The sequence below is a fragment of the Paroedura picta genome, chromosome 3 (assembly GCF_049243985.1).
Source record: "Paroedura picta isolate Pp20150507F chromosome 3, Ppicta_v3.0, whole genome shotgun sequence".
NCBI classification, from domain to species: Eukaryota; Metazoa; Chordata; class Lepidosauria; order Squamata; family Gekkonidae; genus Paroedura; species Paroedura picta.
In genome coordinates this window covers 95,384,672-95,449,932 of record NC_135371.1, presented here as the reverse complement: position 1 = coordinate 95,449,932, position 65,261 = coordinate 95,384,672, and the positions used below count along the sequence as shown (strand labels likewise).

Below are 65,261 nucleotides of genomic sequence, written 5' to 3'. Positions count from 1 at the left end.
CTCTGTTGAATGCAGGAAATTCACAACTACCTGCCCTCCCACAGTGACCTGTATTCTATGCCCAGATGATGCTCCTCCCTCCCAAGCAGAATCCTTGGCCAGTGTGACCTGGAGGAAATGCCTCCTCACCCCAAAGTGGCGATCAGCACTTCCCTGGGCATGCAAGAAAGGGCCACAAGAGCCAAGCACCAACACTGTCCCGTCTGCCCACCCACTTACAATCTGCCTACGTTCACAGAATCAGCATTTCTGCCAGATGGCTATCTAGCCTCTGCTTAAAAACTTCCAAAGGAGAATCCACCACCTCCCTAGGAAGCCTGTTCCACTAAGGAACTCCTCTAACAGGAACTTCTGGATGTTTACCCCAAAATTCTTTTGAATTAATTTCATCCCATTGGTTCTGGCCTGACCCTCTGGAGCAATAGAAAACAACTCTGCTCTACCCCCTATGTGACAGCCCTTCACATAGATGGCTAGCATATCCCCTCTTAGTTGTCTTCTCTCCAGGCTAAATTCACCAAGTTCCCTCAGCCCTTCCTCATATGTCTTGGTCTCCAAACCCCTCACCATTTTTGTTGTCTCCCTCTGGACACATTCAAGTTTGTCTACATCCTACTTCAATTGTGGTCCCCAGAACTGAACACAGTACTCTAAGTGAGGTTCATCCAGAGCAGAGTAAAGCGGTACCATCACCTTGCACAAACTGGACACTCTACTAATTTTGATACAGTCAAAAACCCCATTTGCCTGTTTAGCTTTGCTTGCTACCCCTCCCAGTTTAGAATCATCTGGATATTGAATAAGGGCCCTCTCTTACTAGTCATAATATGGTTGTACCTCACTAGGTATTCTGAGATCATTTCATTTTGCTCACTTCAAAAAATACATGGACTGTATAAGAAATTTATTTAATTATGACATGCATGCACGCATTGCATTGTTTGGGAGTGGGGTTCCCAATACTGCCATGGGAGATTTTAGTGGGAGTGCCTGAAGAGGATGGAGTTGGGGGAGGATGTGATGTCATTTCTGGGTGATGGTTTAGGCTGCCTGTTAGACCATCATTATGTAGTGTACACTTTCCCCCCTAGAATCATAGAAAAATAGAGTTGGAAGGGATCTCCTGGGTCATCTAGTCCAACCCCCTGCACTATGCAGGACACTCACAACCCTATCACACATCCACTGCTATCTGCCACTGTTACCTGGGTGTAAACTGCACGGAGTTTTTATTCCAACCCCAGATCGATTCAGTCCCTGCCCTCTACACAGAACGCGATTTCCTTTTGGATTTGGGGCGATTTAAATTTTCCTTCTGCAGCAAGAAGGATTGATCCGGAATGACCCTACTTTTATTGTGCGATATCTCAGACTGCTGTTAATCCTGAATAAAGAAAGCTCCGTGGTAGAAAACCTCTGATAGGCTAGACCTGGTCATGTGACCGCTAGCCTTAAAGGAGAAGCCCCTAACTTCTCTCAACTTCTGTCGGTCCTGGATTTTTCCTCCCTCCTCTGCCTTTTTCGATCCTCTCCCCTTCCCCTTCAAGAAAAGAAAGAGACTCCCTGCTTGGCTTCTCCCCCCCCTTCAAGAAAAGAAAGAAAGAGGCTTCAAGAAAAGAAAGAAAGACACCCCCCCCCCACCTTCTGAGCCTCCCTACCACGTGCAGAAGACTTTCCTGTTTCAATGGGGAGGGGGAGGGAGAGGAAGACCAGAGTTCAAAGCGATCTGAATTCAACAGGATTGACAATGGAATAAAGAAAGTAAGTGCAGACTCTGCCCTGGAGAGTCCATCCCTTAGGATATAATGGAGGGATGGGGCACCCTCTTAGGGAGGCCACAAACATGAACCAATCATTCTGAAATTTGGAGAGGAGTCAGGGAAGAGCCTCCCAGATCCACTCTGAAAGTTTGGAGGCTCTACCTCAAACCCTAACCCCCCAAGGCACCAGGAAGGGTGAGAATGCCAAAATTCTCATTATAGAATATGGAGGAAGGAGATTGGCTGCCTGTATTCATTGACAGGCGGAATAGAGCCACGTATAAGGCGTGTTGCTCTCTTCTGCCATTTCCAGCAGCACATGTGGAGAATAAGAAGTGTGAAACGGCGGCAGACAAGGTGAGACAGCAGAAAAGATGAAGAATGGCTGGGAAGTGAGATAACGTTTAGCGCTTTGCCATTCAGCTGGAAAAATGCTGTCTTTACTGATGTGTGGAAATGCCCTATGTCTGATGAAGGGAGCTAGTTTATATCCTGAAACTCTTGTTGGTCTCTAGTCTAAGGTACTACTGGGCTCCAAACTAACCATTTAAATATATGAGGCATGATGTAAATAAAGGGGAAAAAACCAAAACCCAGAATCTCACATTTAGAGATTTCTATTTTGTTTTGTTCCCTTCCTCTGGAAAAATACTTCAGTAAACTTTGGGAGGGAAGGAACACTCTTGTTCTCAGAAACCCCCTAAATGTTACAGTCAAGGACACCAAAAAAGAGTCATGTTGGGTTGAAGCTAAGTGAGTGTGACCTCTGTTTCCTGAGGCAAATGATGACTGTGCCCTGGATAAGTACATTTCTTATCAGGCTGAGAATAGCTGGAATCACTTGGTGCTCTTCATTTTAACAGTGATAGAGATAAATCTATGATAGTTCACAAGGCATATATTGAAGTAAAAGTCAGTCATTATTGCTTCGTTTAAGCAGTGTTGGCCTCAGGTGAGACTCAACCCAAAGCATGGCCATCTGGCTACTGAACCGCGCGCCAAATGCACTCCAGATGCCCTGCCAGCTCTGCTAGAAGAGGTAGTGGCCTGGATGTTACAGTTCCCCAGACTCTTAGTTCTGGGTGACCTTAACATCCATGCTGAGCTGCCTCCCTCTAGGAACGGGCTGGATCTAGTGGACCTAGGAACAGGCTGGACCTAGCCATAGCGACACTACGGCTCTCACAATTTGTTGTTGGTCCTACCTATCAAGCAGGTTACACCCTGGACCTCATTATTGCCACAGGGCTGAATGTGGATCTGGTTTCAGCTACAGCTGTGCCATGGTCAGATCACTATGCCCTGAAGGCCTGGCTAAGGCTGCCATCCCCTCCTCAGTTGGGCGCCAAATAGATTTTAGCTTGCCCATGGAGACTTATGGATCCAACTGGATTCCTGAATGCTCTGTGGGACCCAATACCTCTCAGCACTTCTCTAGATGGACTGGTTAGTGGCTGGCACAACAGAAAGATGGCCACCATTGATGAGATAGTTCCCAGACGTCCTCTCCGCCCCCGTCTCAAGCGGGCCCCTTGGTACACCGATTAGCACCGCTAGAAGAAATGAGATGATTAGAGCGAGTCTGGAGGAAGACTCGTGACGAAGTGGCGTGAACATTCTATAGAATGCAGTTAAGAGCCTATGAGATAGCAGTGAAGTCGGTAAAATGCAAATTCTACTCGACTTTGCATCTGTTAACTGACGCCCAGCACAATTATTTAGGGTATTTTGATCCCTTATCACCCTAGTGTCATGGCCCCGTCTCCAGAGGGTGCCTCTGCACCACGGCCTGAGCTCATTCTGCCGGCTCCCTCGGAGGAAGAAGTGGAGGAGCTGGAGCAAAGCAGCAGGGTGCTGCTTAGAGAGGCAAGTCCCGATGGGGAGCCACAGCCAGGTCCCAGCCGGACAAGCACCATGCCCTCTGCACCAGCATTGCCTCAGCCTGCAGCAACACCAAGTCCTGATAGGGAGCCACAACCAGGTCCCAGCCAGACAAGCACCATGCCCTCTGCACCAGCATTGCCTCAGCCTGCAGCAACACCAAGTCCTGATAGGGAGCCACAACCAGGTCCCAGCCGGACAAGCACCATGCCCTCTGCACCAGCATTGCCTCAGCCTGCAGCAACACCAAGTCCTGATAGGGAGCCACAACCAGGTCCCAGCCAGACAAGCACCATGCCCTTTGCACCAGCATTGCCTCAGCCTGCAGCAACACCAAGTCCTGATAGGGAGCCACAACCAGGTCCCAGCCGGACAAGCACCATGCCCTCTGCACCAGCATTACCTCAGCCTGCAGCAACACCAAGTCCTGATAGGGAGCCACAACCAGGTCCCAGCCGGACAAGCACCATGCCCTCTGCACCAGCATTGCCTCAGCCTGCAGCAACACCAAGTCCTGATAGGGAGCCACAACCAGGTCCCAGCCGGACAAGCACCATGCCCTCTGCACCAGCATTGCCTCAGCCTGCAGCAACACCAAGTCCTGATAGGGAGCCACAACCAGGTCCCAGCCGGACAAGCACCATGCCCTCTGCACCAGCATTGCCTCAGCCTGCAGCAACACCAAGTCCTGATAGGGAGCCACAACCAGGTCCCAGCCGGACAAGCACCATGCCCTCTGCACCAGCATTACCTCAGCCTGCAGCAACACCAAGTCCTGATAGGGAGCCACAACCAGGTCTCAGCTGGACAAGCACCATGCCCTCTGCACCAGCATTGCCTCAGCCTGCAGCAACACCCCTGAACAGCCCAGACTCGTCTCCAGAGCGCAGGAGGGAATGCAGGAGGACAACGTTGGCAACACGCAGGCAAAGTGCTCGGCTTAGACTACAGCAACAGGCTAGGTTGGGCTCAGGTGGGGCTCATTCATCGGAGGAAGGCTGAGTGCCAGGTGCAGCCACTTGGTGTGACAGCTCAGCTTGTTCTTAAGCACAGCTAAGGTGCTTCCCAGTGTGGCTGCAACTTTGTGCACATGTCCACCCGTTGCCTTGACTGGTTTCCTGCTCCCTGACGCTTCGGCGAAGCTCGGCTTGACTGATTCCCGGCTTGACCCTGCTTCACCCGACTAGACTACGCTTTGATTGAATGCCCCACAGATTCCCGGCTTGACCTTGGTAAAGATAAACGACAACTCTTTCGGTTCTCCACTAGCAATTCCTGATAAGACCCGGACTGGACTTTTGACTACTCTCTGGTATGCACTTTGAACTTGCTTGACTTTGTGACTGTGCTTGCCCTTCCACTAACGCTGCTTGTGCCAGGCTAGGGCAGCACACTTTGCAGCCACCACTTCTCCCATCCTTGTGGCTGGAATTCAGAGCCAGCAGCTCCAGCCAGGATGGACCCAACGTGGCTGCCCACCATCAGCTGCTAGAACAACAGGTGGCTGATTTGAACGGGCAGAACCAAGCCCTGGAAACCAGAGTGCAGCAGCATACCACTGCCGTGTTGGGACTGCAGCAAGCAGCTGGAGCAGCCGCCCAAGCTGCTCTGCCCTCCTGCCCTCTCAAGGCTCCAGAAAAATATGAGGGAAGCCGGGAGACCTTTACCACATTTCTGGCCCAGGTAAAGATGTTTATTTCTGCCCGTTCCCGGGAGTTTCCTACGGAGCAGGCCAAGGTCAGCTTTACCATCAGCCTGCTTAAAGGGCCAGCTGCCCGGTGGGCTACACCACTGTTAATTGCAGACGCTCCCGAGCTGGCTAACTTCCAGGCTTTTGTAGCTAAAATGGATGAAGCCTTTAGGGACGCTCAAAAGGTGATTGGGCCAGCCGATGTTTGAGGCAGCTACGCCAAGGGACCCGGTCCGTGAGGGACTATGCAGCAGAGTTCCATATCATGGCACAAGACCTGGACTGGAATGAGCCACCCTTAGTGGACCAGTTTGTGGCCGGGCTCTCAGAAAAGGTCTTGGATGAGCTGGTTCCCGTGGACCAGCCCCATAGAATGAGCGACCTGGTACAGTTGTGCTATCGGATAGACAACCGCCTGGAGGAGCGGCGCCTCGTCCGGTCCAGAACCCAGCCACCAAACCAAGGAGAGCCGTTTCTACCCCAGGTTATCGCTCCCAAGGCAGCAGTTCCCCTGGATTTGGGAGAACCGATGCAACTCAGCAGTGTGCGGACAAGATTGGACCCCCAAGAAAAACAGTGGTGCCGCACACAGAACCTCTGCCTGTACTGCGGGGGTGCAGGTCACTACGTAGTCCAGTGTTCTGAAAAAGCCAAGCCGGTGGGAAACGCCCGCTCCCAGACGACCCCGGCCCCGGTCGACTGGGAAGAACCGTTGGGGCTGCTCCAGGATTAATGCATTTGCTCCTGCCCGTACGCCTGCAACTACCTTAGGGACAGTGGCTCCTGGTCCATGCCCTGGTCAACTCCGGGGCCACCTGGTCTTACATCAATGCCACCTTCCAGAGCCAGAACTCGGTCCCCATCACAAAGAAGCAGGTTCCCACATGGGTGGAAGCTATAGATGGGCGACTGATCGAGGCCGGATGGGTGAAATGGGAAACCCAGCCCCTGTTTCTCCAGGTGCAACAACATACTGAGACCATGGTATTTGATGTTGCACACATGCTTCGATTCCCATTGGTGCTGGGAATGGACTGGCTTGCCAAGCACAACCCAAGCATCGATTGGGTGAAGCTGGATCTGCGCTTTGCCCGGGACTGCATACATGCCGCCCACACCTCTACTCCACCCGACCTTGACGGACTTCCGCATGAGTACCGTGATTATGCGGATGTGTTCGAGGAGAAAGGAGCAGATCGTCTTCCCCCGCAGACTATGACTGTGGAATCGACCTCAAACCAGGGGCTGCTTTACCGGACAAGAGCTTGTATGCACTCTCTGAACCCGAACGGCAGGCGCTTCAGGAGTTCCTGGAAAAGAACCTCAGGCGAGGATTCATCCGTCCATCCACTGCCCCCACCTCAGCTCCAGTTCTGTTTGTCAAAAAGAAGTGTGGGGAGTTGAGGATGTGCCATGACTATCGGGCCCTGAACCAGATCACGATCAAGGAACCAGATCACGATCAGCAGGGTGCTGCTTAGAGAGGCAAGTCCCGATGGGGAGCCACAGCCAGGTCCCAGCCAGACAAGCACCATGCCCTCTGCACTAGCATTGCCTCAGCCTGCAGCAACACCCCTGAACAGCCCAGACTCGTCTCCAGAGCGCAGGAGGGAATGCAGGAGGACAACGTTGGCAACATGCAGGCAAAGTGCTTGGCTTAGACTACAGCAACAGGCTAGGTTGGGCTCAGGTGGGGCTCATTCATCAGAGGAAGGCTGAGTGCCAGGTGCAGCCACTTGGTGTGACAGCTCAGCTTGTTCTTAAGCACAGCTAAGGTGCTTCCCAGTGTGGCTGCAACTTTGTGCACATGTCCACCCGTTGCCTTGACTGGTTTCCTGCTCCCCGATGCTTCGGCGAAGCTCGGCTTGACTGATTCCCGGCTTGACCCTGCTTCACCCGACTAGACTACGCTTTGATTTAATGCTCCACAGATTCCCGGCTTGACCTTGGTAAAGATAAACGTCAACTCTTTCGGTTCTCCACTAGCAATTCCTGATAAGACCCGGACTGGACTTTTGACTACTCTCTGATACGCACTTTGAACTTGCTTGACTTTGTAACTGTGCTTGCCCTTACACTAACCCTGCATGTGCCAGGCTAGGGCAACACACCTAGAGGAAGGATGCTAAAATAAAAACCAATTGGAGATCAGCTGTAAGGCCTTACCAAGTCACTTTGCAGATAAAATCTCGACACTCCGCCACAACCTTCCTCCTACTTTAGACACAGAAAGTGAACTAGAGGCCCCTCTGAGTAACCTCAGATGACTCATGCTGACCAAAGTGGATGTTGCTAAAGGCAGTAAAGCTAACCACCTGCTCTCTAGATCCGTCAATCATAGCTACTAAAAACATCGGACACAAGAGTAGCATCAAGGAGATAATCAACCTCTACCTTTCAACAGGATAATTCCTGGAGGGACTAAAAGAGGCAGTTGTTTGTCCACTATTCAAAAAACCTTCTCTGTACCCGTGACAGCCGTCCAACTACCACCCTGTCTAGCACTTAGTGTTTCTGGGGAAGTATTGTAACACCATTGTATAAAAATTATGGAGCAGCTGCATTTGGAATATTGTATGCAGTTCTGATTGCTGCATCTCGAAAGAATATCACAGGCTGGAAATGTACAAAAGAGAGCAACCAAGATGCTTAAGGGGCTGGAGCACATTTCCTATGAAAAAAAAGAAGATCTGAGAGTTTTCAGTTTAAAAATCAAAACGTTGCAAGAATCTGATCCTCACATACCATTTATATTTGACTGTAAGTTGCTCCTGGACTCTAGCTCTAAGTAGATCTGAAGAAGTGAGCAGTGACACACAAAAGCTCCCTACACCATCCACACTGTGCTTGGGCATAAGGATGCCAGTCTCCAGGTGGCATCAGAGGATCCCCTGAAATCAGGGCCAGTTTAGCCATGTGGCACATTTACCATGTGTTACAGGCCCCAGACTTCCAGAGGCCCTAGAAGGTGTCTCCCCCCCATGGATCAGGGCTGTAGTGTATTAGCTTCCCCATTTTCTCTCTTTAAGGACATTCAGAGTGACACTCTCTTCTATTGTAGGGTGCCCTTCCACCTCCAGCCTGGCTGCTCCCACAGCAATTGTACTCTGCTAGGGCCCAGTGAATCCTTAAAGTGGTTCTGGTGCTACAGGTCCTACAAATCCTTAAAACAGTCTTACCTGAAATCTACAGGCTGAGCTTTAACAACTATATTCTAGGCATATCTTTATACAGCCTTCGCTGCATTCCTATTTGGCTAAGGGCTAAGTGGGTGGAGAGTGGCCGTGGCCAGTCCAGGTCGGGCCTTCCAATTGGCCCCTCATCCGGACAGACAGCAGTTTTAGCCAATCGGGTGAGGGCACAATATAGGCCCTCACCAGGACAGGCCAGAAAGGCTTCTAGGCTCTCACCAGGACAGGCCACAAAGCAACAGGGAAGCAGCAGGACACTGTGAGTACAGAAGGAGGCCTTCTTTGAGACTTCTAGGACCAAGGGAAAAGCCATGCCACCACCGGGGGTGGGGAAGGAGGCCTTCCCACGGGGCTCAAAAACGCCGCATCCGGGGGCGGGCGGCTGCAGTGGGGCGCCTTTCAAAGCCCGTTCTCACGAATGGGTTTTGAATCTAGTAATTCCCATACTAAATCTTTATTGTTTGAAGTGCACATTATTACTCCCAGGTGCATGGATTATAACTTTATTTTTTTAATGAAGTTAAAATGAAGGTATTTGCACCAGTGAAATTAACAGTATGAGTAGCCCATTCTTAGATACATTGATAGGGAAGTAACTCTTGAGTGAGTACAATACCTATTTCCAGGTCTGCATTATAAAGTATACCATAAGCCAATTTCCATTCAAATCCACAAGTTTGAAGCGGCTTCAGTGAACTACAGCCAGACCCACAACCCAATTCTATGCAAAGTAGGTGACTTTAGCCCTTTTGAGAGTGACATGTCTAAGTGTGCATGAGGTCAGGCCCTGCTGCCTCACCTGCCCTCCTCAGGCAGCACCTCAGCTGCCTCCCGAGAAGAAGGAAGAGCAACTGCCCACAAGCCATGTGTGGCACTGGAGCCCCTCCACATCTCCTCACCACCACTGTTGCCTCAGGTCAGCAACCAGCCATCACCTACTGAGTGGCAGGCCTACATGATCTACATGGTGGCAGAATTCCCTATGTTCTGAGATCATGGCTCTGTAAGAAAGAGGGCCAGTAATGCTCACCGGAAGCCATCTTTGGCCAGGGCCATAGTTCTGCAAAAAGACCAAATTAGCTGGCTTAAAAAACTATTAATAACCCCCCCCCCCCATCTTGCCTTATGGGCCATGTGTCCACAAAGCCTGGGTGCAACTGGTTAAGTAACATGATCAGCGTCTGGCACATCTGTAGTTCCACAAGAGAGTGCTCTGTTGCTGTACATAGGGTGACATGCTGTGACAAGAGGAAATTCATGAAGCACTGATCCCAGTCACCCTGCATTATGTGTAACAATGAGGCTTTAGTTGTTCAGACCATCCTCTCTATCTGCCCATTAAAGGACAGGTAGAATGGGGCTGATGAAATTTGGCAGATGAGTCCATTGATTAAGAACTTCTTGAACTCCACAGATATGAACATAGTCCCATTAACTGAGACCACAACATCCAGGATGTTTTATGTGCACCACCCCTGGGTGGCCAAAGTGTAGCACCTTGAGCACCCTGTGCTACAGGAGAGGTGGGATGACAACTTCCCCCCTAGAGAGGAGACAGACACCCTTCATGCACCATTTCCATGTGGCAGGAGGCAAAGGGAAGGTAGGGGGCCTCAGAAACCTTGAGGGGCCATCCCCACTAAACCCACTGGAAGACCCAAGCCAGCATTGGATCCTTGGCAGACAAAGTGGCCACATCAGCTGTGCTGACAGGCAGGTCTGGAAGAGTCTCCAGGAGCAGCACCTCAATGGCAGGCATTGCCTCAGCCTACCCCACCAACAAAGGCAAACAGCTGAGGCCATCAGGCCACCCCTGGCTGGTTCACCAGGGTAAAATTGTTGGCCTAAAGAAAAACAGGCCAGTGGAGGACCCGCGGGAAGATCATCTGAGGGATTCGTCTGCACAGGGAGAACATGCCAAGCAATGGCTTATGGTCAGTAGCAATTATAAAGGAGTGCCCGTAGAGGTAATTATGGAACTTGTGAAGAGCAGCAATGATGGCCAGAGCTTCCCAATTAATCTGGGCATAGTTGTGCTCTTCCACCATCAGTGTCCAGGAATAAAATGCGATGGGGGCTTCTGTGCCATCATCCATCACATGGGTGAGCATGCCCCCAATCCCATAGTGGGAAACATCACAAGCCAAGGTTACTAGCCGTGATTCCTTGAAATGGACAGGGGCCGAATCATAGGACAACAGCTGCTTAGATGCACAGAATGCACAGTTGTGGGCAGCAGTCCAGACCTACCCCATGTTTTTGTCCAAGAGGTTGTGCAAGGACTCCACCAGTGTGGCCTTCTCAGGAAGGAAGGCCTGATTAAAAAATTTAGGAACTCCAGGAAAGCCTGGAGCTCACCTTTGGACCTGGGGGTGGAAGTGTCATGGATTGCCCAGAGTTTGTCCTGGGTGGGGTGGGTGCCCTCAGTATCAGCTGCAAATCCCAGGAATTCCACCTTGGAAACTCCAAAGACACAATTTTCAGGTTTGACTTTCAACCCAGCAGAGTCAAATTGAGATAAAACCTCCTTCAACCAAGAACACAATTGAGCCCCTCATGTCCTAATAACAACCATGTCATCGGAATATGATACTACCCCAGGGATTCCCCAAAGGGTATCCTCCATAAAACTCTGAAAGATCCCTGGGGCAATGCTGACTGCAAACTGGAGCTTGTTGACCTTGAAGGCCCCATGGTAGTAACAATTGTTTGCATGGCTGCTGATGCCGTGTCCAATGACAGCTGCTGTTATGCCTGAGCTAAATTCAACTTGGTGAAAACACAGCCACTGTACAGGGGCACCAGGAATGGGAAATGCATGAGAGGGCAGTGATCTATTTATCATGCATTTATAATCACAAATGAGAATTTCCCATTGGCCTTGGCTGGCGTCACTATAGGTGTCTCCCATGTTGCACATGAAATAAGTTCAAACACCCACGGAGCTACTTGTATCTAATTCTGCATCAATTTTTTGGGCATTGGGTGAATGGCACCCTGCATGATTTGATGCGGATGAGCGGAACCCCAGGGTCTAAGGGCAAGGATACCAGAGGCCCCCTAAACTGGCCAAGCCCCCCACCAAACACTCTGGGGAATTGGCATATCAGGGCATCAAAAGTCCCTGTGCTTACCTGGTCCATGCCAGTGAGAGTGATGCCAAACCACTTGAGACCCAAGAGGCATGTGCAATGGCTGGGCACCATCACCAAGGGTAGCTCACCCAAAAACTCCTGGAACTGCACTGGGAAATTCCCTTGTCTGAGCATGGGGACTTGGTTCCTCTGAAAATCGGTCAAGTGACCCAGGAAACAGGAGAGCGTTGGTCCACTGGCAAACTGGATCTGCTGGAAGACAGCCTCGGTGATGATGGAGTGTGTGGAGCTGATCTCCATCCAGCAAGCAACACTATGGATGTGACCATCAAAACAACAGTCTTCCTTAGCTGTCCCTGCATGTTCTGGACCATCAGGATCTCTTCTTCACTCATATCAGTGTCTTCTGTTCCCAGCTCATGAGTCCCTTGCACTTCCATTTGATGACATCCTCGTTTTGTGAGCCAGGAGCACTTGGTGCAGCATGCCCATTCCATGTGGCCCCAGCAGCCACAAGCCCGGCATTGCATGTCCTGGAAACAACATGATTCCTGTTCATGCAAACCACCACAACTTGCACAGGGGGAACCTGATGGTAGGTCATGGCCATTCAGGTAAGTCATGGTGGGGATTGCCAGATATCTTAATACTGCATCGCAGTATTTGCTGGTTGGTGGGGGCTCGGGGGCACAAGTGAGGTGAACTACTCTTGCGCTTGCCTCAGCGACTTCTGCTCCCTGGATGACATCTGAGGTCATTTAGCTCAGTGGTCCCCAACCCCCGGTCCGGGGACCGGGACCGGTCCGTAGATCAGTCAGTACCGGTCTGCTGCTCCTCCTCGGAGGCTTTGCCGCCAGCTCACCTTTGGTCCTCTGCAGTGGCCACCATGGCTGGGGCTCCCCCCTCGGCATGGCACTGTGCAGCTGCTGCTGTCAGCAGCTCCAAGCGGGTGGCGGGAAGTCAGGGGTGCTAGCAGGGAAGCAAGCGGAGCAGGAGCTCAGGAAGCGGCGATGTCCCTCGGCAAAAGACTACCCCCCCCGGGCCTCAGTAAAATTTTCAAGCGTTGACTGGTCCCCGGTGATAAAAAGGTTGGGGACCACTGATTTAGATTATATAAATTTATCAATTATTTTCTTTATGCAAATAGCTAGAATTGATGTCAACATTTTATAGTCTAGATTTCGCAGACTGGTAGGTCTAAAAGAACTAATAAGAGTAAGGCCTTTAGAGAGTTTAGAATTACTGTAATTTTTCTTTCTATCCCAGAATTGCATAAATTATCTACTTCAAAAATATTATTAATGACATTTTAATAAAGGAATTTTTATGAGAAAATTTATTTTAAAATTCTGGGGTTAAGCCATTTGGTCCTGGTGCTTTATTTAATTTAATATTTTATGGTGTCAACCACTTCTTGTAAGTTTATTCTAGAAATTTTCTGTCTTCTTCTGTTAATTTTGGAATCCTTAGAGTATTTTTTAAAAAATGATTCTATTAACATCTGGGTTATTAGATTTAACTCCCAGCCTCATGGTCAGAGCTTCAGACAGCATGTTGGCTGCTTTACCACCCTGCTCCACAAGAGGCCCTATATGGGTTGGTTTGCTCTTCTGACTAGATCCTATTTTTGTTTGTGTTTTTCCAACTAGTATAAAATATCTTCACACACACAATACACAATACAAAACCTTTAATGGCATTCACAATACAAAATATACAATTGGTTCTGTAATAAAAGTCTAAAAAACTGTGGGGGAAGTTACAAAAGGCAAGGGTGCGGCAAATACAAAAAGATTAAGCCAGTTATGTTTACTTCTTTACCTTATGGGACATTACTATAGATAAAAACTTGGATACCCATTCAGTGCTCTCCGAGCAATTATCGGTAAGCAGCAATTCAAGAGCCCTGAGACATTAGGGAAGGGTAGAAGTGGGAAGATCAAGTCAGAATGTTTGTTGTTATACAACTCACATCACAGAATGATATGGCAAACTGAGTCTGGTTCTGTATGGCAATACCTGCAAATTCTTTCATTGTGGGGAATTCTCCTATACCTGCCTTCAACCATTGCAGAAGGAAATACATTTAGTCTGGCTAACATAAACGCTCTGCGGTTTGAAGGTATTATAAGGTTGGAAAAATAGTGTGCCATAGTGTTTGGGGTATAGGATAGACCAAAAGCTCGTGGGGAGCACGGTCCCCCTGCACCATCATAAATTATCTGGAGATCAATATCCAGGATTCTTCTTTACATAGTTTGAAAGATATGATCCTCTCCAGAGTTAGCTAGAGAATCAAGGTCAATGCCTATGGATTTAATTTTAGAGGCAATGGCCTGAGACCATTTCGAAGTATAATGGTCAGATGGAAGAAGTGCAAGGAGACTGTTTGGCGGAGGACTAAGGAAAAGATGGAGCCAGTATTTGATGGATAAAATGCAAGCACGTGATTCGATAGTGTGTAGACCCAGCTCGGCACATAGAGTCAAATAGGTTACCAAATTCGGTAAGACTAATATTCTGCAGGAAAAGGCCACAGACATACAGTCGGCTTCTTTATTCAGAGACTGGATCCATACAGGAATCCCAAAGAGCAGTCGAGGGATCACGGAGGCTTGAAAAACCCAAAGAGCCACAGGCACATATTGGTTGCCCTTCTGGAAGTGGAAGCGACAAATGGCCTGTGATTTATTCTTGGCCAAGGAAAGACCAGTATTACGGTAGGTAGACCATTTTAGGTTATGATGAAAAAGAAGCCCCAGATATCTGAAGGACTTAACCTGTTCAATCTTTTTTCCTGCAACTCTCCAAGTGGCATGCTTCCAAGATTTGGAAAATATTAAAATTTTGGTCTTATCAAAATTGATAACTAGGGAATTCAAATCACAGAAGGAGATGAATTTACGTAAAGCACGTTTAAGACCAATTTTTGTGACTGAGAGAACCACTGCATCATCAGCATATAATAATATAGGAGCCTCAGCTGATTTTAATTTGGGGGGATGTCCATCCACTGTAGCCAGATACAGAGGTAGATCGGCAAGGAACAAATTGAACAGGCTTGGGGCTAGTACACAACCCTGCTTTACACCTTTTGATACAGGAATTTTATGGGATAAAGTACCCGAACCATCTAATCTAATTTGGTAAAAATTAGAGGAATGTAATTTTTGAAGTAAAAAAAGGAGACGGTGTTCTATTCCCACCTTCTTTGGGATATCTTCAATATAACTCGTTGATAGCAACAGACTCATGCTGCACGGGGAGGGATGTTAATATTTTACGGTCCTCCATCTGTTGTTATGCTATTGTTCTAACTGTGATTTAATGAGTAATTTTAGGGGATTATATATGATATAATATAAAATAAATATAAATACATAATAAATTGCATATCTATTCATCAAACAATATAACTAAGAAGAATGAGGTAGTCATTTAAAAAATCAGGCACCATCTTCTCTTTGATCAGATTCCTCTTCCAATATTTATTCTCATTTGCAGAAATTCTTTAATGATTCTAGATAACGCTTTAGATCACTCAAGAAGTCATAGAGAGAAGGTTTTGTGTCATTGTTCGGCAACGTGCAGGAGTCAACCTGTCAAAAAATAAGAAAAAACTATCTGAAATCATGAAGTGTGAAATATAAGAGGATCACGTGGTTTGAATTAAGGATAAAAGTTGGAAGGAACCTGGGAAAGGAGATGCATATCACCAAATAATCTCAGTAATAAAACCTTTTTACACCTTTCCTGGATGCAGCAAATAATTCACTTTTGACCCCACAATCCCATAAGAGGTTTGATCATGACAATTTATCATTCTCCCCAGGTCCAGATTGGGAAATGCCTAGAGATTTTGGGGGTGAAGCGTGAGGAGAAAAGGGGTTGGGAGAAGGGAGGGACTTCTATGGGCTATAATGCTATAAAGACCACCTTCCAGGGTGGCCAGTTCCTCCAGGTGGACTGATTTCTGTTTTAATACCAGCATTAATTCCAGAAGATCTCCAGCCACTACCTGGAAGTTGGCAACCTTGCCCTCCTTCCAACTGACTCTCAGCTCCTCTGAAGATTCCAAGAGAAATATTTCTTCACAGTCCGTACAGGAAAACATGGGTGTGGATAGTTTGGGAGTACTGTGGGGTGATGATGAATTTTAGCTGGATCATGCCTTAATTGGGCTGGCTGCCACTAGAAAAGATTTATTTGGCCCATCTAGTTGGCACCCCCAACCGTTTCTGCACACAGTAAGTCTCTGTTCTGTTTTCATAGGCAAGTAATGCATGTTTCCCCTGGATACTCACATTCCCTTGCATCTGACGTGAAAGGTTCTGGAGTGTTGTCATGTTAGAGTCATTGCAATCAACCTTTTTCAGAGCTTTGCTGACTTGGCAGAATGTGTCTTGGTATGTCTCATTCTGTATAAAAAAGGTTAGAATTTGAATACAACATGACCTGTTGACCATGAGATTCAGACCAATTTTGTCCTTCTGCTATTGTCCTTGGTTATTCTTCAAGAAAGTAAGGAGAAAGGGCAAAGCTTATGCCGCAATAAAAGTGTCTGTCTTTAAGGGGCCTGAAGACTTTTTGTCATCTGATTACAGAAGGCTATCATGACTGCCCCTTGGAAATATATTCTTAAGAGTTCTGCAGAGTTGGTTAAGCGAATGTTTTCAGCAAAGCAAAGCTTTCAAAGCTCCAACTATCCCTGGGAAGGGTGCCTCGCTGTAAGTTGTGCAGCACAAGTAACAGCACCAGTTGTGCTCTGCTAAGACCCTGTGAATTCTTAAACTGGCTTTGGTGTTATGGGCCCCACCAGTCCTTAAGACAGGGCTATCTATATATCATTGCTGAAACACCTGCCCCTGAAGCCTCCAGCTGCTGAACCCTCTTCCTGCCCCTTTTCCTCTGTCATATATGCACAAAAGTACAAGTGTAGCAGAGACTGGACAGGGATCTGTATGCTCCCTGACAACCACCCTTTCCCCTTCCTGAGCATGGCTTAGATGGAAAAAGACAGATGCCCTTGGAAGGGCCACAAAGTGGCTGAATTTTGCTCTGCACTGCTCCCTTAGCTCTGTCCTCTCTCTTTAGTAGTTGTAGTTTAAAGGGGAAAGCCCCAGGAGACCCGCGCGTCAAGCTAAAAATGGGCCCAATCTTGGGTACTCTCATTTCAATTGGGGCTTATGTGGAGGAGTGGAGGCAGCAATCCTTGTGTGGAAACAGCCTGTCTACACTTGATGGTAGACAGGCTGTTTTAATGTTTTTTCACCTAACCTTTACACCGCTCTGCGGGAGCGGTATAAATAAAGCAACAAGGGGTGTGGGGGAGGGCTCGGTCCACCCCGCACTCTTCTACCCCGCACTCTTCCCCAGACCCCCCCTCACAAATCAACCCTGAGCTCCACTGCCGCTGCTTCCGCGCCCCCAAAAACCCAGCCACCCACCCTTCTCTACCCCACACTCTTTCCACACCGCCCCCCTCGCAACTCACCCCCCCACTCAGTGGACCCTTCCCCTCTTCCTTCCCCCCCTGCCCCATCGCCTTTTATTGCACCTACCTTCCTGCCTGCTTTCCTGCCTTCCTTCCTGCGTTCCCACCTTCCTCCATTTCTCTCTCTCCTTTCTGCCTCTCTCTCTCTGCCTCTTCCTTCCTTCCTTCCTTCCTTCCTTCCTTCCTTCCTTCCTTCCTTCCTTCCTTCCTTCCTTCCTTCCTTCCTTCCTTCCTTCCATACATCCACCCAGCCCTTAATCTTCTTTCTCACTCCCATCCATTCATTTCTCTTCTGCCTTTCTTTCTCCCATTCTTTCTTCCATCGCTTACTCTCCTTTCTCCCCTTCTCTCTCTCTCTCTCTCTCTCCCTCTCTCACTTTCTCTCTCTTTCTCCCTTTCTCTATGCCTGCCTGCCTGCCTGCCTGCCTGCAGGGGGAGACCTCCCGCACCCACCCACTGCCCTCTAGCACCCGCTGTATTTTTTATACAGCGGGCTTAATTTCTAGTTTATGTATAAAAGGGATCTTTTTCCTGGTTTTTCTCCACTCAATTGTGCACTCACTAGATTACAATATTACCCCACCCACCTCCAGCAGAAAAGTTATCAACAAATTAATGAACAGAGGAGATTTGTGCTTCATATTTGCTTTAGTCAACAGAAAACAACAGTTACCATGTCCTAAAGTGTGGGCTTACCATTTTGTCTGAAGCTGTAAAGTTAACCCATGGTAAATGCAAATTGCTGCATTTAATCTGTTTTAAGATAAAAAAGAGAGAGATTGGATAAGGAAGGGCCCTTCTGCCACAGAGATATCATGACCTGGTCAAATATACATTTCCATGCCCTTTACTGCCTTTTGATTTTTATGCAAATATGTATCCTTTATTTTAAAAAATGTCCTGGAGTATTGTCCTCCACTCAAAGCATGGCTTCTGTCCCATGGGGTGCATCTGCTTGGGTATGTGGCCAAATCACAGGTCCAAGGAAAATGGCTCCAGTGCATGAATGAGTCGAATGTAGACAATGGCTCAAAGTATAATACTGGCCTCCTATTGTCCACCTGCCAAAGGCATTTATGAACCGTAGACAACTCTGTCTTGCCCTCTTGCCCTGTGATTTCTACTGCAAATCCCCTGTGCTGGAACGAACCTCCCTTCAAGTATGTTCTGTTTTTTCTGTGCTGTGGCAGAGGATGGGAGCCCTGGATGGCTAGACAGTACTGTGGCCAAAGGGAGTTTCACTCTGTCCTCATTTCCACATTATCAATTAGTGCTCTGAGAACACCAAAAAAGTCTCAGGCAGTTTCAAACCCAGTTTGCTGCAGTTACCCAGAGTAACCCCAAATTAACCATCATTGTAAGTCTCCGATCACCATATAGACAGACAAGGAGATGAAGATTATGGTGGCTAGCCCTGTGAAGAGTCCGGTTGGAGGTGGCGGGGGGGGGGGGGGAAGCCATGCATGCCTGAGGTCTGCTCACTTTTAATAAAGGCAAATGAACATTTTTACTTTCACATAGTAGCTTAGTTGCATGCATGGAAACCGCTTTCTACAGGCTGTTCCTTCCAGTAATCAACAAAAACAAAAGCCTGTGAAATGGGGGTAAACAAATAGCAGATCAAATCCCACAAATTGGGCCTGCAAGAGCAGAAATTGAATAATATTGCCCTCCCTTTCCCTCTGGCATGGCCAAGCTTCTGTTATCCACAGAAAGGCTACCAGGGGAACAGAAGAGAGATGCCAGCCAGCTTTCCATGATCTTCACGGTCTTTCTCGTGCCTTTTTTTAAAAAAATAACTTTTTATTTTTGTTTTTTGAGAATTGTACAAATGAGATATATCTGTTATTTTCTTGAGTTACAGATTTTGGGATAACCCCACCATTATAATATTATTGTCTGGATATGTTTCTTCCTGATCTTGTTAAAGGTAAAGGTAAAGGTATCCCCTGTGCAAGCACCGAGTCATGTCTGACCCTTGGGGTGACGCCCTCCAGCGTTTTCATGGCAGACTCAATACGGGGTGGTTTGCCAGTGCCTTCCCCAGTCGTTATCGTTCACCCCCCAGCAAGCTGGGTACTCATTTTACCGACCTCGGAAGGATGGAAGGCTGAGTCAACCTTGAGCCGGCTGCTGGGATTGAACTCCCAGCCTCATGGGCAAAGCTTTCAGACGGCTGCCTTACCACTCTGCGCCACAAGAGGCTCTTTTTCCTGATCTTGTTACAAGGGGATTTTTCCAGGTTTAATCATCTCTAATCTGGATGCACATATTGATCATTTTTCTTTCTGTTCTTTTGGGGAAGATGGCTAGAAGACCTTTTCATCCTCACAGAAAGGCTACCAGGGAAACAGAGAAGAGATGCCAGCCAGCTTTCAATCTTCACGGTCTTTCTTGTGGCTTACTTGAATCTTGCTCATGGGGCCCCTAAGACTTTTGTGGAGTTCTCAAGAGATGATATGGGAAGAGGGAGTGGGAAAGATCAGTACAGTGAACTCAAAGGACTGCACATTGCGATAAAAGAAGTTGGCCCCATAATGACCAGTGGTCTCCTTGCATTCTTGACAAATATGACACAAGTAAGGAGTTTGACCGCAGTTCACTACAACAACCCAGCAATAAAAATACAAAGATTCAACTTACCTTGTTTATAATGACTTTCATTTCTGGTCCATGCTGACACGTCTTCACTGGCACTGAAGTGGTGTAAAGAACCAAACAACTGAGCACCAAAAAGCCTTTCAGAAACATGACTGCGCTCTGTTGACTGTTAACAATTACGGACTGGATCCTGATTGTTTGTTGCTCATTTGCAAACCGATTATTTATATTGTGCGCCAGAGGAAAAAGAGAGGTGACGTCAAGATAGTGGTGTTGTCTTCCCCCACTCCTCTGAAAATCAAAAAGCCACATCTCTCTCAACATCCTCCTGATGAGTTAAAGTGTAAAACTCCTCATGTCCCCTGAAGACAAAATGAGTAATTGTTGCTTCTTGATGGATAGGGGGAAATTTTAAGCTGGTCCTGATGGGGTTCTAAATGCAGGTGCAGTTTTTTCCTTTTGGTCCAGGCCTGGTTAAACATGACAGCAGCTGATCCACAAGGTATCATCCACAAGGCATTGCTTTTCATAGAATCATAGAGTTGGAAGGGGCCATAAAGGCCATCTATTGCAACCCCCTGCTCAACGCAGGATCAGCCCAAAGCATCCAAGAAAAGTGTGTATCCAACCTTTGCTTGAAGACTGCTAGTGAGGGGGACCTCACCACCTCTTTAGGCAGCCTATTCCACTGCTGAACTACTCTGACTGTGAAATTTTTTTTCCTGATATTTAGCCTATATTGTTGTACCTGAAGTTTAAACCCATTACTGCACGTCCTTTCCTCTGCAGCCAACGGGAACAGCATCCTGCCCTCCTCCAAGTGACAACCTTTCAAATACTTAAAGAGGGCTATCATGTCCCCTCTCAGCCTCATTTTCCCCAGGCTGAACATTCCCAAGTCCCTCAACCTATCTTCATAGGGCTTGGTCCCTTGGCCCCAGATCATCCTCATCGCTCTCCTCTGTACCCTTTCAATTTTATCTACATCCTTCTTGAAGTGAGGCCTCCAGAACTGCACACAGTACACCAGGTGTGGTCTGACAAGTGGTCCCCAACCTTTTTATCACCGGGGACCACTCAACACTTGACAACTTTACTGAGGCCCGGTGGGGAGGGTAGTTTACTCTCAACCACTGCCCTAACACTCTCTGATCGCTATGGTAATGTTTAAACATCCCTTCAAAATAAGATACAGACACGCCACAACAATGAACATAAGGAACATTTTATTTTCATGGAAATTTTAACTCATGACAATGACAAATCAACGGGAATCCTGAGCTTGTTTCTCTGCAATGAGATAGTCCCATCTGGGAGTGATGGGAGACAATGACACCCGAAGTGTGTTGTAAAGGGCCAGGGGGGGGGAAGGCATCCTTCGGGCCCACCTCCAATTAGTCGATGGACCACATGTGGTCTGCAGCCCACAGGTTGGTGATCGCTACTGTATACAATGGGACTATGACATCTTGTGATTTTGATGTGATGCTCCTGTTGATACAGCCCAAAATGGCATTCACCTTTTTTACCGCTGCATCACACTGCCTGCTCATGTTTAGCTTACAATCCACAAGTACCCCAAGGTCTTGTTCACACACAGTATTACCTAGAAGCGTATCCCCCATCCAGTAGGCATGCTTTTCATTTTTCTGACCCAGATGCAGAACTTTACACTTACCTTTATTAAATTGCATCTTGTTCTCATTTGCCCATTTTTCCATTGTAGTCAGATCTCGTTGAACTTGTTGAACTTTGCCTGACATCTTCCTTGAATGGGCCTCGATTGCTATGCATGCATGTCTACTTTGCCATTTTGCCTGCCACTTGGGCTATAGGTCCATGGGGGTCCTAAAAGTGTACTGTTTCTGTTGAGGGCATATTTTAAAGGAGATAGCAGAATACATAAGATGCTCTTCCTTAGTCACCAAAAGGAACAAACAACCAAATTATCATGGAGATGGTTTATTAATACTGGCATTAATTGAGTTGTCATCATGTTATCTCAGAGAAAGGGGACCCACAAAGAACTGCGTGTGTGTGTGTGTGTATGTGTGTGTGTGCATGTTTGGGGTGAATCTAGCATAAGGTGACCAGATTGTCCCACTTTTGGAGGGACATCTAGAGGTACCTGGAAAATTGTACTTATGTCGAAATTAAAAAATATATATATTACAATACTATTTTTGCGTTTTATGAAACTTTTTGTTGCTCCATATAGACCAAATTTTTAATCAAGAACACTCCTCCCCCCCGGTCAATGGTGTCCCGCTTTACCAATGTTAAAATTTGGTAGTGTGGAGGTAGTGTGGTATAAGAGAGTACTGGACTAGGATCTGAGAAATTCAAGTTTGAGCTCTGCCTTGGAAGCTTCCTAGTGGATAATAATTCAGGGATGAAGACTTGCATAAAGCTAAATGTGGCTGACTTGATGATGGTTGACTTCAAAACTGAACTTCTTTATTCAGAGCATCATGCTTAGTATCACAGGAGGAACTCTGGGGTTGGCTCCTCTTCCATCCAGCAATCTTCTGAAATGAGGAAAAAGTTGGTGGTGGAGACTGCTAGCTCCACCCTCTGCTGAGTAGGCCTTTGTCCTACAAAAGGTTCTTGCTTGCCAGAGGAAGGCAGTGCTTGGTGGAGCTGGGAGAAGGAGAGCATTATCGCAGAGCTGACCCAGGAGCTGACTGCTAGCTCCATTTTCTGCTGAGTAGGCCTTTGTTCTATACAAGGCTCTTGATTGCCAGAGGCATGCACCGAAGACATGCGCAATACAAACAAAACCCAAAAGACTCTTGGGTTCCGGATTAAGTCATAATACTCTGTAAGGAGCCAACAGCAAGAGCTAAAGGACTCTTGGCTGTTGGCTTTTCGCCTGAGGATCAAGCCGAAGGTTTCACTGAATTGTAGGACTGTTTGTGGAGCAGTTCAGATGAATCAAAGTGGCATGAAGACTGAAGAAGATTGCGTAGTGACATGTACTATCTGCAGAATGTTTGTCTTTTTACCTCAGGAGGACAATTTTTACAAATGCAACAAGTGCAAATTAGTGGCTTTGCTGGAGGAGAAGGTCTGGGGATTGGATAAATGATTGATTACACTGCAGGAGGAGAGAAATCTATCAAAACAAAACCAGGAACACCTAATACAGGAGGGTAATAATTGGAAGAATGTTACACATAGGAGTAGAAGAATAAGGAGAAGGTCTGACCCACTGATGCTCAGCGATCGGTTCCAAGGTCTGCCTGAAGAGGTTGATTCAGGAACACAGGAGCATGTGCAATCCCCCATGAAGAGGTGGGCAAATGTTGTCCCCATCTTCAAGAAAGCGAAAAAGGAGAATCCAGGTAATTATCGACCAGTCAGCTTGACATTTGTAGCTGGCAACATTTTGGAACAAATAATCAAACACTTGGCCCTTGAGCAGCGGGAACTGAGAGCTGTGATTTCTAAGACTCAGCACAGGTTTCGCAAGAACAAGTCATGTCAGACCAACCATATCTCTTTTTTCGAGAAAGTGACTACCTTGCTGGATCAGGGGAATGCTGTGGACATAGTTTATCTGGATTTCAGTAAAGCTTTTGATAAGGTTCCACGTGATATTCTTGTTCACAAGTTGGTAAAATGTGGTATGGATCCTAATTCTGTCAGGTGGATCAATAACTGGTTGACAAACTGTACCCAGAGAGTACTTGTTAATGGTTCAGCATCTTCTTGGAAAAGAGTGACAAGTGGAGTACCCCAAGGATCTGTCCTGGGGCCTGTGTTGTTCAACATATTTATAAATTATTTTGATGAGGAAATAGAGGGAATACTTATTAAATTTGCAGATGACACTAAACTGGGAGGGGTAGCAAACAACTGAAGACAGCAACAGAATACAGGATGATCTTGATAGGCTCGAGAAGTGGGCTAAGAGGACTTGAAAAGAGCAAACGTTATTCCGATCTTCAAAAAAGGGAGGAAGGATGACCCGGGAAACTACAGACCAGTGAGTCTGACCTCTGTTGTGGGGAAGATAATGGAGCAGATATTAAAGGGAGCGATCTGCAAACATCTGGAGGACAATTTGGTGATCCAAGGAAGTCAGCATGGATTTGTCTCCAACAGGTCCTGCCAGACCAACCTAGTTTCCTTTTTTGACCAAGTAACAGGTTTGCTGGATCGGGGAAATTTGGTTGATGTCATTTACTTGGATTTTAGTAAAGCTTTTGACAAGGTTCCCCATGATGTTCTGATGGATAAGTTGAAGGACTGCAATCTGGATTTTCAGATCGTTAGGTGGATAGGGAATTGGTTAGAGAACCGCACTCAAAGAGTTGTTGTCAATAGTGTTTCATCAGACTGGAGAGAGGTGAGTAGTGGGGTACCTCAGGGTTTGGTGCTCGGCCCGGTACTTTTTAACATATTTATTAATGATCTAGATGAGGGGGTGGAGGGACTACTCATCAAGTTTGCAGATGACACCAAATTGGGAGGACTGGCAAATACTCCGGAAGATAGAGACAGAGTTCAACGAGATCTGAACACAATGGGAAAATGGGCAAATGAGAACAAGATGCAATTTAATAAAGATAAGTGTAATGTTCTGCATCTGGAAAAATGAAAAGCATGCCTACTGGATGGGGGATATGCTTCTAGGTAGCACTGTGTGTGAACGAGACCTTGGGGTACTTGTGGATTGTAAACTAAACATGAGCAGGCAGTGTGATGCAGCGGTAAAAAAGGCAAATGCCATTTTGGGCTGTATCAACAGAGGCATCACATCAAAATCACAAGATGTCATAGTCCCATTGTATACGGCGCTGGTCAGACCACACCTGGAGTACTGTGTGCAGTTCTGGAGGCCTCACTTCAAGAAGGACATCGATAAAATTGAAAGGGTACAGAGGAGAGCGACGAAGATGATCTGGGGCCAAGGGACCAAGCCCTATGAAGATAGGTTGAGGGACTTGGGAATGTTCAGCCTGGAGAAAAGGAGGTTGAGAGGGGACATGATAGCCCTCTTTAAGTATTTGAAAGGTTGTCACTTAGAGGAGGGCAGGATGCTGTTTCTGCTGGCTGCAGAGGACCGTTTATGCACTGAGAACTTCACTGCCCCACCTCTTGTGCAGGAGCACAAATAGGGGGTGGATGAGACACAATGGGCCACATGCTCCCCTATGTGGGTGCAGGAAGTGGTGGGGCAACCTGCCATGACTAAAACTCCAGCCTGCAGCCTGGCATGAAACCTCTAGTGCATAAACGGTCGAGGAGAGGACACACAGTAATGGGTTTAAACTTCAAGTACAACGATATAGGCTAGATATCAGGAAAAAGTTTTTCACAGTCAGAGTAGTTCAGCAGTGGAATAGGCTGCCTAAGGAGGTGGTGAGCGCCCCCTCACTGGAAGTCTTCAAGCAAAGGTTGGATACACACTTTTCTTGGATGCTTTAGGATGCTTAGGGCTAATCCTGCGTTGAGCAGGGGGTTGGACTAGATGGCCTGTATGACCCCTTCCAACTCTATGATTCTATGATTCTAAACTGAATAAAATGAAGTTCAATAGGTACAAATGTAAAGTTCTGCATTTAGGTAGGAAAAACCAATACACCAATATAAGATGGAGGAGACTTGTCTTGACAGTAGCATGTGTGAAAAGGATCTAGGAGTCTTAGTAGACCATACATTGAACATGAGTCAACGGTGTGACTTGGTGGCTAAGAAGGCAAATGGGATTTTGGGCTGTATCAAATGGAATATCATGTCCAGGTCACGGGAGGTGATGGTACCGCTTTACTCTGCTCTGGTTCGGCCTCACTCGGAGTACTGTGTTCAATTTTGGGCACCCCAGTTGAAGAGGGATGTTGACAAACTGGAACGTGTCCAGAGGTGGGCAACAAAGATGGGGAGGGGTTTGGAGACCAAGACATATGAAGAAAGGTTGAGGGAGCTTGGTCTGTTTAGCCTAGAGAGGAGATGACTGAGAGGGGATCTGATAACCATCTTCAAGTATTTAAAAGGGTGCCATATGGAGGGTGGAGCAGAATTATTCTCTCTTGCCCCAGAGGGACAGACCAGAACGAATGGGATGAAATTAATTCAAAAGAAATTCCATCTAAACATCCGAAAGAAGTTCCTGACAGTTCGAGCGGTTTCTCAGTGGAACAGGCTTCTTCGGGGGGGGGGGGGGTTCTCCATATTTGGAAATTTTTAAACAGAGGCTAGATAGCCATCTGATGGAGAGGCTGATTCTTTGAAGGCAAAGGGGTGGCAGGTTACAGTAGATGAGCGATTGAGATGTGAGTGTCCTGTATGGTGCAGGGGGTTGGACTAGATGACCCACGAGGTCCCTTCCAACTCTATGATTCTATGATTCTATGAGAGCTGACTCCTTATTAAGCCCTTCCTCGCCAAGGGCTACCTTCCTGATTGGGGTAAACTACCATGGTCAGCCATTCCTGGCCAAGGGCCAATCAGATAGTGGGTGAGTATTCAGTTTGGACATTATTAAGGTTTACTGATGATGTATATTTACTCTTGAATAATACACTTGAATAAATAAGTATTGTTACATTTCAATGAATAACTATATGTTTGATTATACTTACCTTTAATCGTGGATTGGTTTTAGAACCTAATGTTCAGAACATGTGGAAATAATGTTTGTGCCATCGATATTGTGTTTTGATGTTTTAAGTTTTTCTGTATAAAGAACAGACTGCTGGAGAAAGTGTCCTTTTTGGAAAATGGGGATTTCAGCTAACAGCTATAACATCTACATCTGTTGATTTGCTGTGTATCAAATATGCAAGTTTTACCTTTGTCCCATATTCCATCAGGTTATTTAACCAATCTGTAATATCTGGTAATAATTCTTTTTCCATCTTGATGCATACAGAATCTTAGCAGCTGTTATAATATATTTAACAAGCTCATTATAAGTTTTAATATTATTTGTTACCATATGTGATAACATATTTTGGATCTAGCACAAATTTTACTTTCAATATTTTTTCCATATCATCATAAATCATGACCCAATATTATCTTGTCTTCTGACAAGTCCATGACATGTGATAGAATTATGCATTTACTAGATTTAAAGTCCCTTGTACTTGTAAATACAACAGGCGCTAGAAAGGGTAGATGGGAGAGTGTCTTGTCTGGTGTGTTTGTGGCAGGGGTATTGTAGGTATTTGGGCAGAAGGGATGGGAGAGGTTTAGGGAAGTATAGAGATAGTAGGGGGGAGTGTGCAGTAGTGGTTTGTGAAGGAGGGATTAAATCGTTTTTTGTGTAGAAAAGGTAGTGAAGAGGAAGGGTTGGAGGGGGAAAATCATACTGAGTTAGCTGGGCTTCTTTGGAGATGGTCTGATGATGTGTTCTGTTGTGTTTTGTTTTCCAGTGGTATTGTCCAGTCATGCTGGAGGGAGTGGCATGTGTGGAGGTCCCAGAAGAGCAGAGTTGGATGGTGATAGTAGGGAACGACTTTGGAGGCATCAGAGTGTAATAACAATAAATAATGAATTAAAGACAAACAGGTAGAAATGTGGTTTGTAAGCAAAAATTCTTTATTGACATACAGTGGAACCGGGTTTAAGCTGCCAAGTGCCATAGAGGAGTGTTGTGTTGGGAATGGGTAGTTTAGGTGAACTGGTTTTGAGAGATGAATGTGTTGTCTGCAGAATGGCATGGTGTTGTTGGTGAGGAGTGGCTGTTATTGAGGGGAGGTGGGATGGTCAGGGGAGAGTTCGAGAGAGCTTAGATGTGCATGTTGTTGATGTGCCTGGTGGTGTGCTGTTTGTAGTAGGATTTCCTGGAAGACAATGTTTTTTGTAAAAATGCGGTCTGAAGTAGGTATTAGCATAACCGGGGCCTCCTGGAAGTTTCCCCATCCTCAAAAGTTGATAAGTTGACAGGGGCTGATCCAGGCTGATTTCTGCTCTCTTTCCCCCTATTATTGCTCTACACAAATCTGCCATATATCTCTCTGTCTCTGTCTATCTCTCGGTATATAACTTTTTTAAATGGCTGGAATTCCCAATTTTTTTCCACACTGCTTTTTAAGGCCTCTGTGCCCTACATATACCATGCATAAGTAAAACAAAAGCAAAAAAACATTGCATACATTGAATGGGGACAGTTCGATATGAGAAAGACAAAAGGGAGAAGCAAATTTGAAATTGGATTTTTGGGGGGTGGAAGTCAAAACAGTGGGGCTACAAAATTTGGTAGCAACCCTAACCACATACACTATGCGTCTCCTGCTTCATCAGAGAGGGAGAGTAGTATCTTTTTTCCTGTGGTTAATTTGCAAAGTCATATTTGTCTATATCCCTGAGTATGTAGAAACCCTCTGTGAGCTGTTTGATTTTGCTGTTTTCATGACTGGTGCAAAATACCTTGTCTCTGATTATCTGGGTACACACACACACACACACACAGGAATTGGAGAGAAAAAATGAGGTGAAAAACAGCTGGATCAAAAGGTCCTGACATGCAAGGAAGATTGTGTTAATTTTGAGTACATCTGAACGTTACAAAATAAGGTCATACCCTATTCTTGTTGTGCTTCTTTTTGACACTTGCTGTTTGCAGCTTGTTTCTCTATTCTACGTAGGTCTATGTATGCCCACTGAGGATTTGCCACATGTATCTGGTGATGGGCTTTATGTCACTGAGATCTTATGCTAAAATGAACACTCATGTGCTTTGAAAGGGTGGAGGAGAAGGACCCTCCCGGAGAGGCCCTGCCAGCGGCAGCGCCCTATCTGCTCTGCAGAGGCGGCAAACGGGCCTCACAGGGCGAAGGGAGCCACCCTCCCCCCCGCAGCGGCGACGCACTGGCATAGTCCCTTGGGCCTCAAAGCGCTGTCGCAGGCTCAGCGAGGTAGAAACAAGGCTTTGTGGGTGGCGGGACGCTGGAAAGTTCCCCCCCCCCAGGCCCCAACACCCCAACTAGTAAAGCGGCATCAGAGAAGGCAACGGGACCAGCGGAGGCCACCCGCCGCCCCTGCGGCGCAGATGGGGAGAGCATAAGAACACTCATGGGCTTTGAAAGGGGGGAAGGGATTAGGTTGAAAGTTTAAAGGATTAGGCTTGCATTGAACATCAATTTCTCAGTTATCACAAATCATTTTCAGAAACTCATTTGCACATTTGCAGCAGTCTTAGTGTTTCCGGCACAGAGGCATTACAGAAGATGGGCTGAAAGACTAAATTCTCAAGAACCATGCCCAAACATTTTCACTGCAGTATCTGTTGTGGTTTCTTAGAAGGCGATGCCGTAAAAGTGCTACACTCAATATGCCAACAAATTTGGAAAACTCAACAATGGCCACGGGATTAGAAAAGCTCAGTTTACATTCCAATCCCAAAGAAGGGTAATGCCAAAGAATGTTCAAACTACCGCACCATTGCACTCATTTCTCATGCTAGCAAAGTTATGCTCAAAATCCTACAAGCTAGGCTCCAGCAATATGTGGACTGAGAACTTCCAGAAGTACAGGCAGGATTTCAAAGAGGCAGAGGAACTAGAGATCCAACTGCCAACATACGCTGGATCATGGAGAAAGCTAGGGAGTTCCAGAAGAACATCTACTGCTGCTTCAATGACTATGCTAAAGCCTTTAATTGTGTGGAGCACAACAAATTGTGGCAAGTTCTTAAAGAGATGGGAATACCAGAGCATCTTATTTGTCTCTTGAGAAACTTATATGCAGGTCAAGAAGCAACAGTGAGAACTGAACATGGAATTGAGAAAGGAGAAAGGAGTTCGGCAAGGCTGTATACTGTCGCCTTGCCTATTTAACTTGTATGCAGAGCACATCATGAGAAAGGCGGGATTAGAGGAATCACAAATTGGGAAATATCAACAACCTCAGATATGCAGATGATACCACTCTAATGGCAGAAAGTGAAGAGGAACTAAAGAGCCTGTTGATGCGGGTGAAGGAGGAGAATGCAAAAGTTGGCTTGAAAATCAACATCAAGAAAACGAAGATCATGGCATCTGGCCCTCTCAATTCCTGGCAGATAGATGGGGAAGAAATGGAGATAGTGACAGATTTTATTTTCCTGGGCTCCAAGATCACTGCAGATGGGGACTGCAGCAAAGAAATTAAAGACGCTTGCTCCTGGGGAGGAAAGCTATGGCAAATCTAGACAGCATCCTAAAAAGCAGAGACATCACCCTGCCAACAAAAGTGTGTTTAGTCAAGGCTATGGTCTTCCCAGTTGCAATGTATTCTGTGAAAGTTGGACCATAAGGAAGGACGAGCGTCAAAGAATTGAGGCTTTTGAACTCTGGTGCTGGAGAAGACTCTTGCGAGTCCCTTGGACTGCAAGGCGAACAAACCGGTCAGTCCTAGAGGAGATCAGCCCTGACTGCTCCTTAGAAGGCCAGATTCTGAAGATGAAACTCAAATACTTTGGCCACCTCATGAGAAGGAAGGACTCCCTGGAGAAGAGCCTAATGCTGGGAGCGATCGAGGGCAAAAGAAGAAGGGGACGACAGAGAATGAAGTGGCTGGATGGAGTCACTGAAGCAGTAGGTGCAAACTTAAATGGACTCCGGGGAATGGTAGAGGACAGGAAGGCCTGGAGGATCATTGTCCATGGGGTCGCGATGGGTCGGACACGACTTCGCAACTAACAACAGCAATCTGTTTTGGTTAAAGTAGTAGTAGTAGTAGTAGGAGGAGTAATACCAGCAGTTAATTTCTAAAACTATCACCTTGCCAGTCAGTGCCAGGGTGCCACTGAACCCCTTCACCATAACCAGTTCTGTCCCAAACTATCAGCTTCTGCCCCACCCCAGTCCTAAGCATTTCCCTACACCTCTGAAGTCTACACTACCAAAGTGGTTCTTCCACATGGAATTATGTGTCAGCTGAAAACCTGAAGAAAAAAGAAGGAAGAAAATCCTCCCCTATATGCCAGCAGCTCTTCCCTCCTACCTGCATCCCACTAGCCTGAACACCCCCTTTGTTGGACACTACTATCCGTGTCCTCCTTATTTGAAGATATGGCAGACTGTGAATTCTAATGCACTGCATGCCAGCCACATGTTTGGCAATTGCATGGCTCAGAAAGGAGCTCAGGCCTGTAGTCACATTGGCACAAAAAGGGGCCAGGCCCTATCAAAACTAGTCATGCTCCTCCAATCAGCACTCACAGTTGGTTTGAAACCTGTCACAAGTATTTCAAGTGTAAGTAAAGGAAGGAGCTGAGGAGAAAAGGTGTTAATTCTGTCTAAACGTGAATTCTCTATGCAGTTGACTAGAAGAGGGGTAGCAGTTAGCAGGGTTTGACAAAAACTGATGCTTTCCAAAAATCTGGGGGAGGGGGAGATAAAATCATGTTGAAGTAAAGAGGCTTGATTCAGGAAATGCCTGGTCAGGGCTGATTCATTGCCGAAGTGATGTCAGCAAGAGTGTGCAACTTTTTTTATTGATAATTGTTTTGGTTCCGGTTTATTAGTCCCCCATATTTCAGGATTTCTGAAAAATCCCTGCTCCAAATACCATACTGGTATTTAGATCCAGGATTTTTTTTACTGTTGAACTTTTCTTACTATAAGACATTCTTCCTAATATTCAGTCGGTACCCCTCTGCCTGGAATTTAAACACATTATTGCCAGTCCTATTCTCTGCTGCTAGCAGGAACTGTTTGTGGCCCTCCTCTAAGTAAGTGTATTTCCAATGCTTAGAGAGTAGCTATGTCCTCTCTCAACTTCCACTCCTCCAGACTGAACCTTCCCCAGTCCCTCAGCCTTTGCACATAGGGCTTGCTCTCTAGGCCCCATATCATCCTTGTTACTCTCTTCTGCACCCACTCTGTTCTCTCCACACCCTTTTCGAAGTGAGGCCTCCAGAAGGGCAGACATAGTCCAGTTGAAATGTGATGAATAACAGGACTATGACATCTTGCAATGTGTGTTTTATTATTGCTCTTGTACTGTGCTGGATGGCTGTCTTCTCAGTGGGTCAGTCTAGATCTTCTCAAGAGATCCTGAGCAGTGGCATCTGGTTATAACCATTCCATCATTGGCCGAAGCCAAGATATATTAGGGTTGAGCCCTTCAGCACCTGAAACGGCTGGTCTCTCCTGGCACAGTGAGCGTTGCGCCACGGGGGGGAGGGGGAGGGGAGGGGAGGTACGGCCGTCAGCGTGCTGACGGGCGCACACACACAGGCGCGGAGCACTGTGCCTGCGTGTGTGCGCCCACCTGTGCGCTGACACTCACGCCTCCCCTCCCCTTCCCATGGTGCAGCGCTTGCTGCGCCGGGAGAGACCGGCCGCTTCAGGCACCAAAGCGCCCAACCCTAAAAGAAATCATTCCTCATCACAGTCATTATCTGAATTCTAATCTGAATAGAAATAGATGCCAGCAATTTAAAAGCGGTAGTTTATGTTCCCAGCAACATGATAATGGGTGGTGTATATGTGATGTACCCTCCAACCACAGCTTATAGATCTGTTGTATTGTTAATAACTGGAACCCTCTTTGCTTTGAGGGGCAGGTTGTCTGAAAACACCCATCAACATGGCTTGTACCCTGACATTGCATTGCTCTGCATCACACCCCTGTGCTGGAAATGAACAAAGTTTGAAATTACTCCTGGATTCATACACAGAGACAGAAAGGTAACCATTAATCCCTGATTGGAAAAATAATGAGAGGTTAAAGCAGATCACTGTTTTCTGTATATTAAAAAAAGAGAAGTATTTCATTAAGAAATTAAAGTATTCTATCCTGTGTTGGCAACCTGAAAACTGCATACAACCAATTCATGCCTGCAGGTAGAATTTTTTTTTATAGGGGAGAGGGGTACAAATGAGTGCATGAGTAATCTGACATCATCATTTATTTTCTTCACTCTATTTCAACATGATTTTATCCTCCCTCCCTCTGGTTTTTTTGAAAGCATCTCAGTACATAGATTAGGTCCATCACTCTTGCCAATGACCTCTTTAATAAAAGCTCATTTTGATTTAAGTTCAAGAAAGAAAATAGATGATCTAACTTTGTGATAACATGGTGGGATAACAAGGGTAAATAAGGGAATGGGAAAGAAGTAAAAAAAATATACCTTGGCTAATTTATTATCAGATACACTCAAAACTAAAAGAACAATTCTTGAAAGAAGGGGGCCAGCTTGGAGTAAAAACAGTTTATGAAAAATTAATCAGTGATATAAAACATTTGTTAGGTAAAATCTACAAACTTAGGTTAAATATACAAACAGTATAATCCTGCAACAGAACAAATTAAATATTGTATGATCAAATAAACTCAAAATATTGGAGAGAACTATAAGACAACTATAAGATGACTTGGATAAAAATTCAAGAAGACTTACAAAGATTGTCAAAAATGAAATTTTTATGGTAATAATTGCTCATATTGCAATTATTAAGATGAATGTATTACCAAACTTAACTTTTTATTTCAAGCTTTGCCTGTAAACATCAATGACAAAGCATTGCATAAATGGGAAACAACTATCAGCAAATTTATCTGGAAAAACAAGAGGCCTAGTATAGCTTAAAGATATTACATGACGATAAGATGAGAGATAGACAAGGTCCCCTCCCAAGGTCCCTGGGTTGCCGGCGGGAAAGGAGCAGGGCTGCCGCGTCGAGAAGCGGCAGCCCTGCTCCTTTCTCGGCAGGGAACCCTCTGAGCGGCCATTCTGCGCGCGGTTCCCCATTGGCCACTTGGCCCCAGAGTGACACTTGGAGGGGCCAATCAGGAGCTGCTTTGCAGGCACCTCCGAGTTTTTATCCCAGACTCGGCCCACTCCTTTCTCCTCCCAACTTGCCCTTAGCATTTTATTTATACCGCTCCGCAGGAGCGATTACAGATGATAACTATTCTTTAATGATATTTGAATTATTGAACTCATAATTTGTATATTATGTTTATATATCAATAAAAATATCTCATAAAATATTTAATATTAAGGATAGCCAAATGGGAGGTATTATGGATTAATGAGTTGACATTTACTGAATGTCAAATGTTAAAAGATAATTGGTAAAAAATGTTTTCAAATGGTGTTTTGACCCCCAAGATATTACAAGATTTACCAAGAGATAAAATGGCAACTAGGAGTAAAGCCCGTTGTATCCAGGAATACAATGGGCACTAGAGCTTGGTAGTGGGAAGAGGAAGGGGAGGGTTGTCCCATATACAAGGACATGGGGTGTTTTGTGTGTGGGGGTGTGTGGCTGCATGGTAGTGGTGACATGGGTTTGAAGAATGTGTAGTAGGGATGGTTGGATGGGAATGGTTGCTGACTTCAAGGGGGTAGGGTGGCAAAGGGTGGTGGGGAGGACTTTTGCAGAGAGGAGGACAGCAGAGCATGGCAGTGTGCGGCTGCCAAGGTGCCTGTCTTGAAGGCCATGGCAGCATTTTGTTGGAAAAAGGTGTCCGGGACCTGGCCGCGTTAGCTGCGTTGCATATCTAAGGGACTATCAATCTCCTTATGCCCCCCCCCCACAGGGCTCTTTGCTCTGCAGGTATGAACAGGCTGGTGGTCTCTGGCCTTCGGGAGGTGTACCTGGCCTAGTCAAGGGGCAGGGACTTTTTGGTCAAGGCCCCCACATGATGGAATGAGCGCTAAGAGCCCTGTTGGAGCTATCACAGTTCCTCAGGGCCTGTAAGACAGAGCTCTCCCACCAGGCCTTTGGTCAAGGCTATGGTTAGAAGATCCTGAGTCCCCACTCTAATTTCTCACTTCCCTCCTGTTGGGGGTGGCTATAGTGATTTACACCAACTTATTCCACCAACCACAGGTTATGGCCTGATTGACTGGGACTTTGTGGAGGGAGATTTTATGCAGCCATTGTTGTTATTTATTATGTTTATTTTAACTGTATTTTGGGGTTTTAGGCTGTAACCTGTTACAAGCCGGCATCGCTGAGAGTTGCAGGAAATAAACACAATAAATAAATAAATAAATAAATAAATAAATAAATAAATAAATAAATAAATAAATAAATACATTACACTTTTGAAAAAATGAATACTTTTTAAAAACTTGAAAAAACTCACCCTCTAAGGTTTCTTTACAGTGAAAGCCAAAAACTAAGAGGCCTAACACTCTATTGTGTTCCTTGGTTTATGTTGAAGACCTGAGTAGAGATATTTGCAAAGCATAATGTTTAACTGAACCATAATTCATGAAGAAAATCTATTTAGAACAAAATTTATGTTTAAAACGTCACAAAAATATTGACTCATCAATTCCATGTAATCAGGTCTTTCCACCTATCAGCACATGTGTAAAGGTGAGCTCTTACAGATGTCTTTAATAAACAAAGTTATCAGTGAGCCTGATACCCCACTGAATAATCAGTGGTCCCCAACCTTTTTATTACTGGGGACCGGTCAACACTTGACAATTTTACTGAGGACTGGGGGGGTAGTCTTTTGCCAAGGGATGTCACCGGCGCCTGAGCCCCTGCTCCACTTGCTTTCCCGCTGGCGCCCCTGACTTCCCGCTGGGGGGTGCTGCCAGCAGCAGCTGCGCAGTGCCACGTCAAGGGCAGCCCCAGCCATGGCAGCTGCTGGAGAGCACCAAAGGTGAGCCAGCGGCAGAGTGGCAGGGCAGCTGATCTGCGGACCGGTCCTGGTCCCCGGACCGGGGGTTGGGGACCCCTGCTGTAAATCACTTACAAAATATGTATAAGAAAGAAAAATGGAATTAAGACCTCCAGGAATCACAATTTGCTTCAGGTTGTAATGATGTTTTTCTAGGTGCTGTAGAACTAGATAGAAATTGCTTAAATTTAGATGAAAAATGACAAATCTAAGGTCTTTTCCCAGCATACAGCAGATAGGAAGTGCCTGCTGGTGAGAGAAATAATACTGTTTGAGTAGCAGGGTGGCCGTTCTTGCCAATGAAGATGCAACTCATACTTGCCATTAATATGGCCTCAGCCATTTATTATTGCACCACCCAGAATGGGGTTGGCTTGGGACGATAGGAAGCCTGCCCCTCAGCCATTTAGGCTGCTTATCCCGAGGGTCCTAAGATGCCATGAGCCCCGCCTCATCCCTGCCAGGAGAGCAGGTCCCTTGCATCAGAAATCCCTCACCAGGGAAGCGACCATCACGGGCCCCACCAGGTGTCTACCTCACTTTGGCACTCATAGGTCACTTGGCCATGTGCCCCTGGCCTCCCAGCTGGGTAGGCCACACTCACATGTCTGCCAGTCTCATTAAGGAGACCCCCAATCTCCAGGGAGTCTAGTATGCAAACTGGACTCCCTGCCAACAGGCATCTACCATGCCTAAATTGCAGCTGTGATAATTGTAAAATAATTGTAAAATAACTTTCATAACCATTTCAACACAAACCAAAAACACAAGGTGGGAAGCTGGCTGGCTCGAAAAGGGCCGCGCAGTGCACGTGGTACTTAATATAGACACTCATGCCCTGCGCATGACAGCCTACGCATGACAGGGATGGCGTGTGTGTAAAGCGGATCTATCGCTGGGGTCTTCGGACCGCCACCTGCTTCATCAAAGGGGCGGCCGCGGTAAGTCTCGGCCTCTGCTTGTCAAACTGTTGTGATAAGTGTGTGATATTTTGACATTTGAAGAAGCAGGGGAGTGAAACAGGTGTGTGCTACGATGTGGGATTCCTGTTTGTCAGTCCATTGCCAAGTTTTTACTATGTTCCAAGCGTCATTGCAGTTAATATTGATAAGTCCTCCCTAAGCAAACCCTGCATTAAGCCAGTGAAGCTGATTTATTGTGGGCTGGGTGCCAGTTTGCATGGTGCCATTGGCTGCTTGGCCCTGGATTGACCGCTTGGCCCTGGATTGACCGCTACAGATAAACAGAAACATACTTAAATCTGTAACATAAATTATCTCTAATCACAGGTCAGCCTTTCCCCTTTCACACTAGCTAAACATGGTCCAGAAGCTGATGTTCAAGAAAACTTCATTTTGTACACATTAAATTTTGCTTCTGCTTTCCAAACATGAGTGCTGGCAGACAGGGTTAGTCCGGTTTTAGCCTTTGTGAATTTCATCCAACTGTAAAATTTCTGGCTCAATTGACTTGCAATAATTTGTCCTTTGTTCAGACAGTATGAACTATCAAAACCCTTTCCAGTCTGTTTCGGCACCACTGATTTCTCTTTAGCACTACCCTGAGATAAAATCTTTTATCTCATTGTATGAAGTGATGTGGTGGATTCTTCTGAGAACTGTTCCATCTTTGTCTTGATAACACAGTATATGTTCACATTTTCAAGAAGTGAATAGAATCATAGAATCATAGAATCATAGAGTTGGAAGGGGCCATTCAGGCCATCTAGTCCAACCCCCTGCTCTACGCAGGATCAGCCCTAAGCATCCTAAAGACAAGAAAAGTGTGTATCCAACCTTTGCTTGAAGACTGCCAGTGAGGGGGAGCTCACCACCTCCTTAGGCAGCCTATTCCATTGCTGAACTACTCTGACTGTGAAATTTTTTTTCCTGATATTAAGCCTATATCATTGTACTTTTAGTTTAAACCCATTAAATGAAAGATTCCTATCTCATATTTCATTTGGTCAATAGTCTCTTCAATTAATATTCATCCTTCTCCACAGTCTGGTTATTTGCATTTTATTAATCTACTAGCTTCAAAGCCAGTTCCTAAGAACGGGCCCTGAAAGGGTCCCCTCCCCTGGCCCGTGGCCAGGCAGCATAAGGTGGCTTTGGCCCGCAGCTTGCAGCCAAATCAAGTGGGGGCAGGCGGGGGCTGGGCAGCTCGTTAGCAGGGCCGAGAGAGCTCCTTAGCAGGCAGTCAGCAGGCCAGGAGGCCCTCGTGAGCAGGCCCAGCCTAGCAGGCCAGGAGGCCCTTGTTAGCTAGTCCTCCACCATGACCCTTTGCCCAGGGCCCTCTCACCTGCTGCTGGCTCCAGGCACTGAAGCATCTGAGAGCAAAGAGGCTAGAGTCCAGGAGGGTGGGAGCCACAGGGGCAGGGCCAATCAGGACAAAGCTGGCTGCACCCTGATTGGCCCTATTCCAACTTGGACAGCTGGACATGCCCCACCCCCTAGGCTGTTTCAGAACAATGGATAAGGATGCTGGGATCTCATGATGTTGAGATTAGGGTACTGGAAATCAGAAGGAATTTTTCAGCCTGTGGGCAACTTTGGAGTTTTGATACAGGATAGTGAGTGTAACTAAAAAATGGCTGCTGTAGGAGGTGGAGCCAGGCACAAAATGGCTGCTGCAGGAGGGAGGGCCAACAACAGAATGTCAGGCGATAAAGTTAGACATAGCTCTAACAGTAACATTTCAACATTTCAGGCACATGATCTACTTAACAGAATGTCTTTTTAATAACAACAACAACTGTATTTTTATAGCCCAACCACCCTGGTTTGCTTAGGGCACATCAGGCATGTACAAGTGAAAGGTGAAATGGGAGAAATGCCACATTGACATGCCTTCTGTGGAGTTCCTAGGTTTCCTGATTGATGCGGCTGGCATCCATCCAACTCCAGCGAAGGTGAAACCCTTCAGCAGGCACCCCCACCTCAGTCAAAGTACAACCTTCAGGCTTTCCTCAGCTTGCTGAACTTTTATCATTTGTTCCCGCCAAACAAAGCTGCAGTTACGAAGCCACTCTACAATTTCTTGGACAAAAAGGCCCTCCTGGTCTGGGACCCAGCACAGCAGGCTGCCTTTGCTGCTGTCAAACAACTCCCACCTTCATCCAGGCATCCTTGTCAACTTTGATGAGTCCCTACATGTCATCCCTGTCTGCAATGCACCCCTGCACAACATCAGCTCCATCTTGAGGCACTGTTTCCCAGAAAGCCAGGAGGCTTCTGTGGCCTTTTATTCTTATACCTTGTCATCAGCTGAGAGGAACTATGCCCAGATAGACAAGGAGGCCCTCACCATCATTGCGGGCATGAAGAAATTTCACAACTACACCTAGTCGGCACTTCACAATTATCATCAACCATAAGCCGGTGTTGGGTCTCTTCACTCCTGCCTACCAGACACCCCAGATCGTTTCACCTCAGATGCTCCAGTGGTCTATCTTCCTTGTGGGTTATGATTTTCAGCTTCTGTGTTGTCCCTGGAAGGCCATCACCAACACCGATGCCCTGAGCTGGCTGCCGCTCCCACCCTCAGCCACTGATCCTGCCTCACCCTAGAATCATAGATTTTTAGAATAATCGAGTTGGAAAGGATCTCATGGGTCATCTAGTCCAACCTCCTGCACTATGCAGGACATTCACAACCCTATCGCTCATCCACTGTCACCTGCCACCCCCTTAAGCCTTCACAGAATCTGCCTCTCCGTCAGATGGCTATCCAGCCTCTGGTTAAAAATTTCCAAAGATGGAGACCCCCTCGAGGAAGCCTGTTCCACTGAGAAACTGCTCTAAATAAAAAATGAAAAAATCTTAAGCATATAACTTCCAAAACCTTCTATTATCTCAATTCATATTAATGCAAAATATAATAGTAATATCATTACAATATAATTACCTCATAATATACCATGGCCATCTGCTCAATAAGTAAGTGGAATATTGTTGAAAGTTTTACTAATCGGTCCCCATTAGTAGTTAATTGAATTCTGAATAAGTAGAATCTGACCGCAAACTCAGTAAACGACAGGTGCAAGATTTTCAAGCCAATTAAAGGACCACCTCATAGGAAACACGACAAATCCCAGTGGGTGTTTTATCCCTGTTCTCCCATAGTATTAAGTGCAAATATATAAGAACTCTCCCTCTGTAATGGTAATCTTTATATATTGGTCCTTTTTGTCCGTTTTGTCAGTTGTTCAATTCCAAATTATCTTGGATCTTGAATCCATTATTGGGGTTGGTAAATTCCTTTATGGGCTGGATAAATTTACAGATACTACATGTTTGACATTGAAAGTTACTTTTGGGTAACATTCTTAAAGGCACATCTACCCTAAGGTCCCTCATCGTCACCAATTCCTTTAAGTTTCAGCCTCGTCTCCATGCAAATATATATTTGTTGCCACAATCTGGTAAATCAGCTGTTAAGTGCCAGTCCTTAGAAATATTTTTTTACTCTGTTGAGCTCTATTGGAATATTCAAAAGAGCACACGATCCTATCCATACTCATCTTAGGTTTGTATTTTAATAAATCCTCCCTCCGTGTCACTCTAGCTTGATCCCTTGCTCCCGAGATGACCTTCAGGGGATAAACCCTTTGTTTTAAGGCCCTGGATAGTTGTTCACTAGCCTGTTAAAAGTCCATCAAATTTGCATTAATCCTTCTGTGCCAAAAGAATTGCCCAAAAGGCCAGTTCTCTTTAAGGAAGCAGGATTCTTCTGGAAAGCACAGGGCTAGCCACCATAATAGCCATCTCCTTCTTGCTTGTCTGTATGGTGATTGGAGACTTACAATCATAGTTAATTTGGGGTTACTCAGTAAACTGATTTTGAATCTGCCTAAGATTTTTTTTTGGTGCTCTCAAAGCACAAATTGATAATGAGGAAATGAGGGCAGAGTGAGACCCCCTTTGGCCACAGTACTGTCTAGCCATCCAGAGCTCCAATCCTCTGCCACAGCACAGAAAAAACAGGACATACTTAAAGGGAAGTTCATTCCAGCACAGGGGATTTGCAGTAGAAATCACAAGGGCAAGAGGGAAAGACCTATCCTTATGGCATTAAACAGTAATAAGGAATGTTTTCAAATAATGTCCTTTATTGAATTTACCTTTGGTTTATTTCATTCCAAGGACATCAGCCAGAACGGCTTTCCAGATAAACTCTGTTCTCTATTACCTTTTCCTCAGTGGCAAGTCCTCTCTTCTTTTAAGTACGATTTATTTCAGTATGTTTGTTTCACAACATCAATACAAGTAGTAATATAAATTGGCCAACCGCTCAAAAATGATATGGAAATCCTGGTCCAAAACAGGCGCGGTCCCCAGGGCATGAAAATGTACATTTGACCAGGCCATGGCTCTCTCTGGGGCAGAAGGGCCCTTCCTTATCCAATCTCTCTATTTTTATCTTAAAACAGATTAAATGTAGTAATTCGTATTTACCAAGGGTCACCTTTAGGGTCTCAGGCAACCTGGTGAGTCCACAGTTAGGACATTGTAACTCTTGTTTTCCGTTGACTGAAACAAATCTGAAGCACAGATCTTCTCTGTGTTCATTAATTTGTTGATATTAGATCTGTTGTTAACTTTTCTGCTGGAGGTGGGTAGATAATATTGTAATCTGGTGAGTGCTCAACTGAATGGAGAAATATCAGCTAAAATATCTCTTTTATACATAAGTAAATGGTTAAGTAAAAAAAATTATAGCCCATCAAGTGTAGACAGGATGTTCCCACACAAGCATTGCTACCACCCCCACCACACACATACACACACTGAAATGAGTATCCAAGGGAGATTGTGCCCTTTTTAGCTTGACACGTGGGTCTCCTGGGGCTTTCCCCTTAAACCAGGGTGTAAACTGCAGGGAGCTTTTATTCCAACCCCAGGTCGATTCAATCCCTGCCCTCTACACAGAATGCGATTTCCCTTTGGATTTTGGGCGATTTAAATTTTCCTTCTGCAGCAAGAAGGATTGTTCCAGAGTGACCCTACCTTTATTTATCTTAGAGTGCTTTTAACGCTCAATATTTCAATATTTGGATTAGAGAAACCAGGCTGCTTTGAATCTGGGCTCTCCTCCGTGGTAGAGGACCCGTGATTGGCCACAGGTGGTCATGTGGCAGACTTGCCTTAAAGGAGAAGCCCCTAATTTCTCTCAACTTCTGTCAGTCCTGGATTTTTCTTCCCTCCTCTGCCTTTTTCGATTGCCTCCCCCCACTTCAAGAAAAGAAACAAAGAGGCTTGGCTCCCCCCCCCCCTTCTGAACTACCCTAACCACTTGCAGAAGACTTTCCTCTTTCAATGGGGGGGGGGAGAGGAAGATCCGAGTTCAAAGCGATCTGAATTCAACAGGATTGACAATGGAATAAACAAAGTAAGTGCAGACTCTGCCCATGTCACATAAAAGCATCACTTGATTCGGTTCAGAGAAGAAACGGCCACTAAAGAGGGAGGACAGAGCTAAGGGAGCAGAGCAGAGCAAAGTTCAGCCTTTCCTCCCACTTTGTGGCCCTTCCAAGGGCATTTGTCTTTCTGCATCTGAGCCATGCTCAGGGAGGGGAAAGGGTGGTTGTCAGGGTGCATACGGATCCCTATCCAGTCTCTGCTACACTTGTGCTTTGTGCACAAATGACAGAGGAACAGGGGCAGGAAGAGGGTTCAGCAGCCGGAGGCTTCAGGGGCAGGTACTTCAGCAATGATGTGTAGACAGCCCCAGCTTAAGGACTGGTGGGGCCCATAACACCAAAGCCAGTTTAAGAATTCACAGGGCCTTAGCAGAGCACAACTGGTGCTGTTACTTGTGCTGCACAACTTACAGCAAGGCACCCTTCCCAGGGATAGTTGGAGCTTTGAAAGCAACTGACAGCTTCGCTTTGCTGAAAATATTCACTAGTATTATCCTGAACATAAATAAATATTTCTTTACATCAAAAAGAAAACGACCTAAAAATAATCAAACAGAACCACAGTGCCCATAGCATGTGGCACATGTGCTCCAAGGATTCCGGGCATCGATGCCATTTCTGCCAATTCCTGTGCTGCTTGCTGCTGCTGCTGCCATGATCAGGAGAGCACTTTGTTTTGCTCCTGTGATAAAACAGAAGTTATACACCACACCAGCTTGGGGGAGTGGTTAGGAGCACCAACTTCTAATCTGACGAGCCAGGTTTTATTCTGTTCTCTCCTCATGCAGCCGGATGGGTGACCTTGGGCTCATCACAGCTATGATAAAGCTGTTCTGACTAAGCAGTAATATCACGGCTGTCTCAGCCTCATCTACCTCACAGGAGTCTGCTTTCGGGAGAGGAAAGGGAAGGCGATTGTAAATAACTTCACTCCTGAAGTGAATTTCTGGAATATTCCTGTGTCTCTATAGTCTTTACCATAGGGATTAGGAAAAATTCCTAGAGCATCATTTGGAAGAGTGTCATCCTCCTCAAATGCGCGGCCCGGCCCTGATTCCCTCTCCCCGCCCTCCCGCAGTAAGAAGCTTCCTGGGCCGCAAGCTTGCGGCCTGGGAAGTTTTTTACTGCAGGGGGGGCGGGGAGAGGGAGCCGCGGCCCAGCGCCATGGCCTTCGCGGCCCGGCACCGGGCCGCAGCCCGCAGGTTGGGGACCACTGGTATAATGGATTTCTTCACCCATCTCTGAAATGTGCCTGATGCCTATTTGTATTTGTGGTACTCATTAACATTTCTCTGACATTTTGTTGCTTAAAGTTTTGTATTTTTCTTCTGTTTAAATGAATGATATTTAATATTGTATAAAATTTTGTGGGCAATATCGGAAAGCAAATCTGTGCTTAAATGTTGTAGTGCAATCAAATTAAGCACATTTGATATTCTTCCTTGAGGGAGAATTTCTCAAATTAGGACCCATAAGAGTTATGGCTGGTATTTAATATTTAAGTTACTAGGTTCAAATAAATGGGCTTTGAAAGGGCATGGGACATGGGAGGGGGAAGGAGGGTGGGGGGGGTGGGAAGGGTCCGGCAGTAGAAATTTGGGTGGCGGGGGGGCGACCTGGGGGAGGTGCAGCAGGGGAAGAGGTGGTGGTGATGGTCCGGGGGCCGCAAAGTGGCCACCATAGGGTAGGGCAAACCAGGAGGGAATGACTGGCGAAACACACACCCAGCCTGGGGCTGCGCATCCCCCTTCTTCCCTCACTTCCTATTGGAGCAAGGCAGGCAGGCTCTTGCAGAGGAAAGGGAGCGGTCCAGGCGCGAGAGAGGCATGGATCCTGGCTGGAAGCAGGGAAGCATGGCGGGCTGGCGGAGCATGCGGCAGGGCCTTCTCCTTCCCTCCCTGTCCATTCCCGGGTCCAGGGCCGAGGCTGGGCAGGTGAGCGGCAACCTCCCTGGGGGTACGGGGAGAAAATCCTGAAGGTGGAAGGAAGCGCTGGTTGGGCAAGGACATGCCCCATAAAGCAGTTGTTGTAGCAGACTACGAGGAGTGACGGAAGTCTCACTGTCGCGCACACCGGGCCACCCCCCGTACCCCTCCCCTCTCCCCACAACCCCCTCTGCTCCCCAATGCCTGGGTGAAGCCTTCCGCAGCTGTCCCCGTTCCCTGTGTTGGCCTGGAAGCCGCGGGAAGGCTCTCTCGGCCGTCCCTGTCCCCCACAAGCAGCCGTGTTCAGCGCTGGCCTTGGAGCAGGGCCATGGCATCTCGGATGCGGCGGGCCTTTTCCAAGGGCCGCGCGGAAGCCTCCAACATCGGCGGCCTACTGAGAGAATGTGACCTGTGGTCTGTCGGCGGGTTGGCGGGTCGGGAGGCTGCTTCTTTATCTCTAAAGGTAACCTTGAATTTGTCAAAAGTGGAATGTAGCAGCTATAATTGCTACAAAACAGGAGATTTATAGCACCTGAATGTAGTATCTCTCTCTATATAAAAAAGTATATGAAATAAGATATATTCATCGGTGATAGATTAGACTGGGAGTCCTCCGCGTAACCTGACTGGTTAGAGGGACAGATAGGGAGTGAGCTTCAGGATACCTCATGATGATGTATCAAGGTCTTAAAAATGACCTGCACTCATGCAGACTTCAGATAATGCTCCAATTGGCTTTCTCTCCATGCTTGCAAACATTTATTCTAAATAAATCCTCTTGCTGCTTAGCTATCTTTGTTGTGGTCTTGTAAATTTTACACTGCATGGTCCAAAACAATGCCAAGAAGGACTGATGAAATAATTCAACATCTGATGTGAAAGAACTTAGAGACATCAATTATTTTCTTGGAATACAAATAGAATGAAAGGAAGATGGAACCTATCCTCCCAATCAGAAACAGGAAAATCCTAGAATTTCTGGAGTCCATGAATATGAAATAAGACAGCACCAACTCCGATGGAACTAAACTACTGAACCAGAAAAGAATTAGTGAACTTTTGTCTGACAACAAGCAGTACAGAGAAGCATTTGGATGACTTCTGTACATAAGCACATTGACGCATCCAGTTATAGTGGTGGCATGACCCATGGAATGCTCATCCAGAAGTCTACCATCTGACCCAACAAAGTCCCTGAGCATCAGGCACTTGATCAAAGTTGGTTTATTAGAGGGAACATACAGGAACAGGCATCAATGGAAGTTCATCACAGCAAGGAAATTGATGAAGACAATTTAAACAAAGGACCCACAGGAATACATATAGATCTAAGCCCCCACTCCTAGGATCTAGGCAGAAAAAGGGGTTCTCAAGGAAAAGTGTTTGAACTCAGAAGTGTGAATATTGGTGCCACCCAGCCTGGGTTATCTCTCCAGATGGCTTTCTACTCCTAGCTGCTATAAGAGTTGTTTAACATTTCAACAGGGGACACAGTGATACCACTCGCCTATCACAGACAATACAAAGCAGGAAAGAACCTGGAAGAAAGGGATAATGTGGAGGAACCCACCTCCAGCCCTGGAAAACTACTGGGCAAAGCATGGGACACGGGACAATGCAAGGGGCAGCTGTGAGCTTATTATGTTGAAAGGTGGAATCACCAAGCAAAAGAGACTGGAGTGCAGCTTAAATGCTGGCAATAAGGGATGCTTGAACACTCACTGGTTCAACTTATGCCATTTCCAGGCTACAAACAGAGGCATGATTTTTTGATGACCAGTTCATCAGTCTCAAGTGTTGGACAGCTTGCTTGACTGTATACCTTACTCTGTGGTACAATCTTGATGTGCAACTCAATACGATAATAAGAACAATCAGCAGATGTATTAAACCCAGTCCAATCTATTGGCTACCTATGTTGTACCACATCGTTTTCTCACATCTCCAAAGACAAGATGCTCTTCTTTGTCAATATAGAAAGATCACTGAAAACAGAGAGCTGCCATTTACAAAGACATGACTGATGTGGGCCGACCCAGACTAAGGTCTCAACCCCCCAGCAATAAGACCTGCACTAATCCTGCAATCACAAAATTTAAATTCAAGGAATTAATGGTTATGAACATGGATGCAATCAGCTCTACCCGATATCCATAACCCGAAAAATTCCAAGAAAAGGCCTGCAGGATTTGACTTTTCATATAAAGTATGGAAAATAGGTAATAGAATATGAACAGGTTTTGGCCAGTGTGCAGACTGGTTGTTTAAATGGGGCAACATACTAGTATCCAAACCCAATTGTGGTGCAACCTGCCAAACTATTTATATCTGCCACAGGAATGTGAGCATCATGCTTTCCAGAGAGATGGTCTCGGAGGCCCATTATGCACGGAGAGGAAGGTCTGCATTCGGGGTGGAATGGCATCACCTAAAATCACTGATAACACACGGCGCTGGCTGCAACCGGCCGCAGATTCGGTGCATGCCGCCGAAAAAGCCACATTAGCAAAACGCGGAAGAAAGTGCAGCTTCCGGGTGACCGGGGCACAACCAGAAGCAGCATCAGGGTCGCCGCGTGCATAATTGGTTACTCTGGGTTTTGCTGCCGTTGCATCCCGTCCCATGCGTAAGTGGTTTGCTTCGCATCTTCCCCCTCCGCATTTTCCATGTGACCCGAAATCGCCGTTTCGGTGGCCATGCATAATGGGCCTAAGAGGGCATTTGGCTGTTAAAGGTACAGGCATTGCTTTTATAATTTTGGGGCTTTTAAAAAACAGTGTATCTGTGCATGTGTGTGTTCAGATTTCTTATTTTTCTGCAAATCTTAGACTTTTCTCATATTTGTAGAAAGATTTGTCTTGTCTGTCCATGCCCCAATCTCTGGATTTAGATACCACAGATTGGGGCACACTTGGCTATTATAATGTAAGATATCATGATATGTTGCCCACTTGTCCAATCAGCAAGAGCTTCCACAGGTAGCACTATTTGTGTTTGTTAGGCTTGGTGAAGCAGTTTAGACTTAGAGTACTTTGCAAAATTTGTCAATATATCAGTACAGCACAGCTGGAGGCAAAGAGTCACCTTCTACAAGTTCTCATGGGTACTAGAACAGAGCAAAATGGAAGGAAGCATCTCCTAAGCATTATCTTCAGCTCTTGTTGTAGAAACACAGACTGACTGAAGTTAAAGAACATTAACATTCCTTTGTCATATTTCCTGGCTATGGTCCTTTTAGACCAAACCCATTCTCTGTTGGTCATCAGAATCACAATATGATCTGTGTGATAGAAATATATCTTTCCTTTCCTTTTAAACTCAGTTTCTAGTCCCATGGACTTAGAGCCATCTATAAAAATGGAATGTTGGAATAATATTTTAGATGTTTTATTATCTTAACTAGGGGTAAAGCCCATTGTATCCAGGAATACAATGGGAGCTAGAGCCTGGGGGTGGGAAGTGGAAGGAGAGGGTAGGCTCACACGTGAGCACATGGGTGTTTTTTTTTGGGGGGGGGGTTGTGGTGGCATTCATGCAAATGAAGTTGTGGAGGGGTAGACAGGGGTGTAAAGAAAGTGCTGTGGGGAAGGCTTGTTGGCGTTGGGTGCACACTCACCTTTGGCAACTGTGGCATAGTTTTCTCCGTAGCTCACAGGAGGATCTCATGGTAGATGATGTTTCATGTAACAATGAGGTCTGAATGAGGGAGCAGCATGCCCTGTTCTGGACCAGGTGTAACATGGACTCTGAGACATGGTGACATACAGTTGACTGACTGAACACAGGCTCCTCGAGATGGAGGCCGACTTTGTCAAGGGTTTGGCCCTGTGACTTATTAATTGTCATGGTGAATTCAAGTTTCAGAGGGAACTGTCGGCAATGGAGGATGAAAGGGTCTTTTGGTCCCAACTCAGTGTGAGGGATGAAGACATTGTCACCAGAGGCAGAGCCAGTCGCTATATGTGCCACAATCAAGTTTAGATTAAGGTTGGTGACTATACATCGTATGCCATTACAGAGTCCTTTTCTGGTGTTCAGGATTCTCAGGAGGAGGACAATAGCACCAGCCTTCAGTGTGAGGTGATGTAGTGGCATGCCTGATGGTGTGAGGGAGTTGAGGAACTCAACTGGGAAGAAGACTTCAGAGTTCTCCTCATTTTCTGTGTCTATGGAGTCAACACATATACACATATAGTACATGGGTGTTGTACCATATAGCCTGTGCAGGACAGTGGGGTTGATGTTATCAACATGTGAGGTTTTTTTGACACAGAATGGCTTTGGTAGAAAATATGTGGGAGTCTGCTGAGGTCAAGTGAGTCCTCAAGATATCAGTTGCAAAGTCACAATAGTTGTTCTTGAGATCTTCATCATATCTTAGGGAAGGCTAGGGATGATTTCATGGTCCCCATTTCCCAGACATAGGAGCCACTGGGTGAAGGCTGGGTCAGTTGTGTGCACATTGTGTGTCAGTCTGAAAATGTTGAAATGTGTCCAGAGAGGGTGGGATTTGATACAGGCCTCTATGGTAGTGGTTCTGTTGTTGTGTTTTACAATGGGGAGGGAGTGTCGGAAGTCACCACTCAATATTAAGAGTTTACCCCCAAAGGGCTTTTTGGAAGACATGATCTCCCTGAGGATGTGGTCAACAGTCATCAGGGCAGCACATGGTGACATGGTGGCCTCATCCCAGATTATGGTGGTGGCCACATGTATAATGATAGTGTCAGCAGAGTTTGGCATGATGTTGATGTCAATTAGTGATGGGAGGAGTTTGAACTGACTGAAATAAGTCCTGCCACCATCAAGAAGGTTTGCTGCAATCCCTGCTGATGTGACAGGTAGGAAAACTGCAGCCTCCCCTTGGAAGTTGTTAATTAGAGTTGCATAGAGGTAAGTTTTTCTGGTGCCCCTTGGTCCATCGATTAAGTAGCACCTGCGTGGGAGGGTCTTGTTTCGGCTGGCATCCATAATAGTGGTAAATGCTGCAAGCTGCTGTTCATTTAGAATTGCAGCCATTCATTCAGAGTTGCAGCCAAGATTCAAGATCTTGGTAGTGTTGTTGTATGCGTATTGCCAGGGGTCATGGTGGAGATGTGGCTGGTAGTGGGAACTCTAATTTGGAGCAGGAGGAGCTGTGTGTCATAATATGTCTTCAATGTCATGGAGGGTTAATGCCAGGCAGTCTGGCCAGTCTTCTGTACATCCTGCAGTGTTGGTGGGCATAGTCTTCCAAGGGATTAACTTTATATGTGTTGAAGAGTTCTTGGGGCTGTGCAACTACAATGAAGATGAGAATGTAGGCAAACAGGTCCCTGAGTGAGTGGGACATGCTGTAGCCAGTATTGTGTCCCAGGCGTCATCATATGAATCCTTGATGAAGGGCAGCCTCTTAGAAGGTTTAATATTAGATGCCATCCAGTGCCCAGATGTGCTGAAAGCTTGTAGCACCAGGGATGTGTAGCAGTAGTAGTCATAGGTGGTATCTCTCAGTGTTGGCAGCAAAGTTGACAGAGTACATGCGATTGATGACATTGTCCGTGTGGCGTTTCCAAGGAACCCACTCTCTGGTTGCCTTGTGAAAGACATATGTGTAAGGTATGTCAACATAAGAGATGGTGCATCCTCATGATGTGTGATGAGGTAGCACCAAGCCAGTACCAAGTGGTATCCTGGGAGGTATCCTGGGAGCCAAATGATTGTGTATGACTGGGCATGAAAGTTGTAGCTGAGGAGGTGCCACATGGCCATAGGACAGGGGGGGGGGCTGACATATCTGGAGTAAATGTGTCTCTGAATCTCATCATAATTCTGGTTGTTTTCATTTATATGGACAGTGGCACAGTCATGTCCCTTGCAAACGTATTTGAATAGGTATTTGACACTCTTGACAGAAGCACACACCTTGATATTGATGTGGCAGTTATATCTCAGAAGAAGATAGGGGTTGTGGGGCACAACCCAGTGGCTGTCAAGGGTAGATCTGCAGACATAGGCTGTATAGCCATTGTCTCTTCTACCTGCCCCGATGGTCTGGGGTAAGGTGGTGGTGGCGTGGCTTTTGGTGGCCCGGGTCAGCCTCTGATGGTCTCGGGTGAGGCAGAAGCATGGCTCCCAGCGGCCTTGGGCTGCCCCTTATGGTCTGGCGCAAGGAGGCGGTGGCACAGCTCCTGGTGATCCAGGGTAACTCCTGATGGTCTGGGATGAGGCAGCAGCAGCGTCGCCCCCAGCAGCCCCAGTGGTTTGGGGTGAGGAAGTGGTAGTGGGATTCCCTGGGACGAGATGGGAATCATGTAAGATGGGGGGGGGTCTGTGTGGGCTCACCCTCCTCCTCGTTTGTCCTCAGCCTTGAACTCTTTGAACTTCTCCATTCTTACTATCCTTCTCAGATGGCTCTCCTGTATTTTTGTTTTCTGTTTATTCTTCCATTTGTTGATTCATAGTTGCAGTTGTATGCATCTTTCAATGCTCATTTGTGACCTTAGTTTTTAGCTTGGTTTCTTTGATCATCTATTGTTTTAATTTTTAAGTCTTTGCCAGATATTTGGCAGTTAGAGTCAGTTATTTCTTTGGTTATTTCTTTGGTAGCCTAGATGTTTATGCGACTGTCCCGGCTGCCATCTTGGTCACACATGGCAATGCATACTCATTGCAATGCATACATATTGCCACAGAAGATACAGGTCAAAAAAAAAATCCAAATGCGGCTGACCATTGAAGGACACTGTGAGGTTTTCCCCAGTGGTCCTAATTAACCGTCACTGCTGCCATGCCCACCTCACTGGCCAAACTGCCAACGCTCTATCCCTTCTGCTCCTTTTCTCTCTCACCCTACTGGTCCTCCTGCTTGCTGCTCAGAACTTCCCTTTCCTACTCACCTTGGCTTGAGCCGCCACTGCCACCACCTCGCAGGCAACTGTCTTCTTCTGGAGGGAAGGCAGCACATTCACCATCGAGGCAAGCAGGTGTACGTGAGTGCATGCAGAGGATGTGGTGGCATTGTGACAGTGGCAGCTTGCATAGCGTGGCAGCGGTGACCCTGCTTAAGAATTACTCAGGGAGGGTGAGGGCAGGAGGCCAAAGTGGGGGTGGCACAACCTCACTGTGCAAGCCGCCGCCACCACACCGCCTCCTACTCAGCACACGCGCACGCACACACACACATACGTTTGCCCCAGTGGGAAATGTGCTGCCTTCCCTCCAACAGAAGACGCTACCCTGTGAGTGCAATGGCTTGGGTCAAAGTGAGTGGGGAAGGGAAGGGCTGAATGGCAGGCAGGCAGACCAGTGGAGTGGGCAAGGGGAGAGAAAAGCAAAAGGGATAGGGGTTTGGTGGCTTGGTTGGTGAGACAGCTACGTTGGCAGCTGCAGTGGCGGCGACAGTTAATTAGGACCACTGGAGAGAACCTTATAGATGGTGGTTGAACTACTGCAGCGGTGGGAATCTGCCTCCTCACCATGGAAGTTTGGAAGCAGGGGTCAGGAAATGGAGATATGAGGGAAGGTGCAAGGGCAGGACAGTGCTCAAGAAACTTTAACACATTTCCCCCTCTATATGGTGTTATCACTGGTTGCTTGCTGCTTGCTCATTGCTGGGATGCAAGATAAAAGGTAAAGGTATCCCCTGTGCAAGCACCGAGTCATGTCTGACCCTTGGGGTGACGCCCTCCAGCATTTTCTTGGCAGACTCAATACGGGGTGGTTTGCCAGTGCCTTCCCCAGTCATTACCGTTTACCCCCCAGCAAGCTGGGTACTCATTTTACCGACCTCGGAAGGATGGAAGGCTGAGTCAACCTTGAGCCGGCTGCTGGGATCGAACTCCCAGCCTCATGGGCAAAGCTTTCAGACGGCTGCCTTACCACTCTGCGCCACAAGAGGCTCTTGGGATGCACAATAGAGGGTGGTAAATCCACTTTTCTGGATTTACCACATCATGCTTCAAAAATAGCTGTATTTTGACCCATCTTCTGGACAGCCTCGGGATGCCAATGTCATGAGGAAGGGGCTCTAAAAGCCACCAACATTCAGAGGCTGTCTAGTAACATATTCCTTGTGTGGAAATGCTCCTAGTCTAAGCTATAGACCAAGATTAGAATTTCCACTTTGCCATGATATTTATGAGATGGTTTGGGATTAGCCACTCTCCCTTAATCTAATTAACTAACCTCACAAGTTTGGTGAAACAGAAGGGTAAAGAATGATGTACACCATCTTGAACTCCTTAGACCAGTGGTCCCCAACCTTTCTATCACTGGGGACCGGTCAGCACTTGACAATTTTACTGAGGCCCGGAGGGACAGCCTCCCATGGGCTTGGTTGCCGAGGGACATTGCTGCCACCTCAGCTCCTGCTCCACTTGCTTTCCCGCTGGTGCCCCACTTGCTTCCCGCCGCCCACTGGGGGATGCTGCCAGCAGCAGCTGTGCAGTGCCACACTGAGGGGGAGCCCCAGCCATTGTGGCCGCCGGAGAGCACCAAAGGTGAGCCGGTGGCAGAGTGGCAGGACAGCCTCCAAGGCAGCAGCTGGGGAAGAGGACGAGGAGGAGCTGCGGCCCAGTACCGACTGATCCATGGCCCGGTACCGGTCTCCAGACCAGGGGTTGAGGACCACTGCCTTAGACCAGTGGTCCCCAACCTGCGGGCCGCGGCCCGGCGCCGGGCCGCAAAGGCCATGGCGCCGGGCCGCAGCTCCCTCTCCCGCCCCCCCCCCCCGCAGTAAAAAACTTCCCAGGCCGCAAGCTTGCGGCCCGGGATACTACTTACTGCGGGAGGGCGGGAAGAGGGAATCAGGGCCGGGCTGCGCCCGTGCAGGCCGCGCCTGCGCGGCCCGATCCGCGGGCGGGGCCCGCGGGTGCGGCCCGATCCACGGGCGCGGCCCGATCCACGGGCGTGACTTCTGGGCGCGGCCCGATCCACGGGCGTGGCTTCTGGGCGCGGCCCGATCCGCGGGTGTGGCTTCTGGGCGCGGCCCGATCCGCGGGCGTGGCTTCTGGGCGCGGCCCGATCCGCGGGCGTGGCTTCTGGGCGCGGCCCGATCCGCGGGTGTGGCTTCTGGGCGCGGCCCGATACGCGGGCGCGGCCCGCGGGCGCGGCCAGAAGCATGGGCGTGGCCCGCGCGGGCGCGGTCCCCGCGGGCGCGGCCCGATGCCCTGCTGGTCCCCAGCCTAATAAAGGTTGGGGACCACTGCCTTAGACAACTCCTTATACCACAGAATAGATTAAAAAAACAAAAACAAATTATGCCACAAACATATGTTTAAGTTCAGTGCCTCTAGGTTTGCTTATGTGGCTGAATAAATTTTCAGTGGCAAATAGAAACACCATTAAATAGAATAGCCTAATAAAAACCATGAATATCAATTAGCTAGAGCATCTAAGCCATCAAGAAGACTCAGTGCCAGGACGCATTCTTTACATATAATACATTCCAGATAAAATTCTAGTTAAAGATCTCAGAGCAGACAATAATGAATTAGACCAGGGTATCATGGCTGCGGTTTTGCAAAACCCTGGGGTTTGGTGGTAATCCTCAAAGGGTTTTGCAAGAGGGAAGGGAAAAATTAATTAAAAAATATTTTTTACAAATGTTTTATGGATTTTAAAAATTGTTCCAAAGAGGTGACCTTATATGGTCATGTTAGCCCAAAATGGCCAGTGATTGGCCTAATGGGAAGGGGAGGGACCTCATAAAAATATTCTTGCTGGCTGGGCTGGAGGTAAGGGTTTTTTTTGTTTAACTTACTCTTAATCAGAGGAGGTTTTTCAGGATGGGGTTGGGAATAGGGGGGTACAACTGCCTACTCCCTCAATCTACCTAAGTTCACAGAATCAGCATTTCTGTCAGATGGCTAACTAGTCTCTGTTTAAAAACTTCCAAAGAAGGAGAACCCACCACCTTCCGAAAAAGGCTGTTCCTCTGAGGAACTACTCTAACTTTCTGTAACTAATTCCAGATGTTTAGGTGAAACAGTAACATTTGCTGTGACTGTGAGCTCACTCTTCCAAGCTAAGAGAATATCTTCATTGTTTCCATCATCCTTCAGCAGCAGAAACTTCAAAGACTTCTCTTAGAAGCAAAGTGGGAGAACACTTTGTTTTTCCACTTACTGAGTATAATAAACAGCTGGAAACCCTTGAACTGTTGGCTTTTCCAGCTGTACCACCCAGAATTGCATCCTGTAGCCATTGCCCTCATTGGGAAGGTCTCCCTGTGACCCAACAATCCCCTATTTGCACAGGATTGCCTCTTTTGTTTCCTCTGTGTGTATGTGCTAGCTTAAAATAACCAGGGATTGGCCGACCTGCCAAGAGAAACTAAGTGATGACTCTGACATCATTTGTGGACGGCATGGCCCACCCTGAAGCCATCAGGTGATGCCCAACCATTGCTGCAGGCATGTAGGTGCTGCCGATGGACACATATTACCTGTCCAAGACAATGGTGTCACCCCGGCTGGTGGCTGCAAATCACCAGCAACCAGTCAAGGGATTCTGGGTGCCCCATTCCCCGCACAGAGGTGAGTGGTGTCCCTACTCCCCATGTGGGGGTTGGGATCCCACCACAACATGTACTGTAAACGTCCTAAGCTGGAATTCAAATGTCAGGCATTACTACTTACCTGCACCGCTGATCCAAGGATCTGGGTGGGTGTAATCCCCTTATCCACTGCCGGTCCCCATGGCAAGGATTGCCAAGGATAAATCCTAAGGCCCTCTGGCCAAATGGCAGCTGCTCGCCTTTGCAAGACTAGTGGCAGATGAAATCGGGAGCCCTGCTGTCTTGAAAAAGCTGACAGGCACTGGATACAAATGCACCTGTGTGCAGGTGATCCCTTCCAACCCACCCACACCAAGGATGATCAGCTGTGGACAGTGGAGTGTGCCCATGGAGGCTGCTGCAGAAGAGCCCATTGCCTCCCATGCCAGCAAGCAAACGACCACTCCTTCAGGTTTCCCCAGCCAGAGACCCTCCGAGCTGGTGTGAAATACCCTGCCTCAGCGGGAAGCAGGGGGTTGAATTGGATGCCCCTGGATTTACCCGCCAGCTCTGAACTCCTGCAAACTATGACCTCTGCCTGAAGAAAGTGTTGGACTAGATGACCCTGGAGGTCCCTGCCCATTCTGTGCTCCTGCAAACCAAGGCCACTGCCTGAAGCAGGGATTAGCAGTCCATTGAAGCATATGTTAAAGCAAACTCCCAGAATGTCTTTCTCATTTTATTTTGTGCTTCATAACCTTAACATCCTTAAGCTTTCATCATCATAAACAAAGCAAAACGTATCACCTTAAATATATTACCCCATGAGTGGTGATACAAATGTCTGTATTAAATTACAGCTCAATATTAAATATTGATATTAAATATTAAATATTAAATTACAGAAAGAATAGCAACAATATGACAATGAGGTAGCAGGACATTCAGCACCAATATTATCAGCATTAAATATTAAATACCAGCCATAACTCTTATGGGTCCTAGTTTGAGAAAATCTCCCTCAAGGAAGAACATTAAACATGTGCTTAATTTGATTGCACTGTGCTGCTGAGTGAGCTGATTGCTGGGTGATCACTGGGAGGATTAAAAAGGGCTGCTCCTTGCCAGAGGCGCGAGCCTTTGGCACGAGCTGAAGGGCAAGAGACAAAGGGCTCCTGGCCTGTGGCTCTTAGCCTGGGGTTCTTGGCCTAGCAATTAGAATCAGTAGATTATATTTCCCTAGTAGTTGCACTGCCTACAAGTTACAATGGACCTCCAGAACACTCATCCCATCATCTGCAGTGAGTGTGACATGATTGCCTTCCTCCCAGAAGACAAGATGGATTACATCTGCCCCAAATGTAAGCTGGTAAGACTTTTAGAGGAAAGGATTAGGGGATTAGAAGATAGCATTATTACTCTGACCCAAAGTAAGAAAGGGGAGCAGTTCATAGACCAGAGCTGTGCAACTCGGAATAAAGAGAATACAACCAGTCCTGAAGAGGATAAGGGGATTGACCTCATTACGGAGCCTCTGCAGACAGTTCGGAAAAAGACTCAACAGCGTAGAGCGAGATAGTTCTCGGGGCCTTTGGAGCTCCAGAATAGATTTCGGGCCCTTGCAGAGGAGGCGCAAGTGTCAACGAGGAAAGAGGACCCAAAATAAAGTCTAAAACAAAGTGAAGAGGCCATGGGGACAGACGGAAATGGAGTTGAGAAGAAAAAAAAAAGTAGGGTACTGGTAATTGGAGACTCCCTGCTAAGAGGAATGGATTGCCATGTGGCTGGGCCCGACCCCCTAACACGAGAGGTGTGTTGCTTGACAGGGGCGAAAATTAAAGACATTTCAGAATGGCTGCCCAAACTCCTCAAATCTACAGATTGCTACCCATTTGTGATGGTCCATGTGGGAACGAATGACATGTCCATGAATACCATCGCTCCTATTAAAAAAGACTATCAAGATCTGGGGAGGAAGCTCAAGCAAATGGGGGCACAAGTGGTATTCTCTTCAATCTTGCCTGTCAAGGGAAGAGGAATGTATCGGGAGAGGAAGATAATGGAGGTGAATCAGTGGCTGCGTAGTTGGTGCCGGCAAGAGAGATTTGGCTTCTGGGACCATGGGATAGGCTTTCTTGAGAAAGGCTTACTAGCACCTGATGGACTGCACTTATCGAAGCTGGGGAAGAATGTGTTTGGCAGGAACCTGGGGAGATTCATCAGGAGAGCTTTAAACTGAAGCCACAAGAGGAAGGAGACGATCAACATAGGGAGTGTAAGGAAGGAGACCGATTGGGGGCAGCCCAAATGGCAAGGCCAGCTCATCGGGAACCAAAAGTAAAAGGATTCAAATGCCTTAATACTAAAGCCTGAAGCATGGGCAATAAGAAGGAAGAGTTGGAACTTCTCCTTCTCCAGCTTCAGAAACTCTGTTCAGAGCTTCATCAGTGCAAGTATTCTCAAATACTAAAGATCTGTTGCGGTAGAAGTTGTGCATAACTTTATAAATAATTATCTACTAGACTTTATCAGAGAGCATAGCATTAACACAGGAGTAACTATTCTAGCTCTCTTTCGCAAAATTGACCTTATACTCAAAAAAAGAAATTTTTGATTCAAATTCCAACATGAAACAAAATACTATTTTGAATGGTACTAGGAAGAAACAACAGAAAATCTCAGGCGTGACAGTCAGTTTTCAGGGGAGTCAAATAAGTGCTATATATAACAGATAATCAAATAAACAAAGTGCATTGATTAAATAAATGGAAAATATGATATTCTCAGAGAGCTGGTTACTACAAACAGAGCCTCACAATATAGACTTAGAAGGGGTTGAAAAACTCCCTAATATTTTCAACAATGAGAGACTACTTTTGAAGGTTACTCTAAGGCAGCAGACATGCTGTCTGAAAGCTCTGTCCATGAGGCTGGGAATTCAATCCCAGAAGCTGGCTCAAGGTTGACTCAGCCTTCCATCCTTCCAAGGTCGGTAAAATGAGTACCCAGCTTGCTGGGGGGTAAACTGTAATGACTGGGGAAGGCACTGGCAAACCCTCCTGTATTGAGTCCATGTGGTGATGGTCCATGTGGGAACGAATGACATGTCCATGAATACCATCGCTCCTATTAAAAAAGATTATCAAGATCTGGGGAGGAAGCTCAAGCAAATGGGGGCACAAGTGGTATTCTCTTCAGTCTTGCCTATCAAGGGAAGAGGAATGCATCGGGAGAGGAAGATAATGGAGGTGAATCAGTGGCTGCGTAGTTGGTGCTGGCAGGAGAGATTTGGTTTCTGGGACCATGGGATAGGCTTTCTTGAGGAAGGCCTACTAGCACCTGATGGACTGCACTTATCGAAGCTGGGGAAGAATGTGTTTGGCAGGAACCTGGGGAACTTCATAAGGAGAGCTTTAAACTGAAGCCACAAGGGAAGGAGACGATCAACATAGGAAGTGTATGGAAGGAGACCGATCGGGGGCAGCCCAACTGGCAAGGCCAGCTCATAGGGAACCAAAAGGATTCAGATGCCTTTATACTAATGCCTGAAGCATGGGCAATAAGAAGGAAGAGCTGGAACTTCTCATGCTGATGGAAAGGTATGATCTAGTAGGCATCACAGAAACTTGGTGGAATGATTCTCATGACTGGAATGTAATGGTGGATGGATATGAAAGGTCAAAGGGTTTAGACACATCTAGAGATGGCAGTAGCCAAAGGATAGTGTCTGGGTGGCAGGTTGACATGGATAGAGAGGTTGTCGAGAGGCATTTAGCTGCACTGGATGAGTTCAAATCCCCTGGGTCGGATGAAATACACCCGAGAGTACTCAAAGAACTTTCCGGAGAACTTGCAGAACCCTTGTCCATCATCTTCGGGACCTCTTTAAGGACTGGAGATGTCCCAGAGGACTGGAAGAGAGCAAATATTATTCCGATCTTCAAAAAAGGGAGGAAGGATGACCCTGGAAGCTACGGACCAGTGAGTCTGACCTCTGTTGTGGGGAAGATAATGGAGCAGATATTAAAGGGAACAATCTGCAAACATCTGGAGGAAAATTGGTGATCCAAGGAAGTCAGCATGGATTTGTCTCCAACAGGTCCTGTCAGACCAACCTGGTTTCCTTTTTTGACCAAGTAACAGGTTTGCTAGATCGTGGAAATTCGGTTGATGTTGTTTACTTGGATTTTAGTAAAGCTTTTGATAAGGTTCCCCATGATGTTATGATGGATAAATTGAAGGACTGCAATCTGGATTTTCAGATAGTTAGGTGAATAGGGAATTGGTTAGAGAACTGCACTCAAAGAGTTGTTGTCAATGGTGTTTCATCAGACTGGAGGGAGGTGAGTAGCGGGGTACCTCAGGGCTCGGGGCTTGGCCCGGTACTTTTTAACATATTTATTAATGATCTAGATGAGGGGGTGGAGGGACTACTCATCAAGTTTGCAGATGACACCAAATTGGGAGGACTGGCAAATACTCCGGAAGATAGAGACAGAGTTCAATAAGATCTGAACACAATGGAAAAATGGGCAAATGAGAACAAGATGCAGTTTAATAAAGATAAGTGTAAAGTTCTGCATCTGAGTCAGAAAAATGAAAAGCATGCCTACTGGATGGGGGATACGCTTCTAGGTAACACTGTGTGTGAACGAGACCTTGGGGTACTTGTGGATTGTAAACTAAACATGAGCAGGCAGTGTGATGCAGCGGTAAAAAAGGCCAATGCCATTTTGGGCTGTATTAACAGGGGCATCACATCAAAATCACAAGATGTCATAGCCCCATTGTATATGGCACTGGTCAGACCACACCTGGAGTACTGTGTGCAGTTCTGGAGGCCTCACTTCAAGAAGGACGTAGATTAAATTTAAAGGGTACAGAGGAGAGCGACGAAGATGATCTGAGGCCAAGGGACCAAGCCCTATGAAGATAGGTTGAGGGACTTGGGAATGTTCAGCCTGGAGAAAAGGAGGTTGAGAGGGGACATGATAGCCCTCTTTAAGTATTTGAAAGGTTGTCACTTGGAGGAGGGCAGGATGCTGTTTCTGTTGGCTGCAGAGGAGAGGACACGCAGTAATGGGTTTAAACTACAAGTACAACGATATAGGCTAGATATCAGGAAAAAAATTTTCACAGTCAGAGTAGTTCAGCAGTGGAACAGGCTGCCTAAGGAGGTAGTGAGCTCCCCCTCACTGGCAGTCTTCAAGCAAAGGTTGAATACACACTTTTCTTGGATGCTTTAGGGTGCTTTGATCTGATCCTGCATAGAGCAGCAGGTTGGACTAAATGCCCTGCATGGCCCCTTCCAACTCTATGGTTCTATGATTCTATGATTCTATGAGTCTGCCATGAAAACTCTAGAGGGCATCACCCCAAGGGTCAGACATGACCCGGTTCTTGCACAGGGGATAAAGGTAAAGATAAAGGTATCCCCTGTGCAAGCACCGAGTCATGTCTGACCCTTGGGGTGACGCCCTCCAGCGTTTTCATGGCAGACTCAATACAGGGTGGCCTTGCCAGTGCCTTCCCCAGTCATTACCGTTTTACCCCCCAGTAAGCTGGGTACTCATTTTACCGACCTCGTAAGGATGGAAAGCTGAGTCAACCTTGAGCTGGCTGCTGGGATCTAACTCCCAACCTCACGGACAGACAGCTTCAGACAGCATTTCTGCCGCTTACCACTCTGCGGCACAAGAGACACAGGGGATACCTTTACTAAACTAAACCTTTACCTTTATAAAAATTCCAACAATGTTCTTTAAAATGAAATGTTAAGTACATTTGAAATCACAGCTGGTCAGGTTTTTAATGACTGAAATACAACTTCCCCTTTTCCTCTTAAACAGTCAGTTCTTCCACCTGTAATCTCTAAAGCTACACAATCAGATTTTCAATTTACCACTGAAATGCGGGGGCATTTAATGACAGATCAGTGGGGAAAACTTCAGGTTCAAAACACCCTCAAAATTTCTCCTGGGGAAGAATCTGATAAGTTAGAGACTAATATATCTAACTTAAGAAAATCTGTTAATAACCTGAAGTCAAAAACTGCTTTCTTGGGAAATGCTCACGAGAAGATAAGAAGAGAGATTCAAATCAAGATAATAAGAAAAGTCCAAATGAAATACTAGACAAATATCTGCAAACCCCTTAAGACAAGCAAAGAGAAGAACCTCCTGATTTTTCCTCAGAGAAAGAATCTGACATCTGACTGACGTAGTCTGCTGGAATGACAAGAAACATATCTCCTCAGAAATCAAACTCAGATTCACTATTACCAAAAGTAATAATATCAAGTGTTTCAGGTCCTAATCAAGTAGCTGAAAAAATTGGGTTTTTTTAGACTGCAGAAATTGCAAAATACTATAAATGCTTCTCCAAGATAAATAGAAGTTCTTCGTTGGAATAAAGCAGGATTGAACAAGACTATACTAGACCCTGATATTGTCACTATGCTAACTACTGCTACTATATTATTTATATTATTTATATACCGCCCTCCCCCAAAGGCTTATGATACAGAAATCTTGGACATGTAACTCTTGCGTCCTACACAGATATAACTCCTTTTGTTTGCTTGCTAGGAAATCAAAGGATTGCCCCCAAGGTGGACTGCTTTGTTTTACAATACAATACAATACAATACAATACAATACAATACAATACAATACAATACAATACAATACAGTACAATACAAAAACCTTTAATGGCATCCATAATAAAACAGTATACAAAACAGTTCTGTAAATACAGATCTATAAAGCTGTAAGAAAAATTACAGCAGGCAAAGGAGCAGCAAATACAAAAAGAAAAAAAACAGTGACCTTTACTTCTTTGCCCTGTGGGTCATTACTATAGATAAAAATTTGGCTACCCGTTCAGTGGTCTCCGAACGATTATCAATAAGCAGCAATTCAAGAGCCCTGCCATCTGTGACCTTAGGAAAAGGTAAAAATGGGGAGATCAGGTCAGAACGTTATACAACTCACATCGCAGAATGATATGGCAAATTGAGTCTGGTTCTGTATGGCAATACCTGCAAATTCTCTCATTGCGGGGAATTCTCCTATAACTGCCTTCAACCATTGCAGAAGGAAATACGTTTAGTCTGGCTAACATAAAAGCTCTGCGATTTGAAGGTATTATAAGGTTGGAAAAATAATTTGCCATAGAGTTTGGTGAATAGGATAAACCAAGAGTTCGTGGAGAGTACGGCTCCCCTGCACCAGCGTAAATTATCCGGAGATCAATATCCAGGATTCTTCTTTGGATCCTCTCCAGAGTTAGCTAGAGAATCAAGGTCAATGCCTATGGATTTAATTTTAGAGGCAATGGCCTGAGACCATTTCGAAGTATAATGGTCAGATGGAAGAAGTGCAAGGAGACTATTTGGCAGAGGACTAAGGAAAAGATGGAGCCAGTATTTGATGGATAAAATGCAAGCACGTGATTCGATAGTGTGTAGACCCAGCTCGGCACATAAAGTCAAATAGGTTACCAAATTCGGTAAGCCTAAAATTCTGCGCTAGAAGGCTGCAGACTTACAGTGGGCTTCTTTATTCAGAGACTGGATCCATACAGGAATCCCAAAGAGCAGTCGGGGGATCACAGAGGCTTGAAAAACCCGAAGAGCCACAGGCACATACATGTTGCCCTTCTGGAAGAGGAAGTGACTAATGGCCTGTGACTTATTCTTGGCCAATGAAAGACTAGTGTTACAGTGGGTAGACTATTTTAGGTTATAATGAAAAAGAAGCCCCAGATATCTGAAGGACTTAACCTGTTCAATCTTTTTTCCTGCAACTCTCCAAGTAGCATACTTCCAAGATTTAGAAAAGGTTAATATTTTGGTCTTATCAAAATTGATATCTAAAGAATTCAAATCACAGAAGGAGATAAATTTATGAAAAGAACGTTTAAGACCAGTTTTTGTGACTGAGAGAACCACTGCATCATCAGCATATAATAATATTGGAACCTCAGCTGATTTTAATTTCGGGGGATGTCCATCCACTGTAGCCAGATACAGAGGTAGATCAGCAAGGAACAAATTGAACAGGCTTGCAGCTAATACACAACTTTTAAGATAGGAACTTTATGGGATTAGATGGCCTGAGCCATCTAATCTAATTTGGCAAAAATTAGAGTGTAATTTTTGAAGTAATAAAAGGAAACGATGTTCTATTCCCAGCTTCTTTAATTTCTCCCATAATAAGGGACACTTGACTGAGTCAAAAGCCTTACGCAAGTCAATAAAAGCTGTATATAATTTCCCCTGCCCCTGCTGGAAGTATTTTTCATCAAGGAAGGCCAAAATTGAACAGTGATCCAGGGTGGAATATTGAGGCATAAATCTGATTTGTTCCCTACCTGGTAAATTAGAAGCATTCATCCAGTCTTGCAGTTTTTTAAGCAGATGTTTAGCATAGAGTTTTCCCACTATGGACAGTAAACTAATAGGTCTATAGTTTTCTAAATTATCAGGATCACTTTTTTTGAGGATAGGGATCAAAATGGAATTCAACCAGGTGTCTGGGATAGAGCCATATTTATCTATCAGAGTGAAGAGATGGGCAAGCGAGCCTCACCACCAATCAACATTGTTATTCAGGAGCTCGGCTGGAATTCCATCTGGACCTGAGGCCTTGTTAAGTTTGAGAGACATGATAAGGTCAACAATCTCATCCTGAGTGACTACCTTGTTTTATTTCTTGCACTTTAGGTAGCTCATCCTTTCTCACCTGCCCGACCCATCCAAGCTTCCTCTGGCCATGGAAGTAAACACTAGTCTTATCAAGCTTATATTGGTAAATGTTTACCTTTCTCCTAAGATCTTAAAACTAGGTATTGATGTCCAATAGATGACTTTTGACAAATACCTGCCAGATCTACAGAACAGCCACCCACAAGCTTTTATGGTAATAGGGGGAGATGTTAATGCCAAAATAGGCTTAGATGATTTACTGCACTCAAAATTTTGGATGGAAACCCTTTTATATCATAACATCACTGAAGGACAATGTCTCTCAAAGGACAAAGGTATCAACAGATCTGGAGCTAAACTGATGAATATGGCCCCCAGGTTATCATTAACAATTATAAGCATATAAAATACCATCAAATTCTTTGGAGATTATATGTTTGTCTCCACTCAAGGTGCTAATGTTATTTATTGTGTATTAATTGAAAACATAAGCTTTTCTTAAGTGCTGGAGTTTAAAGTCAACAATTGGGAAACAAGTGACCATCTACTCATTCCCATCCAAGTATCCTTAGAGACTACATCAAATTTCAATAACCCAAAAAATAAAACCCAAAATATTGGCAACTAAGCAAAGTTGTCAAAAAAGTCCAATGAAACTTCATCCAAGATATTAAGTATCAAAGAAATTAAAAGGAAAAGATTCAAAAGAACAGAACTGCTATATGGCCTTATAACAATGTCATCACTTATCAAACTGTTTGACTCAGTTATATTAAAGAACTAAAGGCGAAGCCCATTGCACCCAGGAATACAATGGGTGCTAGCACATGCAGCTGCACTGTGGCCTTCCTGGGTTCTGGCCTCCCCACCCCCATCCCTGCTCAATCTTGAGTTCCAGTGTGGTGAAGTGGTTAAAGAGTAGCAAACTCTAAATCTCAAGAGCTAGGTTTGATTCCTGACTCCTCCATATGCAGCCAGCTGTATTGCCAACCCCCAGGTGGGAAGAAAAAAAGAATGTGTAGTAGGACAGTGGTCCACAACCACCGGGCTGTGGCCCGATGCCAGGCCGCGAAGGCCTCGGCACCAGGCTGTGGCTCTCTCTCCCCACCCCCACCCCAGCAAGAAACTCACCAGGCCACGAGCAAATTGGCTGCCAAAGCGGCCTATTAGCTTGCGGCCCGGCAAGCTACTTTCTGTGGGAGTGAGGGGGAGAGGGAAGCGCAGCTGCCACCGGTGCAAATGTGCATGTGCGGCACGTCCGCGCATGCGTGTTTGCGCCCGATGGGCCCCAAACGCGCATGCACGGCAGGTCTGCGCATGCGTACATGTGCAAAACTGGCGCACATGCACTTTTGCAGCCCCACCAGGCGCATGGGCTGCCGCGCGTGCACAGCACCTGCATAGCCCTCCCCTCCACCGGTCCACAACCCCAAAAAGGTTGCTGACCACTGTAATAGGATTAATTGGCTGTACCTGTAACTGCCAGCTTCTGTATAAATGTTAATTGAAGGTAGCCCTCATGGACACTTTGTGAAGTCCCCAGACTGTGATGAGCATTAGCCAATATAATATGTATTACTACTATTATAACAGAACTATTTTGGAAGATATGTCTTATTGTAGCTTTAAAAAATTTTGAATTACTGTTTTTTGAAAGTTTATGTGGGTATGCTTTCCATGTGTTTATTTACATAGCAGAGCAACCACTGATGAAGATAGAAAGCGGATTATTTAACCTAGGATCCTGTTCTGGTTGACTCTTAATTTGACTTTCATTAATAATACAGAGAGGACTACTACACAACATTGCCTTGTGATTTCTTTTTCTTCTTCTGAGTTTATTGAGGAATCCACAGTTGTGTACTTGAACCTCCAGATGGGAATCCTGTATACCTGAAATAACAGCAGATCTCCAAGGAAGAAGTAGAACTGATAAAGAAGAAAGGAAGGATTTTTTCTGCTTTCCTGTCAACTCATCTGTGCTTCCTTCCAGCAGAGAGATGAAAACTGAGACCAATACTGGAGGTTTCCTTCCTTTGCCTAGGGGAGATGGAGGGCGGGAAGAGGCTGAGAATAGGGCAACTTACCAGCAGCAGGGCTTTTCAGAGAGGCTGGCTCCTCTTCCACCTGGCAAGCAGCAGGAAGAGGAAGATATTTAAGCTCCATGATTGACCCTCATTGGGAGAGTGCTATCTCCCTATTGGTGGCACATCCCCAGGGAGGGAGTTGTCTGCACGCCACTTGAACGTTACGATGGATATATAAAGATAAAGATAAGAAAGTCAAGGAAAAGGTTAAGATGTATAAAAGCCCATTTAAAAATGGGACCTAGAAAGTGGTGGTGGGTGGGAGGGCTTCTGCAGAGTGGGACAGCCCAATCAGCTGGCAGATGATCTCGGAGTACAGTGCTCCAGCCATGAGACCTAG

The 65,261-nt window shown here is 46.2% G+C and overlaps 1 long non-coding RNA gene across 1 annotated transcript; it reads right to left on the bottom strand.

The window, feature by feature from the left end:
* Positions 1-15,111: 15,111 nt before the first annotated feature.
* LOC143833787 (uncharacterized) lies at positions 15,112-50,565 on the bottom strand. The gene is made up of 5 exons (XR_013229699.1): positions 50,528-50,565; positions 19,755-19,807; positions 17,808-17,864; positions 15,922-16,035; positions 15,112-15,216 (listed from the first exon to the last, which is right to left on the bottom strand). It is a non-coding gene; the product is annotated as an uncharacterized LOC143833787 (long non-coding RNA).
* Between the last annotated feature and the right edge of the window lie 14,696 nt (positions 50,566-65,261).